Genomic DNA, 56,621 nt, shown 5'->3' with positions numbered 1-56,621 from the left:
TTATTTTTATTTTTATTTTTATTTTTTTATAAGTATCGAGCCGAACGACATGCACTCACTACATTTGTTTCTTATTTATAGTGTATTTATCTTTTGGTGAAAATATTTAATTTAGGAGTACATATCCAATTCAATTTCTTACTAATTTTACGAAAGTCCACATGATCTTTAAGACTTTAACAAATATAAATAACAAAATGATATTTAACTATTCAATTTTTGAGACATATAGTTTTTTTTTTTTTAAATTAGCATTTTTAGTGAACAACAAGAACCCTTTGATCGCTAAAAAAAATAGAAACAACGCAATTACTTTTATATTTATTTGACCTATTTTATACATATCTTTTAAGTTATATTTTTTGTAAAAGCAAATGGTTGTAAATATATCTTTACTATTTTAAGGCGTATTTTTCAGAAGTCAAAATTAAAATATAGAACCAATATATGATATATTCGATATAACTGAACTCAGATCATAACAGAACAAAAAATTTGAGCAACTGAAACAAAGAAAGAAGGCAGGTCAAATTGGTGTTGCTTTAATTTGGACATGTACAGCGAGGCAATTTCTGTGCTTTGCTTTTCTAAAAGAAAAAATCAATAAGAACTTATATAATTATAAGTTACCATGACCCGGGGAAGACTGAAGCGGGTTGAGAGTGGGAGGGTTGCGAAGACGCCTGCTGCTGTGCCTAGATGCGACGTGAGGCTCGAGGAGACCAACCTCCCCGTGAGTGTGGAGGGGGACGCCGGACGAGACAGGATGATGGCGCTGAGACGGGCGCCGGCGGCAGATGAGGAAGACGCGGCTGATTGGCGGAGGAGTGAGGGCATGGAGGAACCTCTTGCAGCGCCTGGGTGCGACGGGTGTAACGCCGAGACGGCCCTTGTGAGCGATGAGGGGGACGCTGGACGGGCTAGGCTGACTGAGCAGGGACGGTTGTCGGCGATCTCTCAGGGAGGCGCGACTGGTTGCCAGGGGTTTGAACAGGCGCAGATCGTGGGTGTGGATATTGGAGGTGAGACGTCCGAATCTCACGAGGGCAGGGAGCGGATTGTGGAAGGGAGGCTTCACGAGGGAGGGCTGGTGGTACCACTGGGGGCTGACCGAGGAGAAGAGGCGGACGAACAAGGATTGGTTCAGCTTGATGAAGTCAGTGGGGAGGGGCTGGATCTGGAACAGGCAGAGGACGAACCACTGAGGGGGAGGAAAATCGCATAAACATGGAAGCACAGGCCAAGGAAAATGAGGCTGCCTGGGCACTGGCAGTGGAATCTGGTGCGGTGCTGTATGATGAGGAGGTGGATATCATAAGCATACTGCAAGCTCAGAATGAAGAAATAGAGAAGAAGCGAAAGTTGGCAAAACAAAAAGAAAAGGCGAGAAGGAGTTGTCCGAAGAACAAACATAAGGTGAGCAAGACGTTGATTAAATGATTGTGAGCTGTTGGAATATTAGGGGTTTGAGGGGGGGACGGTAAGTTAAGTATGATTAAAATGTTGACGAAAAAGTATAATCTAAACATGTTGGGTTTGCTTGAAACAAAAAGGGAGGATATCTCAAAATATGATGTTGGCAGGATTTGGGGAAATAGTACTGTAGATTGGGAGTTTGTGGAATCTATTGGGACAGCAGGGGGGCTTCTGTTGCTGTGGGATGATAATATGTTTCAGAAAAGGAATTGCTATAAAGGAGAGAGGTGGTTGTGCATTGAGGGAGTCATAACTAAGAATAACTTTCAGTGTGCTTGCTGTTTGGTATACGGGGCGCATAGGAGGGAGGCAAAGCGGGTGGTGTGGGAGGAGTTGAGCTACATAGCAGGCTTGTGTCAGGTTCCTTTCTGTTTGTTGGGGGACTTCAATGAGATTTTACATGTAGAAGATCGCAAAGGTTTGCAGAGTTTGCCGGGTTCAGCGGAAGAGTTTAAGGGTTGGGTGCATGACATGCAGTTGGTGGATCTTCCCCTTACTTATAGGAAGTTCACTTGGTTCAGGGGTCAATCTTGTAGCAGAATTGACAAGGTGCTGGTTAATATTGAATGGGTGGAGAAGTTTCCTTATTTAAGGCTGAAAAGTGGTCCAAGGGGGTTGTCAGATCACTGCCCGTTGATTGTGGAGGATAGAAGAGGAAGATGGGGGCCTAGACCTTTCAGGAGTCTGGATTCCTGGTTTACCCATGAAGGTTTTATAAGGACGGTAAAAAATGAATGGCGGACCTTGGGCGAAGGTCTGTTCCTTGGTAAATTGAAGGCATTGACGTTACCGTTGAGGCAATGGCACAAGGATAACTTTAGTGATATGAAAAATAGACTGACAAAGTTTGAAGACGAGATAAGGAAGCTGGATGAGCAGGTTAGTAAAAGGATATATGATGGTACAACAGAAGCTAGAAGGAAGGCGCTTGTGAGATTTTGTGAAAAATGGTACATTAGGAAGGAAATCCACTGGAAGCAGATGTCTCGGTCTAAACATGCGAAGGACATGGACAGAAATACTCGATACTTTCATACTATTGCATCAGCTAGAAGGCGAAATAACAGAATTGATGCTCTGATGATTCATGGACGGCTTGTGAGGAATCAGGCAAAAATAAAGCATGCAATAAGGGGATTCTACAAGGAGTTGTACCGCCAGGAGTATGCACCAAGGATTGGTATCCGGGAGGGGTTATTGAAACAAATTAATAGAGATGAGGCAGAAGCCTTGGAGATTTTACCATCTACAGAGGAAATCAGGGAGGCAGTTTGGGACTGTGAATCGTCTAAGGCCCCAGGTAGTGATGGATACAATATGAACTTCATCAAGAAATGCTGGGAAGACATTGGTCAGGAGTTCACGGCGGCGGTGATGGATTTCTTTCAAAGGGCAACGTTACCATCAGATGTGAATATAACATGGGTGACGCTGGCCCCAAAATTCTTGGGTGCTAAAGAGATTAAGGATTTTTGGCCGATTAGTTTGGTGGGATGTGTGTATAAGGTGATCTCAAAGGTGCTGGTGAGAAGAATGAGGTCAGTTATGCCGGGCTTGGTGGGTGAGACTCAAACTGCATTTGTGAAAGGTAGAAAAATTCATGATGGTGCTCTCATAGCCTGTGAGACAGTCCATTGGCTCAAGGAAAGAAAAGGAAAGCGGCGATCATTAAGCTGGATTTTCATAAAGCATATGATAGAGTCAGATGGGATTTCGTGGATATAGTGCTCCAGAAAATGGGATTTGGACAGCGTTGGAGGAATTGGGTAAAGGAGTGTGTCAGTACAGCCACAATGTCTGTTCTGGTGAATGGGTCACCATCCAAGCCGTTCAACATGGAAAGAGGACTCAGACAAGGGGATCCCCTCTCTCCATTTCTGTTTGTGTTGGTGGTCAATGTGTTGAATCGGATGGTGGGGGAAGCTGTCAGGAACGGGCGCATTGAATCACTTCTGATAGGAGGTGAGCATATACAATTGTCGCACTTACAATTTGCAGATGATACGATATTATTTTGCCCCCCGGTGACAGATACAATAGTCAATTATAGGAGCTATTGAGATGCTTTGAGTTGATGTCGGGGCTGAGCATTAATTTTGAGAAGTCAAGTTTGACATCGGTGAATTGTGAGCAGGATTGGGTAGACAATGCCTGTAGTTTGCTAGGGTGCAAGCAAGCGGTTTTACCTACTAGGTACCTCGGGATTTCTTTGGGTGCGAATCCACGTATGGTAAAGACTTGGAAACCGATAATTGATAAGGTGGAAGAGAAACTTAGCCTCTGGAAAGCTAAGGTTCTAACCAAAGCGAGCAAGCTTGTTCTGATAAGATCAGTTCTAAATAGCCTACCTATCTACTACCTCAGTCTATACAAGATGCCAAAGGCGGTTGCGGATAAGCTGATTGCTTTGCAAAGGCGATTTATGTGGTGTAAGGGGGATGATACTGATGGTATTCCCTTAGTTAAGTGGGAGTTGGTTCAGGCACCAAAAAAGGCTGGGGGTTTGGGGGTTGGGGATGCGGTACTTCGGAATACAGCGCTATTATTTAAGTGGTGGTGGCGGTTTTCTAAAGAGGAGTGCCCCTTATGGAAGAAGATTGTATGCTCGTGCAACAACCTGAATCCTGATGTAATGCTAGTAAATCAGCAGCTACCGGTCAAAGGAGGGCCCTGGAAAGACATATGTCATTTGAATATAAAAGAGCAGAGAATAAAAGACAAAATGCTTACTGGCCTGGCGATGGAGGTAGGGGATGGGAGGAGTACCCTGTTTTGGGAAGATAACTGGTTACAAGGGGGCCCCTTGAAGGTGGCGTTTCCAAGACTATTCTCTATTTCGAATCAGCAGGGATCGATGATAGGGGATTGTGGATTTTGGGATGGACTTGAGTGGATATGGAATTTCCAGTGGCGGCGAGAGTTATTCCAATGGGAGCTGGAACTTGTCCATCAACTTCATGAGCGGCTAAGGCTGACGAAGCTGTCAGATGGTAAAGAGGATATTATGGTTTGGAATTTTGATAGCAAAGGGGTATTTTCGACCAAGTCTGTTGTGCAGGTCCTATCGGAGACTCTGTCGGATGAGATAACGAGCTACAGTTTCACAAGTTCGGTTTGGAGAGGAGTGGTACCGCCGAGAATTGAGCTTTTTGGGTGGTTTGTGCTTATTGGTAGAGTGAATACTAAGGAGAGATTGAGTAGACTAGGTGTTATTAGACTCAATGATAATCTATGTGTCCTATGTTAGAAGGAGATAGAGTCGGTGGAACATTTATTCCTACACTGTGAGCTAACATGGCAGGTGTGGTGCAGTTGGTTGAGGTCTCTTGGGGAGGTGTGGCCTATTCCTGGAGCCATTAGGGAACTATTTGAGCGGTGGACCGGTATGCATAAGTGGAAACAAGATCAGAAGAAATGGCTGCCAGGCTTTTTGCAGTTATTTGGAACATTTGGGTGGAACGCAATGCTAGGATTTTTCATAATCAGGAAACAGGTGTGGAGTTCGTAACAAGGAAGACGATGCTGAGTTACAATGAATGGACCGCGAGTGATCCGTTTGGTGGTTGATGGCATTGTCGGAAGATAAATGTTTTTATGTTTTATGAATACTTGTAGTTTCTTTTGTTGCTCCACATTAGCGTGTTGAGCTTATTTTGATTCAAAAAAAATAAGTTACATCCGAAGACAGTGTGATAATGAATATCACAAATCAGACGAATATATTAAGAACAAATGAATTAGACAATAGCAACGGATAATCTGTAACCATGGTTGACATCATTTCCGCTTGTTTTAGCCATTTATGTAAGGTTAATAACATTGGGAAGAGTGAAGATTTTTTTTATATAAATAAAAATAAAGATATTATGTAAAATACATATTTTTTTAAAAAAATTAATTATTGAAAAAGTCCAAAAAATAATTATGCATTAAGCCAATTTGATCAACTTTTTAAAGTCATCTTGTTTTTTAAATTTTAAAAGTTAGGATTATATGCGCCACTAAAAAAATCAACTCGTAGGGCAACTTTTTTTATCGGTGATGCCACATCATCCTTTTGATATTTATTTCGAGCGCCCTCAACATGAATTAACCATCACCCCACCAACGCGTCCTCCCCCAACTGCTATCTGCGCCGCGCAATTCCCTCCGCATCCAAACGTTTTTGCCCCGATGCAGGCAGCTCTTTGTGCAACACCTCTCCCTGCGCCGCCGTTTCCCTCCACATCCAATCCTGATCACTGTTCCCCTCTCCATGTTGTACCTCTTGTTGTGCTGTCGAACGCTCGACGTCGATTGCAGCTAACTGCCAGATTTGCAAATTAATCTATTTACAAGGTCCTAGAAAAGAAACATCCCTCAATGCAAAAAAGAAAAAACCATCTGAATGAGCTGAAAAGAAACATTCACTAAAGCACAAAAGAAATATCTAAATGAGGCACAAAGAAACATCCGATTCCATCTCAACCCAAAAACATCCAAAAAGCTTAAAAAAATCCAATAACAGGAAAAATATACCCGAAATGGACACAAGTGGTGTTACTTTGTCGTTGCAATCAGCGGCGAGGGGTTTTTTTATGTACTTTTCACAGCAAACGAATCGCGTGGGCAGGGATCGACCGAGGGTGGATCGAGCTAAACCTAAAGACTCTAGACTATATATTATTTATATTAATATGAGCCTATAGCTTAAGTTCTAAGCGTGAGTTATATTGTTATTATCTATGATAGTTAAGCACATAACACATTCATAACAAAAGCGAAAAGTACAAATAGATATATTCACATAGATATCCCCGAAGGCTGAGTTTCATACATAAGGTTATCATAAACTACATAAGATATGAATAGTAGATAACTATATATACAGACTCTTATACTAGGTACCGAGCTTCGGCTTCATAAAAACCACTCTAGACTAGAGTCGGCCCAATATACAAAAGATCCTAACCCTTATAAAATATACTAAATGTGAGAGAAAATAAGCTATACTACTATCCAGCTACGCTCCTTCTGATGCAGAATACTCCTGTAGACTAGATGTCAAGTCGATAATCATCGCATCCTCCCAAGGTGGAATGACATCAGGTGGTATCTCGTCGGAAGGAGTTGACAAGAAGCCATTAGGCATGGCTAGCATGAAGACATCTCCTAGAGGACCGAACTGATCCTCCATCGGCTCCAGAGGCTAATAACCTGGCACAGGCTCCACCGGTGTCAATGACTCAGGTACAGGGTCAAACCACTCTGGGTATATGGGCTGGATGTCAAAAAATGACTCTGACTCAGGCTCCATCGTGTACAGCAGTTGAGGAGGAAAAGAAGAGTTAGGGCCTCCAAGGTGTAGCTCAGATAGTAAAAAATTATACAGTGAATCATGATCGAACTCCTGATTAAGAAAGGAATAAGAGAAAGATCACTCAGAAAGGACATACGTGCGGGATCTGGATGTCACCACATATGACTATCCTGCCCCATATGGGATCCCAGTAGTAGCTCGAAGCAGAAATCTCAAAGAATATGACTCCTGATCCCATCTGCAAAGTAGAGAAAGAAGAGGGGGTGAGAACCAATGGTTCCCAACAAGGCGATAACGAAAAATAGAGAAGATTTGCGTGCTAAGCCTAAGTTTCAGGGGATTTGAGTCTGAAGTCTACGTTTCAGGGCATTTACACATATACAAGCAGTAATTTAAATAACATAATACAAGCATTTACAAACATACAATGTAACTACAAGAAAATGCACTATAAGTATGATGCATGCCTCACCTTATTCACTCCCGACATTAACCGGACACAAGTCCTGGATATGGTTTTCCAGCCGGTGTGCGGTCTCACACAGAAGTTGCGTCTTATCACATAGATATATAAAGATATTTGATCATCATGTCAAATACAAGTACAAACATCTGATTGCCATGTCAAATGTTTCTTCGACTAAAAAATAGCTCGACATCTGTACACGTCTCCACATTCACTAGCTAGGTGGTCTAGAATTCCGCTCTACCAGGTGGTCATCTCGCATCTTGGATCTTTTGCTTCTTTTTGGGGTACAGTATAGTAACTTACCGAAGGGGATACTCTTGTTCAGCCAGTACACTACCATGGTATCATTTCATAGCTCAAGAAATTCTCTTACTCTTAACCTTTCAACCATCGATACAACGTTACTCGACTTTCCTTAAGTTTTATGTATCTTTCATACTTTTAATTTTTCTAGAAGTGACATATTACTAACTTTTCATCATATTTTTTTAAAAGACTATTTTACCCTTGACACTTACTAATTAACTATTTTAAATTTTACTTTTCTCAAATTGACCATATTAATCCTATATGTAATAATTAATTATCCTAGTGTTAATTATTACCCAATCCAAAGAAGCTTCAGATCTTGATGACATTCTTGGATTGTTCTCATTCTAACACAGCTTCTATCTTTGCAGGATCTACTCTTATACCTCTTTAGGACACTATATGTCCAAGAAATTTCACCTCATTTTTCCAAAACTCACGCTTGGAGAGTTTGGCATATAGCTTCTTTCTTTCAGAACTTTTAAAATCATCCTCAGGTGTTCCGCATGTTTCTCTTCTGTCCTTGAGTAGATGAGAATGTCGTCAATAAATACTACTACAAATTTGTCCAAATTAGGGTGAAAGATTCGTTTCACGTAGTCCAGGAATATAGCAGGAGCATTCGTGAGTCCAAAGTACATCACCATATACTCGTACACTATGTTTGGATATAGGAAAGAAAATGGAAGGAAAGAAAAGGGTAAAGTACTAAATTGATCCCCTACATTTGGGCGTAATCCTGTTTTGGTCCTTAAAATTTAAAGTGTCTTATTTGAATCCAAAAAAGTTTCATTAGTTTTAACGTAGTCCTACTTTAAGGTCAAAGTTAAATTATTAACGGAATGTCCTACATGACAATTTTTATTTAGCAGTACAAAAACAAGGTCAATAATCTAGAGAACAAGTACAAGCTCCAGAGGCACAAAATCAAATGTGGATGCATCAATACATTTATTTATTATTTTTCTTACAATTTAAATGAAATTTTTTCTATAGAACTAAAGAGAATGATAAATAAATGCATTGAAGTATCCACGGTTGATTTTGTCCCTTTGGAGCTTGTATTTGTTCTCCAGATTATCGATCTTGTTCTTGTACTGTTGTTATGTAAGACATTCTGTTAATTATTTAACTTTGACCTCATAGTGGGACTACATTAAAGCTAAATAAAAAAAATTTTTATTCAAATAGTACACTTTAAACCTTAAGGACTAAAATAGGATTACGCCCAAACATAGGAGACCAATTTAGTACTTTACCTGAAAGAAAATAAGAGGAAAGAAAATGAAATGAGAGAAAATAGAAAAAAAAAGTGAAGTTATTTGTGTGTTGTTTGGATGAAGAGAAAATGAATGGAAAAAAAAGTGAGAAAAAAGAAAATCATAATAATATAAAATTATATTAATACCCTTATCTATATTATATGTAAATTATAATTTATTAATGATAAGGGGTAAATATATAATTTTATTAAAATTTGTCACATTTCTCTCCATTAAAATATTATAGTGGATCCCACACTATTTATTTTCTTTTCACTCTATTTTCTCTTCCCATCCAAATAACAACAAATTCACTTTTTCATCCATTTCTTCTCCCCCGATTTTCTTTCCCTTCAAATTCTCTCAATCCAAACAATACCGTAATAGCTGTATCAGGTCCTAAAAGAAGTCTATCTGATATCAAAGCTCACTAAGTTTGCTTAGTGTGGTATGAAGTGAATTCAATGAAGCTAAGTGATGGAAAAAAAGTGTTCTTCATTAATAAGAACAAGAATAGATAAGAACGTACTAATGAACTTAGTCAATTCTTAATCATATTCTAATAATTGATCTTATCCTAATGATTATGCATAATTACCTAAAGTAAAATGGATAAGGTTGTAATTAATAAGCTTAGTCATATCCTAATCATAGCTTAGTAGGAAATCTTATCTCTAATGACTATAGATCTAAAGTAAAATTAATTATTAGAGATGTTAGAAAGAGAGAAAGATTAGGCCGAGAGAGAGAAAAAGGATAAAATGTAGTGTTTAGGTGTATCCTACTAGACTTAGGTAATATTTTTACCTCATGATAAAAATATGAGTGATCAAGAATCATTTTTGAAGATAGTGCATAAAACATGAGGCTGAAATTCTTTCTTCAAAAGCAAAAAAAAAGGTAGTTAAAATCCACTAACTACTCTCTTACGATTTTTCGTAAAAATCATAATTAACTCAGTTTGACTTTGACTTTGACTAGCATTAATTATATTCCTGCTTCTAGAATATCTTTAGGATATCATAGAACCATAATTAACTTAGTTTGACTTTGACTTTGACTAGCATTAATTATATTCCTGCTTCTAGAATATCTTTAAGATATCATAGAGGGGATAACAGATAAAATTATGACACTAAAATCACTTAATTAAAAATTATTTTTAAATTTTTTTGAAAAGGTGGATTCTTACACGGTTCAATGACGGCGCTCCGGAAACCCCTTCGTGGGGGTTGTGGACGTCGTCTTTGGCGCGGGGGGGGGGGGGGGGACGCGGCTCCTTGCGACAGCGGGAGAATGATCGGCGCCAGTTTGAGGAGGGGCGTCAAGCTGCGCGGCACAATGACTGTGCTCCGGGGTTCCCATCGTCAGGTTTGGGGTCGTCGTCTTCGGCGGGAGGAGACGCGGCTCCTTGCTACGACAAAGAGTGATCGACACCGGTTGGGGATATAGTGCAACGGTGTTACTGGAGCGGGAGAGGAAAGAAAGGGTGAACATCGTGAAGGAGAGTGGGAGAGGAAGGGTGATTGACGTGAAAATAAGATTAGGTTTGGGTAAAGTCATGTAATGTTTTTTGTGGACTTTTGTTGCGACCCACATTGTAGTTGGCTGGACTTAGTTAGTACCCTAATTGATTACCTAACAAAGTTATTAGTTATGATATTCACACTTCCATTAATTTTTTTTATTAAAAAATTTCTTTTATATAAAACTACGAAAAGATACAAAATATGATTTACGTGTGTATATTCTCTATGAATGTGAGTATACTCGCTTTTAGAGAGTGTTTGGTTAGTATTTTTTAGATACAAAGACATAGACACAAATGCAAATAGATTAAGATATATAAACAAATACAATTTTCAATGTATTTAATCATATTGTATAAGAGATATTCAATTCAAATGTGTGAGAGTTGAGGTGATAGAGGTGACGAAGATGGAAGTAATGTAAATCTGCAAATTTGAACAAAAACGATGATAGGTAGTAACAGCAACATTAAAAAAAGAAAGCGAAAAACAAAGATAATGGAAGACATAAATAAAGAAGGAGATACGGGGAAAAAGAGAAAGAGATGTAGACAAAAGATAATGCAATATTTGATTTTGGATAATACAACTAATGGTACTACAAAGAGATCAAGCTACTCAATTAGCTTTGGCTTTAGTAACATTATTTATGACTAGTTTAGATAGGTTTATAAGTAATTTTTTTAACCTTTAATTTTAAAAAATTATCTCATTAATATTTAGAATTTTTAAAATTAATTTGTGATTTTTTAAAAAGTTATTTAGAATAGTTATAGAAAAGTAATTAAAAAAATGACTTTATAATAATTTTTTTATTATTTTTTTAAAATAAATATTTTTATAATTAAAAATTTAAATATAAAATAATTTATTTATAAATCTTTATCTTACTTTCTTTTCAGAAGAATTTAATCAAATTATTTATCTAAACTGTCTTTACTCTTTTGATAGTGAACAAAATTAAGTTGTGCTTGGTTGTTGACAAAAAAAAAAACGTGAGAGAAAGAAGCACAAATAAAATAAAAGGAAAATACAAATTTTTCATCATGAATCTTGACAATTGATTTTGTTACTATGCATGTAAATGATGAATCTATATTCATCAATGCAAAAAGTGAGATAGATTATTATCTTAGAAAAAAATAAATGCCACAATCTCAAGATGAATTTGATATCCTAAATTCATGAATATCAAATGAAGTTAAATTCCCTCACACATTTGGAAGCAATTGCAAGGGATATTTTGTCTATCGCTACATTTAGCATCTGGGTCTTCTTTTAGTATAGGTGGTAGTTTTGTTATAATTAAATTATTCTGTTAATTTTTTTAGTTTTTTTAAATTTGTAAGAATTTAATTTTGATAAATTATTAATAAAAAAATTTATACATACATCCAATTACATAATAATACATTAATAAAAATAACTATCTTATATAATTGAAGCGTGAATGGTCATCTAAACGAATGAATGTAATTTGACGATTATATAAAATATTTTACATCATTAATATATTAAGATTAAATTTTTTTAATTGAATCCATACATTTAAAAAATTTTCAATTGAATTTCTATATTGGTTTTAAATTTGTATATAGATTCTTTTTAACTGTAAACGTTACAAAAATATTATTATTTATCTCACACTATTAACGAATATGTCTCAGCATATCCCATTAAATGAAAGGATGTGATTATAAATTTAAAATTAATATAGAGACCTGATTAAATTTTTTTTACTACAGTGACTTAATTACAAATTTTATAAAATTATAGACACCAACACTGTAATTTAACTTTGTTACTATACACTGTGGCAAGTTGCATCTTGATACATTTGAGACTTCGATGTGTAACTAAGATTGACTTTAGAAATGAATTTAGACAGATTTAAATACTACTAATGCGTCCAACTTTATTATTTACCTAGTTGCACTAATTTTTAAAATGAGTTTGAAAATATTATATGTTATTATTTATTAAGATAAAAATTATTTTAAATATTTTAGATATTTAAAATATCAATTTGTGTTTTAATATCAATAAAATATTAAGATATTATTATACTTTATCTAAAAAAACTTTTATATTTTATTTATATGTCGTAACTCATGTCTTATAAAAAATTAGATCGACATATCCAATCTCATGTCATATCTCATGCCTTTATTAGGTAGCATATGGAAAACAGAAATTGAGAGATAGATACTCTAAAGTATACAAGATTGAGTTATGTCTCAATACCTTATATTTGATTTAAAATAAAAATCGACACTTAAATAAGTGAAATTACTAAAATACTATTTCTAATAAAACCCTACTCCTTCCCCCTTACTCTTCTCTCTCTCTTTCTCTCTAGTGTGCGCTCTCTCAAGTTACAGTTCCGCATCGTACCGTGCCATATCACCTTGCTTGAGTGTCGCCGTATCGTGCTCGTGTTTAGGTCTGTCATGCTGCTTTCTGTTTCTTGATGTGCTCGCCGTGTCGCCTCAGTTTCAATTTCGCACCGTCTCAATCTTTCCAACTATTTTTTTCATTCTGATTTTGAAATCCTCTTGTTATGAGTTGATGAATCTGATTTTGATATATGTTGATGAATCTGATTTTAATATATGTCAATGAGATTGTTGTTAATTTTGGTATTATTATTATTATTATTATTAGTGGTGAAATTTGGTGATAGCAGAAGTGTGGTAGTGGGGTGAGAGATGGGGGTGGAATTGGGGAATAAAGGATCAGGATATTTTAAGAATAAAATATTATTAAAATTTTAATTAGTATCTCCAAAAATTTTAGTCTCTTATATTCTTATTTTTTAGAGGTACTAAAAAGATTAAAATTTTTTAAATGAAAACTAAAATTTTAATTTTAATCTCTAACTACCAAATATAATATTAAATATCAATCCTCTAATCTCAGTTTTAGTATCTCTTACCAAACGCTATCTTAGTGTTTAATTTGTGCTTCGTAGCACATGGCCAAATTTTCAATCTTAGTCAAAAACTATATCAGGAATATATATATTGTCAATGAGTTATAGTTCAAATGCCATAATTTTTTCATATTCATTTAAGAGGTTGTGGGTTCGAGTCTCTTATTTTTGGTAAAAAAAAAAACATACTTTTATTATTATTTTATATTTTAACATATATTTTATAAAAATACTAATTTAATAATTATTTATTTTTGTGCATAACATAGTTGTATCCTGTTAAACTAGAAAGTTTTTAGGGTGGTAAAATTATTTTTAGGATACATTATAAAATTGTGAAAAACTTGAGAATTGTTTATAAATATGATAATTTAGCATTAGCCTCTATTTATTACTGATGTGGACTGAAAATTATAACCTTTAAATCCAATTAAAGTTAACGTGAGAAGGAACAGTAAAATCAATGAAAGCAATATACAGAATTCTTTCATTCCTTGGTTTCCATTGCAATCTCTATTAGCCAAGTTCACTTTTGGGAGAGGGAGGTTGGGGAGGCTCGTTTGCTTACCTTTTTTATTGGGCTTTCAAACAGTCACGTGCTTCAAACGTGACCACTTTCAACTCTTTAATCCAAGTAAATATTAATAGCAACTACAAATTCTTCCTAATCATGGCCACTTAGAAATTCTTAATAATTGTTGGGAAACTTTTCTAAAACAATTTTATACACATACGATTTGTTTCTCATTCACTCATATAACATCTTTTACTTTAGACCTTAAAGATCTAACTTTTACTTTCCCCAAAATCTCAATTTAACTTAAAATTCTCTAATATTATAACCTTAATATTTTGTTTTGCATTACAAACAAGATACATTAATTTTTATTTGGATTCAATATTTATTGGTTGATATTACACTGCTCTTTCCATTTTTCTTTTTTTATCTTTCACTATAAAAATTTGGTGCATTTTTAGAATAGTAGTGCATCTGAATATTCGGCAATGATGCACCAAATTTTCATAGTGACAATTAAAAGGAAAACAAAGAAAGTATTGTTCAGATATCTTGGGAAAGCTTAATCCCCAAGGCAAGTAAAATTTGAGCTTGTTGGGAAACTGTAACGAAACGAGAGAATTGATGCAAGAATTCTTGACGAACATAATTAGCCTGTTGTAACAAAAAAAAGCTTCATTTGTTAGTATCCATTAGCTGCTAAATCTGAAATAAATAATTTTATAAGTTAGATTAACTAGGACACAAGCTTTATGGTTAAAACTCTGTTTAATGACTAACTTTATTTTCACATCATAAAATACAAAGACACCAATAGAAGAGATAAAGAAATTTTTTTTTTTTAAATAACACTCAAATCGGTTTCAACGAAATTTTTCGACACTTTAGTTCTCAACAAATTTTTAACTTTTAGAATTCTTTAAAAATTACTTTCGTCAAAAAGATTAGTCTTTCGTCACTTCAATTAAATGTGTAACATACATGTTGAACAAATAAGTTCCTAACAAATTTTATTACAAGTCAATTAGGTCTAAAAATTATTATGAGATTTATTAATTCACTTTTATAACAACAAAGAGACCAAATGAGAATAATTCTCAAAGACTTGCAGAGAATCAACAAAATATCTGTTCTGAAATACAATTTATGTGTTTACTTTCTTTTATTATCACTTTATTTTAGATGGACAGAAAATATGGAAGTGTTGTTACTTACCTGCTTTAGAAAGCTAACCATTTGAGAGACAAAAATCAGTTGAGATCCCTTGTCACCTGCTGCTGTTGCTTTGGCATGCAGTTGATGCAGTTTTTCCATGCCTTGTGAAAGAGCATATTCTGCTTCCTCACATGATTTTCCAAACTTTATAATATCACACACTTGTTCCTGGGAATTACATGAATCTTCAAGTTGTGGCAACATAACCTGTATCCAAAGTAAATAATATATATTATAGGGTGCTTAATTTTAGTATTTATTTGATAAAATTTTAATGATTTCCCTTAGTAAAATGATCTTGTCCAATATTTTCTTTACAAAATATAAATACAACCATATGCATGAGAATGAAAAATATATTTGGACACAGCATGAATCTATAAATATCTCATTTCATTTCTAGCAAACAAGCATCACTACCTGCAAAATTTTAGAAGGGCGAAAGCCTCCGATCCATCGAAAATCGCATTCGTCCGTTCCACAACAGAAAGAAGCAGAACTAAAATTCAAGACATTTACATTTGGAGCACTTGTTTCCATCTGAAAGAGTTAAAATTTCTCTTGAAATTGATGACAAAAACTCCAAGGCACTAGAACACTAATGGTGATATTTAGAAGAAGATTGAAAGCTATATATATAAATTAAAGCACTTTGGCAAACATATTTGAAAGCAATAATAGTTGAGGAAGCTTTATTTATTGTGTTTGGATCTACCTAACAAAAATTAAAGATAGAAAAAGTGACACTACTAAATGTATTATTAATTATAAAGTTGTTTAATCTGGTTTCTTGAATATTTAGGGAATATCCGAACCAAGGTGAGTTAATATACTCTTGGTGTTGGCCCTTCAAAACATCCTAGGACAAGAGTAATGATGTGTAAAACTTGTCTTTAATCTCAACCATGAACTTTAACCCATTCTTGTTCCAAGGAGGCAGATTCTTAGTGCTACCTCAATCTCTCTTTGACTCCCCTTTATGTATCTTTTGAGGGATATACACTTAAAAGAACAAAATAAGTATAGGGACATATTTTATTAATTTCTACTTTAATGGCTGCATTTTGTTTGAGAGATAGGATACAATACAAAGATAGAGAAAGAGAAAAGAATTTGGTGTTTTTTTATCTTATATTTTTTAAAATATAGAAAATATATTACATTTATATCTTGAGATATATTATTTTATTTTTAATTTCAGATTTCACCATCAACTCCTAATGCCATTTATGTGTACATTGGTAAATTTTTTCTAGTTCGATATATATTCGTAAGTTTTAGAGTATTTTTTAACTCAATTCGATACGTTAAAATCTAATTCGGTTAGTGTTAGCAATGAATTGGCATAACTTGTTTAATTTTTGTTATGTATTTTCATTTGTGACATAAAATATTTTATTTTTTTATGGTATAGTTTTTAAAATAACTCAATGTTATTACGAATTAGTATTTATAAAGGTAGTTGTGCAAATTAGTCATTGCAAAACTTCTTATAAACTCGTTACAAATTTGTCATTATAAACTAGTTGTTGAGAAGAGTAAACATTACTAACTAGTTGTTGCGGAAGAATCTATAAATGACTAAACTGTAGTGTTAGGGGAAGTATATTTTATGATTTGTAGTAATTAATTAGTTATTATTAGTATTTTTAATGGTGTTAGATTATATCTAATAATATAAAATGGTGTTTGCTACGGTACGATGATAAATTAATAACTGATACGTTTAAAATATGGATAAATAACAATATGACATGTGGAATTTATTTTCCACATCAGCATTTAATTTTTTCTTTTTTAAATATATAGTATATCACTACTTTTACTAAAACACCATTTTAATTAAATAAAAATAAAAAATATTTATTTATTTAATTTTATAAAAAGACTTAAACATTCTTCCTTTATTTGATTAGATAAAAATACCCTTTTAAATTAATTAAATTTTAGAATTCAATTAATTCTAATTTTATAGTTTCAAATAATTGAAACAACAAAATAAAAACATATTAAAAAAATAAAAAATCAAAATTGTTCTTTATCTGTGTTAAACATATTAAAAAAACAAAAAACCAAAATTGTTCTTCATCTCGGTTCAGAAACCTTCTCGTTCACGCTTCTGAAGGATTCAGTCTTCTTCATCTTCTTCTTTCCTCTTCCTATCCTCTTTGCTCCTCGATCTCTCTCATCTGTCTCACTGTGCGTGTGCTGGGATGCCCTAGCCAATTACCCAACCCAGCAACCTTAGCTCCACACAACGGCTAAACGTGAACCCATCCCTCCCATCACCCTCGAGCTCCTCCTTCCTCTCTCCGTCATCGATCTCACTCCCTCACCTCCGTCCATATCCCGCCGCCGTCGCCGAAACGAGTTTCGAAGCCACCGTTGTTATCGTGCAGCTCTGTTCCACCATCGTGCAGCTACTGTTTCAGCTTTGAAAGCACCGTCGCGCAGCTCGGTTCCATCGTCGCCGGGCTTGCCTCCTTTTTTCGTCGCACAGCTCTGTTCCATCGTCACCGGCGTTATCTCTGTTCCACCTGCCATCCCTTCGGTCGTGCCCTTGTCTCCCCCTTGCTCAGGATCTGCTCTGCTCTGTTCTAGAGCTTCTAGCTTCTAGGTATTTTTTTTAGGTGGCTACTCCAATGAAGATTTTATGATTGTCATCATGTGAAGATATTTCATTTTTACTATTGGATGATAGATTGTAAGGCTTGATTTTTATTTGAAGTAAAAATGTTACCTTTATTCAAAGTGTTGCTAAACAAATAAGTTACACTTTTTAAACAAAGATCATCATGAGAAGATATTTTTGGCATCTTCATGAGAGCAGTTGGCTTTTTTTTTATAACAATTATTGAATAATTGTTGTTAGTTAATTTGTGAACTTGTTATGGGTTGAATAATTGTTGAATAAGTGTTAATTAATCTGTAAATCTTACTGTTTTTACTGTGAATTACTCCATTGTTAATGATTCTGATAATTCATCGAAGAAGGCTGTGTTTGATGAGGATGAGGAAGATAAATACAAAGAAAGAAATTCGGGAAATAGTTTGAAGAGAGAAGAGAGTGGCGGTGGAGGAAAGTCAACCTTGGAAGAATTGATAAGGGAAGAGGAGAAGAAAAAGGAGAAAATCAACAGGAAGGACTATTGGTTGCGTGAGGGAATCATTGTTAAGGTTATGAGCAAGGCCTTGGCAGAGAAGGGGTACTACAAGCAAAAGGGTGTGGTGGAATGATACCTTGGAAACTTCATATCACCGGAAAACTCTTTCATAGTTGGTTAGCTCATAAAGTATGCTCTTCATTCATATAGTACTACCTTCAACAGAAAAATACTGAAGAAATATGATAAGATATTGCATTATTTGTGTCCCTTTTTGCTTGTTATGTTTGGACAATTCAGGTAAAAAATTATTATGAGGCGTGTTAATTAATTCTTTAATCTGTATATGATTAGTACTTAATTAATTCAATTGTATTTGTCACTGCATGCAGGTTCATTATTCCAGGCAAGGACAAATGTTCAAGTCACAGGTCCAGAGTATGCACAAGGAAATTCTGCAAAGTCCTTGGCTTTGTGAGCTTATGGCCCTCCACATCAATCTAAGGGAAACTAAGGTCCAGTCTAGGAAGGCACATGCTTTCTTTGATGGATGTTCTCTAACGTTTAAGGATGGAAAACCAGCACTCACTTGTGAGCTACTTGATTCCATCAAAATTGATATCGACTTGACTTGTTCTATATGCCTGGTAAGTTAACTCATTATTAGTTGTTGGGTGTATTGGAACTAAATTTTTGTGCTTTATTCACATACCGAGCATCTTCATTCAGATTGCAGTCCCACTGTAGTTATTTATTTGTAGATTACTGTTGCTTGGATGCAGCCATGCAAATAGATCTAATTAAGTTAGAGATTGTGTCAGAATTTTAAACCCAAGGAAAAACTTTAGCTTTCACCAAAATGTAGAAGATACTACCTTAGAATTCATAAACTATTTTCTGTATGATTGCATACTGTTTTCTGTTTTTAGAACTTTGTGAAGAAAACTAAAAAAGAATGAAAATAATAAAACTTTTTAGCCTGGAAACAAAAAGTACTATCATTGAAAAGAAGTAAACAGACCCTTAATAGTATCTAATAATTTTTGAATCTATAGCTCTAAAGAATTTAACTTTCAATTTTGGAGTAGCGCTTACAGTGTATCCTTTGTAACTCTATTAATAAGCTAATGTTTGAAATACTTGTACAGCTGCCAGAAATACTGGGAGAAAAGGGCTCAATCAGAAAGGGTAGAGAGGCTTAAACAGATAAAGGAACACTGGGAATCGCAATGCAGGTTATTCGTAGGTGTCTAAGCAAAACGAGTCAAGAAGTCATCTCAGATTCTGCAGTCAAAGATTAAATGTGAATACACATTTGTTGATATATGGTTTGTATATAACATTCTGAATCGTGTTTGTTAAAACCGCATGTAAGCTGGTGTTATTTCTCAAGAAGGGGTTATTTTTCAGTATCACTAATAAGAAAGGTGTTTCCTTGTGACATAAATTTTCAAGCAAAAAAACGGGGATCCAGCGATGAGATGGAAGCCAATTCCCTTTTTTTCTTTCTTTCTTTTCAACTAAATCCTCATTTTGGTCTTGAAAGGTTGATCTATTTTTCTATAATGCAAGAAATATAGTGGATACTAAATCTTCCTTAAACATATGATCCTGATGTTTAACTTTTTACTTTTGAGCATATGGGTGGAGGGCAGGAGATCTTTTATGATATATAATGAAAACTTAAAGCATCTAACTCGCTCTTTCTTTCTAGAAGAAGCTTCCTTCAAGATATACGTCCTTCAAATGCAATAGAGAGGTTGAACCAGCAGAGTTAGGGCATGGTGAATTCATTAAAGATAAATCTGCTTCAAAGAAAATTGTTTGAAGTGGTAATAAACGTGGACGGGGGTCTAATGATCAAGGACGGGGTAAAAAGATATCTAAAAGAATGTACAGTTCCAAACGAGATACTGGCTGCCGAAATGTAAAGGTCAATGAGAATCTAAGTAGGAGGAAAAAGATTCTCTAATATAAGAAAAAATTTTAAAATAATAAAATAAAAATTAATTATCATTTTCATTCAAGAATAATTAGATTTTTTATTTATTTTACCAACTTTTTATTTTAGGAGATGAATGCAGAATAAAATGAAATTTACAGCGAAGTCTAATAAGATATTCATAAAACAGTGGTTATATGGTTATAGGTACTATATACATAAATATATGTAATTATCAGCTATTTCTTATGGAGAAATAATCCAATGCCAACATTGAGTTATGAATTGTATATCTATCATTAACAGAAAATTTGTGTCTTTAACTGATAGCAAATGCATTCATATCTGCATATAAAATATACAAATGTACAACTATGGTCATTATTAACAACAATTTTCTAAGATTCTAAAAGCTTCTTGCCGTTGTTCATCACTCAATTCTTTGGGGAAGTCAACTAGAAACTTGACATGGAGGTCACCTCTTTTCCCATCGTTTTTAAGGGTTGGCATGCCTTGACCTTCAATAACCTTAACATATCCAGGGTATACAACAGTATTCTCAAATGACAAAGTCAGCTTCTCCCCTCCTAATATAGAAATTGGTAAAGAGCACCCTGTGAGTGCATCTACTAGAGGAATCTCAGCAGGAAGGTATCCAGGTTTTTCATCACCCTTGCCCTCAAATTTGATCTTTGTTCCTTTTCTCCATCCTGGCATCACTTCAATCTTTAAAATCTCAATCTCTTGGACCATTACCCTGTTGCAAAATTAATTAATAGTTTAAATTTTAGAGACTAATAGTTTAAATATTTACTCCTGATTCCAGATGCAAAATCAAAACAGACAAGGGGATCAAAATCAATAAACTGGGAAGAAAACTAATCAAAATACATTATTTATATATAAATAAAGCAAGGAGATCAACAATCTTCAAGTAGGCAAAGAGCAATAATGCTGAAACAAAGCAGAAATCTTCAAATCAAAGCATCAATATTGAAAGCATTTGCACTTATGTAGTTATGTTAGCAAATGATAGATATCAAATACTGTAGTTTTTCGTATTTGTATCATGCCTAATTGCCTATAAAGCATACTATTTTAGATCTCAGATTGTGCTATTTTCTAAGTTTGATTTTATTTTTTCCTGTTTAAATTCCTAGTGCTTTCAAGCTAAATTGTGTTTGCATCTTTTTACCCTACATGTTGTCCATATTTCAGATGGGAATTCTTCCAAATTAGCAATGGCTACAAACTTATCTGGGAAGGAACGAAGTAAGAAAATCAAAGGGATAGTTGGGCCAAGCCAGGAAGCTTCTTGGCTGAAATCTACTTATTCGGAGAAGAAACCTGTGTTAGAAATGCCAGCAAACATCCTTACCAGCTTTGATCAAGATGATAAAAGGACTCTGGCGCCTGAGCTGCAAATGAGTATTGTTCCAAAAGACTTATGTTTTCATGAATTGGAGAGTGTAGTTAAAATCAAACAAGTAGAGGCTAAAATGTTTCAGTCACATGCTGATGATGCAAGAAGAGAAGCTGAAGGGTTGAATATCTGGAAGATATGCTCAAGTATGACTCGTTCTATAAATACAACACTCCGTTCAGGCCAAGGATACTTGATTTTGCATTTGTGGATATGCTAGAAACACGAGAACAAGCTCCTGGCTCGTAAGGAATATCTATATTTGTGTTTTCCTCTTTCAAATTTTTATCTGCATAAGCTAACCGCGTCTTATTTAACACAGTAATGATTGTGGGGTATGGGTGGCAACCTGGATGACAAACTACAGGAAGACGTATAGTTATACAATAAATATAATTTTCTTTTGCTAAAAAAAATAGTACTTCAATTGCTAATGTGTATGATTTTGTTGGTAACCTAAAATATTTATATTTTGCAGGTTAATGATGATACAAGGATGCGACATGTGTTGGATTTGATTCTAAGGCCCCACAACTTGATGCTGCATAATGTCATTGAATCTGCTCCCAGGAATTACAATAAGTATAAACAAAAGGAGTCAAACAAAAATTAAATAATCGTAATTGTCATGTAGTCATGTTTAGTTTATATTAACTACTAAGACTTGTTAGTTTCATCTCTTTTACTTAAAAAATTATTATGCACTATATTTTTTATGGACTATTGTTGAAAATTAATGTTTCTGTCTTTCGTTCGATTATAGTTGAATTTAGGTGAAGCTTAATTTTCACTCTAGCATTTTGATTCCTTGAACCACTTCTGTGTTGTAAGCTTAATTGAAAATTTGATACTAAAATATATTAAACATTTTAAAATAAAAACAACATGAGAGAATGGTTATAATCTATCTTCTGAAAATCGGTTCGGACCGGCCGGTTGAACCATGAACCACTACAAAAAACAACTCGGACAAATGTTAAAATTCCCAATTTCAAAAACCGCAATTGAACCGACAAACCGGCCAAGAACTGGTCGATCAAACCAAACCGTCTCCTGGCCGGATTTTTGGAATAAGAGAAAAATGCAAAATTCTAAAAACGATTCGAACCGGTCAAATCGTGAACCGAGAAAAAAAACGGTTCGAACCAAAATTCTGAAAACCCGTTCGAACCGGTCGGTCGAACCGTAAACCGGTATATACGAATCAATCGTATATCAAAATCAAAAGATTCAAAAACCGTCATTAGACCGTTGAACCGGTTGAGAACCGGTCGATCGAACCGAACCGGGGCCCGACCGGTTTTCTAAAATTTGCTCAAAACGGTGCCGTTGGTTAGAGGAACCCTAACCAGTAACCAAAACGCGCAGCACCTCCTTGGCCTCTCCTCTCTCACAGTCTCACTCAGCCACTCTCCTCCTTCCTCTCATCGAGCTCCTCCTCACTCCCTCACTTCCCTCTCTCTTGCCTCTGAACGAACACACTGAAGAACGCAGAGAAGACAGAAGAGAACTCGGACGCAGCTTGGAGGAAGCACCGAAGCAGCCATCTCTCGTCGCCGTTCCTCAACGTCCAGCCACCGCCGCTGCTACAGCTTCGGCGCAACGTCGCCCTTGTTCGCCGCGCATCCGCCTCCTTTTTGGCCAAGCTTCTGCGTCTGTTTTTTGGCCAACCCTTGTTCGAACTGCTTAGCCCTCTGTTCAGTCCTCTACGCCGCGTGTTCGAGCCTCTGTTCAGCCTCTGTTCCGCGGCCTTTCAGCCACCGTTCCGCCATTGTCTGCCTCCATTCAGCCATCTCCGTCGCGATTTAAAGCTCCTCCCTTTCCCTGTACTGTTTGAATTTCAGAACTGGTCCATCCTAGGGTGATTTTTTTTCCTTCTTCTTGTTCTTGTATTAATTATTCAGTTATTGTTTTTTTTTTCTTTATTGTTGTTTTCATGGTTAGTATGTTTTCTTGTTCTTATTTTGTTGTTAGTTTGCTGTAGTTTAAAATGTTAATTGTTCTTGTTACTTTGATTTTCAGTTTTAATTGATCTTATTAACTTGTTAATTTGCTAAATTATTGTTTTGGTATTGTTCTCTACCCTTTGATTGTTATATTGTGTTTTACTGTGGTTGATTTAATAAATTGTTCATTGAGTGGAAGATGAAAACTTGCCATGGTAAAATTGTTGTCTTAGTCAACACATGGTTCAATGATTAACAGAACAATGTATTTTATTCAATTTGCTTCCAGAGTTGGCGTGTTTGGAGAGTCTTGACATTTCTTGCAGTAAAGTCGCTAATTTTGGCATCAGCTTTCTAAAAGGTACTTTCCGTTTCCTTGTATTATTGTGGTGTTTCAGAACAATCAGGATTTTTTATTTTATAGGTTCAACCTAGCATTTTTATCTTCTTCCATGGATTTTTCTTTGTTTTCTGTTTTTATGTGAATATATGGTTATAATTCTGAATGCAGCTATCAACCAATCAGTTTGTCTTTTCCGGGGAAAAATTTCAGTTATATATCTAATCTTCCTTGTGCTTCATTTCTTTGATGTAGACTTCAGTTGTATAAATCATTCTTGGAAAAGTCTCTTTGTTTTTCCTTGCAATTGGCTTGGTAAGCTTTTTGCAGCCAACTCAATTAATTTGAAGCTAAAGTTGGTTGTGTCGGACGGACAAAAAAAGAAGTTTGTAGATTCTTTGTTAACTGATAACCTGTTTCTAAGTATATGTGGATTGGTTTGTATAGTTTTGATCCTCTTTGTTTTTATGTATATCCATACAATGAGAAGAACATTGAGACATCTAAATGGCATGTTGAATAGTTGAGCTATGCGAGTTGCCCAAAGTTTCTTGAGTTTTGTTTTGGAGTTGAATTGTTCACTTTGTATTCTATTTTGTACATTGAAGAAAAAAAAGACTTGGCAGTTACTCTTTCATGCACTATTATTTATTTCTACTTTTAAGCATCAATCTAGGAGTGGAAAATGGTTATCTTGGCTTTCTACTAGTTTTCTCTTCCAACTTGTTTATTTTCTGTCACCATATCAATGGTGAAGATGCTAATATTTGTAATCTGGGGGCAGGGTACATCATCAACTGTTAACTATGACAAAATCTTGGCTAATGCGGTTACCAAGACCAACATACTTGTTGTTGAAGGGTATCTATTTGAACTACCCGATACTATTAGAGCAATAACAGAAGTATGTCAGAAAGCTCGCAGTAACGGTGCCTTAGTTGCAGTAACAGCCTCAGATGTCTCCTGCATTGAGAGACACTATGATGATTTCTGGTAAGATTATTATTACTTGACATTATTCTCCATAGATTTATGCAGACCCAGAGTTCATTCCTTTCCATGCTGCAATTTCTTCTTTCATCAGGGAAATTATTGGGAATCATGCAGATTTAATCTTCGCAAACAGTGATGAGGCCAGAGCGCTCTGCAATTTCGACGCAAAGGAAAGCTCTCCTTCGGTTACAAGGTATCTGAGCCACTTTGTTCCGCTAGTATCAGTAACTGACGGTCATAGAGGCTCCTACATCGGTCTAAAGGGTGAAGCCGTATACATTCCCCCGTTTCCATGTGTTCCGGTAGATACTTGTGGTGCCGGAGATGCATATGCATGCGGCATACTTTATGGTGTTCTAAGAGGCATATCTGATTTGAAAAGCATAGGTTCAATAGCAGCTAAGGTTGCAGCCACTGTTGTAGGTCAACAAGGAACAAGGCTTAGAGTCTCAGATGCAGTGAAATTGGCTGAATCTTTCACATTTCATAGATCTACTATTGGATCAGATATTGGCACTGATCACATTTCTAGTGTCTAATCAGATTGCACTTTGCATTTGATTATGAAGAAGAAGAAGAAGAAGAAGAAGAAGAAAAAATATTCTTTGATTTAGATATATGTAATTTCCTTTTGTTTAGCATATTTCAAAGTTATGTACATACTCTAGTTGTAAAAATAGGCATGCTTTCAATGGAATTACTTAGGCTTCAATTAAGTCTTCCATTCTCAGCATAGTCATTTCTGGTTCATGTACATATGTTTTTCTTTACTCTCGTAATATGAAATTTGGAAAATTACAAAAAGAAGATTCAATCTATATGGCATCCAATGTAAGAACTATATATTTTATGATTCTGGCTCAAAATGAGATCAGAATATTTTAACAGTTATGAATTACATTAAAGGCCTTTGAATATTCACTCGGCTCTTTGCAAAATCAATTGATATAAATCAACTATCCTAAAGCCAGAGCAATTTTTGATATGCTCTTGATCTGACATAATCAAACATAATAAAAATACAACTAACATCACTGTTGAATCTTGTTAACATAGTACAGAGCGCTGTGTTTGTGAATTTCTACCGAACAACTGAATCTGGAGGAGCTTCTTTGGGAATCTGAGATTTGAATAAAAATAAATTAAAATAGAAGACCATTTTTTTACCAACATTAACAGCTAGAACACAGTGTAAGATGATGATTACCTCTCCAGGATTCCATTTCTCTTTTAACCAAATACTGAGATCTGTGGAAACATTCTCTCCTTGGGACATGCTTCTGCAGAAATAGAAAACAAGAATACATGCCATGTAATTTGTAACTTACATATGAAGCCATTTACATTTTGAAATTCCACGAAGATAACCTCAAAAAGCTTCTGCATTAAGCAAAATTTGACGTTTCCACAGTTTCAATACTGATGTAAATTGGAGGCTTTCTACTTTATAAACTATAACTAGATGGCTAAACAAAATACATTTGATCCATGAGATAATAAGTTCTGTAACTTCCAACACAAATTTTAAAGCTGTGCCTCTTTTCATCAAAAGGTCCATAATAGAACAGTTAAAAGGGGATTATCTATGCACTATTGTATATGGCCAGGCAATAATACACGGAAAAAGTTGAGCTAATTTTGGGTGAACAGTGAAAATAAAAATTAGTTAAATTGTCGTAACTAGTTCTGAATTAATTAACATAATGCAACCAAGGACTTACGGAGATTGAACATCTGGTGTAGTCTGAAACATTGGAGTGGAGCTCAAGTCATTGAAGCCAAAGGATGGCTGCTTAGAACTTGAATTCAGGAACATTGTTGACTCCGCTGGGGTAGAGAAGGGGCTGCTTGGAGCACCTGGGAAGCCTCTGCCACTTATGTTTGCAGTGTTGGGTGTAAAAGTGTTTCCTAGTAGTTATTATAACATTTCATAATTAAACATACATAAATGGGGAAGATATGCACCTGAAAAGTGAAAACTGTAGTTGTGATACACTAGTTAAGTAAATATATACCTCCACTACTAAACTGTGAATCACAAGTTCCTCCTCCTCCTCCTCCTCCTTCTCCTCGCGTGCTGCTGGCTTGAAGAAGCGCATTTATAGCGAAATTGTTGGAGAATATGGATCTTCTGAGTTCAGTGAACTCTTGAAGAACTTGGATATCCTCGGGTGAAATGAGACCCGACGAGTTTGGAGGCACATTGAGTAGCAAGTGACAATTTCGACCAACCGACTTAATAGTATATTTCAAGTAGATTGATTGCAGACTTTGGAAGTTCTAAAGGATGCCAAAACCAACCAGGTCTGATTGAGACATCAGAGAGGGCAGGTACCCACTCATGACCAGCCGGATCTCCCTCGGCCGCATATCTGTTAGAAACAAAGAAAACATTGAACAATCTGAGACAAGGCATAACACAAGAAACATATATTAGTCACAGAAAATAAAATATATAATCTAATAACTTACATATTCCAACAGGTTCATATTTTCATGTGGTCCATAGTAACATGAAGTCCTCTTCCCACTTATGATTTGCAACAGAAGAACTCCAAAGCTATAAACATCGTACTTCGTTGAGTATATGCCTTTTCTCACATACTCAGGAGGTACATAACCGCTGCAAAAACAAGTATGAACTCATTAGAGACATGAAGGATTAAGCATGATAAGTCATCATCAGTTCTAATTTTACATACTATGTCCCAACAATCCTGCTTGTGTTTGCTTCAAGGTCATATTTCCTGAAAATTCTTGCCATCCCAAAATCTGATATCTTGGGATTCATATTATGGTCTAATAAAATATTACTGGCTTTGAGATCTCGGTGGATTATGGTGAAATTTGAGTACTCTTGGAGATAAAGAAGGCCTTGAGTAACCCCTTCAATGATGTTGGCGCGCTTGCTCCAGTCTAAAAGAATTGATTTCCTTGGATCTGCATTGAGTTTAATTCTGAATTATTACTCTACAGAATATAGATGCAAAAACACAGTCTAGAATAAACTCTGATTTCAACTCTGATCGAGTTTTCCAGCAAGACTAAAAGAATAAGGTATACATGTAATAACTTAATAGGGGGGCAAGTAATGTAACAGACCAAAGAGAAAATGATCTAAGCTTTTGTTTGGTAGGTATTCATAGATCAAAATCTTCTCATCCCTTTTTGTGCAGTAACCCAGAAGTCTAACCGAATTCACATGTTGTAATCTTGCCGTAAGCGCGATTTCATTTTTTAACTCTTCTAGGCCTTGATTCGAGCTTTCTGAGAGCCTTTTCACAGCTATCTCCTCCCCCTTTCGTAATTTTCCCTAAAAATATTAGCATATAAGTATATGAATAGCTAGTTATCCAAGAGCAGAAGAAATGGGGGTAAAAAAGACAGTTTATTTTCCAGGAAACAGAAGCAGAACTGCATTATTTGAAGCGAAATGAAAAACCTGAAGTATTCAAATTTTACCTTATAAACCGTGCCAAATCCACCCTCTCCAAGTTTATTATCTCTTGAGAAGTTATTTGTTGCCATTTTGATTGTGAGATAACTGAATGCAGTCAAGTCAGAACCATTCCCTTCTACATGATCTTGTTCAGCTCCTGATAAACATTTCCTTATTTTGTATAATGCTTTTGTAATGGTGGCTGCGGTTCCTGCAAAATACAAAAGAATGAGAAATAAATCTTATGGGAAATTGCAAAATATGTCAATCTTGTGATATGATTAATAGGGTGTTACTTTGCTTCATCCTTACCTCTGTGGCAGTAGCAAAACACTATTCCCAACAGAATTATGACAGTTACTGTTGATAGCAGAACAATTATCAACAACCTCCTCTTATGATGATCTTCATCTACTTCTTGAGCTGCAGGATATTGTTGCAAAATGAAGGGATGAAAATGTTATTGTAGAAACTAGGAAGAACATTGTACACACAGCACCACAAATATACAACCAATTATTTGCTATGCTGAAAAACATGATCATCATCCAATTTTGAGCAATGTTTTTTGGTAATTAAACTCACCTGCCTTTGAAAGGATCCAATTGTCATCGTTGGCAAGTTGGAACACACTGTAGCCAAGAAGTCCCTTTTCCTTGGCATAAGAAACTTTGGCTCTGATTGAATCCACATCATCAAAATCAACCCAAATGGTGGCTGCAACTGTGAACTCATCCACCACAAAAGTGTTATTAAATCTTGAAACAACACCATTATTCCCGAAGCTTCTAAGAAAACTCTTTATCAACTTGTAATGGCAGGTCCTGATGCTGGTGCCGCGATGCAATTCTCCCCTTGATTCACAAGTGTCCATGCATATCCATGATAAGGCAACCCAATTACAAGCTTGTTAGATGAGAATCCCCTTCTTCTCCATTCTTTGATACCAGAATCAGTGTTGTCCCAATTAGTTGGACCATACAAAGCTGCATGAAAACCCGTGATATTGTTCTTTGTAGGAACATAGTAATCATATGCCAGAAAATGCACCCAATCCAAGTTCCTCTGCATTGAATCAAAAGGGTAACTCGTTGAATCTGAAGGTCTAAGGTAGTAACCCGCCATCACTAACAATAAATCTGGTTTACTGGAGTTTCTTGCCTCAGAAGTTATGGCAGCTCGCCACTCCTCCAGAAGTTTCCCGAAATCGGCAAGCTCCGAAGCCGGTACTGGGGATGCTCCATTAAGTTCTATGCCTTGAAAACCATGTGACCTTGCTGTTGTAATAGAAGAATGAATGAAGGATTTTCTATGAGAAGATTGGTTTAGCATTGAGAAAAGGAAAGTGTTGAAACGGTTGGGTTTTGGAACTTAACTGTTTGGGTGAAGGCTGAGAACTTGTGAAGTTCAGAAGCGTTGATGAAGATGTTATAAGAGGTGAGTGAAGAGTGTGGATTTGATGTCTGAAGCAGAGATTTCACTGGCAGAATAGTAATAACCAGCTTTGACCCATGTCCATGATGATGCAGAGAGAGTGAGAGGAAGGAAGAAGAGTAAGAAGAAGCAAGTAAGCATTGATGTTGAAGCCTATGTGAAAAGTTATGATTCAAGTCCACATCAAGTATTTCTAGATTCCAGAAGGAAGCAGGTTCCACGTTGAGGAAAATTTGCATCCGCCCAAGTCTTCATTTGATAGGTTTGAAGGGACCGCTTTGAGTCTTTCTAAGAGGCTGCCAATAAAAATATCAAGCATGCTGGTACAGTGTATACACACCAAAAACTAATTATTACGTATTTATATATAAATATAAATATATTATTTACATGATTTTAATATATATTAATATTTTAATAATATTTTTAATTTTTAATGTATAAATATTATGATTGTAAGTTAATAAATTATAATTTAAATAACATAATCTTTCTATATTCAATTATTTATTTAGAGGTCTCAAATTTAAATTTGTCTATTTTTTAAAAAAAAATATCATGGTTATGAAGTCAATTTAAGAGTGTAATTTGCTGTTCACAGTCTTGGTTACATTTGACCTTTAACGTATCATAGGGTTTTTTGGTCAACATATTTTTAATCAATATTCAATACTAAGCAAGCTATTCTCCATTCCAGTTGTGTTGGGTTTAAGCGCTCTCTCTCGTTTTTTTTAGTTAGTGTTTTTTTAATACAGTCCCTACACATTTAAAGATTTTTATCACATAAGTTCGATGAAGTTGATTTGACCTCAATAAAAATTTTTCACGCAACATACGCGTGAATTATATTTTTTTTTTAAAAAGGATAAATCGATTTCTAATTTTTTGATTTGTAGTATTTAAATCTTTAAGAATTTAAAAATATATTTAAGTAAATTTTTAAAATTTAGATATATCGATTTTTGAGTCTAATTTATTCAATTTTAAAAATTTTTTTATCTATCCGTATCAACCAGATTAGTATAATAGGAATTACGTTTGATTTTTTCGTTGAGTCTGACTGACTCAAGTAAATATGAGTCACGTCCATAAAAAAAATAATACTTAGCTTAAACTGTCTGCAAATATTCTGCACCTCGTCCACTGTCGCAGGCACCGCTAACCCGCAACAGTTCCAACCTATGCAACTCATGGTTGCAATTTGCAAGTGGAACATGCTAAGGCCTGCCTCCTAACCTATGTTTTGTATTTTCAAGTACCTTTTCTTCCTAGCAGCTTCTACTGACTCATATTCTTCATTTTGCATGTTCTCTGCTATTGTCTTTGGTTTTGTGATTTTCCTCTTTCTCTTCAAACTCAGTTACATTCTCATAATTTATGCTAATTCTACCTCCTAATTCCCTATTGTTCCCATTAAATCAGTTCTCACATCAAGCTTAATTTTCTCCTTTTTCATCTTTACTTGGTAATTCAACATAATAAAAATTTCAGTTGCCACTACAATGCATTATTTTTTACATCATTTTCCTGTCCTTCCATTATGCATTCATCTTATCTCTGAATTTCCATATTTGCTTTCCTTTTCTTACCCTTTCGATCCTCAAATTGTTTTCTGTTTTTCCGTGCTTTCTGCTAATTCATTATCTTTAATTGTAGCCCCCTCTTTCTCATTTCTCCTTCAATATCTGCATTATAGTATGGCCTGTTTTTGCTGTCCCTATATACTTTGGACTTTGTCTTTCCTTTAATTGTCCTTCACCATGTGTAATCTATTATTGTTATCTTTTGGTGGATTTGGCTCAGTTTCCATGTAGATTGTATTTTTTGGTTTAATGGGCCTATTGGCTCATTTATTCCCAACCTTTCTATTTAACTTTTTTCCTTTTACCTCTTGAAATTTTGTTTATAACTCACCTAACTTTAGAAAATATCTTCCCAATTCTCCTAACTGCTCCAAAATTTCATTCTTTGACACAAATCCTTTCAGCTACTGATTTTCCGAACCTTCTCCTACTTGCTCCTCTGCACTATGACTTTGCGCTACTCCATCTCCTTGATTTTCGCTTGCAACCTCCTTCCCTCTTTGTTTTTCAATGCTGCCCATTCCACCAGCTACACTATCAGCTGAGAACTGTAGATCCTCACCTTTCTTTTCAATCAGGTTGAGTGCACGCGCCTCTTCTTCTTCCACTTTGTTGTCTGAAGTTTTTTCCCCAGGTCTCTATGCCTCCTTGTACATGAGCGGTTTCGCCTTGTTAACTCCAAGGTCAGTTGAATATTTGGGTTTACTTGGATCCCAACTTGCCATAACTTGAGGCCTCTTGTAGTCCTTCCTCCCATGTCCCAATAAGCTACACTTTAAACAGTAGCTTTCCTAAATTCTTTTATACTTAAATTCAATTCAGGTATTTGGTAAGCTCTCTTTGGCCATCCATAACCCAGTTGGTAGTGGCTAGGGGTTAGGGGTGAAAAAAGGTCAGGCGGCCTGTCAGGGGCCTGCAGCCTAGCCTGTGTTTAGCCTGGCCTAACCTGACCTGTTATAAAATAGGCACAGGCTCAACCTCTTATAAAAGCCTTATTATGTTAATAGGCCAGACTCAGGCTCACTAATTAGCTTTATTGGCCAGTCAGGCCAGCCTGAGCCTGTTAATACATAATTACATATATAAATAATTTTTTTATTATTAACAAAATTATAAGATATTTTAAATTTATTATATTTAATTATAAATAGTTTTGTATATTTTAAACACTTTAAAGTTTAAAATTTTTTATAAATATTAAATATGATATTTTATATATAAATATGTCTATTAAAAAATATTGTTTTTAAATAATATTTTTTTTGTAAAAAAAAAATTAGCAGGCCTTTTAACAGGTTTCAGGCAAGGCCAGGCTGAGTAACAGGCCAGACTTAATACTTTGAAAAAAGTCTATAGCAGGCTGCAGGCCAGGCTCAGGCCAATCAATTATATGACAGGCCAGGCCTGTTAAGAGTAAAGCCTGGCCTGGCCTGGCCTGTGGCCTTATTATATCCATGGTTTTGAAAATCAGATTAGATCGGTCAGTCAAACCGATTTGACCGTGAACCAAACATCTTTACGGTTCAGTTCTCCATCTAAAACCGTAAAAAAAAAAACGCTTATAAATTGTTGAACCGGCCAGGCAAACCGAACCGGACCAGGCCGGTTTTAAAAAAAAAAAAAAAAGAAACGCAGCTCACTCCTCAAGTCTTCAATTCAATCTATTTCCCCGAAAATCCAAAACAAAAAAGAAACCTTAGCAGTAGCCTCCCCCACCGCCGCTCTTCTGCCGGCATCTGTCGCGCTCAACACCACCGTCTTCGTCTGGGCGTCTAGCCCGGGTCTCCAACCCCTCTCTTCATTCACCAAGCGCAACTTCCATTCTCGAATTCGCCGTCCGCCGTCTTCTCTTCGTTTGCTCAGCCACGCTTTTGCCGCCGTTCGTCGTCGTGCTCGTCGCGTGGTCTCCGACTCGGTCGCGCTTCTGCCCTTCTGCTCAGACTGCTTAGAACGAAGGCAATGACTTCATTTTTTTTCATTCTTTGTTCTTCGTTCTTTGCTTAAAAATCATCGAATGATTATTGAAAATTTGAATGTTTTGTGGTTTTAGTTTTGTATTGAGTGATTATTTGATTATTGATTAGCTCTGGTTCTGTTGTTTTTCTGTTCTGCTATTCTCCGTCAGTAGGTGGATTACTTTGTTTTTCTATTTTTCTGTTTTTGTCTGGTAAATTAGAGAAGGATAGTGCATGTTGGGTTTCTTTTTGTTCACTGCTTGGAATTTTGTTGCTGAGAATTGTTCATGTCTAATGATGTGTCTTCTGATAATATGTAAGTCTGTTTCAGGTGGTTAATTATTATATGTTTTCTTTCTGTTAATTTTTAGTCCCTTCCTCCTCAACCCTCCCGACCAGAAACCCCTTCACCTTTCAAATTTGTTATTTTTGTCCCTGCCTGTAGAAAGCTATTGTAGAAGAGATTCAGCTTGATTCCTTTGTAGGATTTGATGGGTTCCTTTACCAAAAAGTTTTAACAGATTGTATTAGTAACTAATACCATTATTTAATGAAGTGATATATACTTGATCACTACTAAACTGGTCCAGCAAGGGGGATTATTCTCATATCTTGAAGGTGATTTTTCCATTATCATTATGGGGGATTTTTGTGGCATGTATGATTCCCTTACTTGCAAGAAACTGTTACTGTCATATTCCCTTTCAATGCTGTTGCCAGTCCTGAATGCTCAACATTAGTGGTTGCTGGGAGGAATGGGAATAAGAGTACCTATTCAGAAGACTGGCTTGCAATAATGATTTGCTAAACTGTGTGACTTTTCTGTATTAGTCTAGCTACATTGAGAAGCATTATGTTGTACTATAAATTTTTGGATTGGTTTCAACTTTCAAGTTTTCTCCAATAGGATTTATTTGAGTGAATTACATGATGCTACACATCCTGATGTCAATTTTAGCAGTATTTGATGGCTGTAAGTAGTCTAGGGTTGTAAAGCACCACTTTGATATTAACTTTTATCTTAATCACTCCTGTTCAGGCTTCTCTGTGTAGCAGAATATGATTATCTTATTTATTTATTTATCTTTTGAATACATGGTGTGATTTTGGACTTTTCAAGTTTAATTTGGAATTAAGAGAGCATTGTGTATTCCAGGATTTATGTTAAGGCAATGTAGTGGGGAACAGTGGAGCTTTTTCTTAAATTTCGATTAGTAACAAACTGAATGACAAATTGATAATCATAAGGGTAAATACCTTTTCAGGTATCAATAGGCCTTGTGGAATAATAGAAAATCATTTTTGTCCTATTTTTGTTTTTAGTGTTTATTTATAATTTATTTATTATTTTATTATAAAACGGTTTTTCTTATTGAACCATGGTTAAACCAGTTAGACCAATAAACTAGTGAACCAATAACAAGCGGTTCGATGATCGGTCCGGTTTTCAGAACCTTGGTTATATCCAAAGCTACTTTCACCCAGAGAAATGATTTCTCCAACATATTGCTGCTTCTTGGATCCTCTGTTTCCATTGTTATTCCCATCTTGGCTCCAATGATTTTTGCAGTGTTATTGTTGAGATATGCCTGTGGAAACCCATGCATATGCACCCATAACTCTATTCTATCATGGTTTACTTCATGTATGGACTCCCTCTGGTTACACATCTGCAAGTTAACTAGCTGCCCTCTTATACTCCATGGTCCTCCCTTCAATATTTGAAGCCCTTTCCTCTGATCTTTGAAGCTGATAAGGACCTTGTTCCTTCCTACCTCCGAAATAACAACTCCTTATGGATTTCCCCATAACCCCATAATAGCATTCCTTATCACCTTGAAACTTAGTTCCTTATCCGATATCATCTTGCCCACCAAGTTGAAGCAGTCAGATTTGTGTTCCTCTTCTATTCTCTGGTTGATTGCAATCACTTTTCCTTTTATTGGTTCCAAACCAAAGGTTGCCATACTTTTGTGCTGTGTATTTTATGTGTGGTGTGTAGATATGCTAGTTGTGTGAGTGTTGGTGTGTAATACTTGATGATTCAGTGTTATATGTGGGTAAAATCTATAGCTAACCTAAAATATTTTCTTGTTGTAGGTTGGTTTTGCTGAAAGAGATGATATCAGAGTACGGGATCCACTAGAACCTTACGTTCTAAGAAGCTCTCCTAATGAGAGAACTCGCTCTCCTGCTGAGTGAGGGTCATGCGTTAGGACTTAGGACCTTCTTGTTTATTTGAATGTGGTCAAATGAATGTAATAAGATGATTTGGATCTTGGAATAAGGTGAGCGAGTGAGTGGAATTTTGTTTGGTGTAGTAAACGGGGCCTAGGCCCAAGAAAAGGATTAGACAGTAATATTTGAGTGAGTGAGTGAGTGAGTGGAATAATATGGTTTGCGAGAGTAAAGTGAACATTAAAAGCCCAACTTAATTGTATGGGCCAAGCCCAAGAAAAGTAAACATTCCTTAACACTACAGCTTCGAATTTCGATCCATTGGATCCCGGAGTGGCAGTGTTCTCCTCCATGGATCGCCGGAAAAAGAGAGAGAAAACGACGGTAACTAAACCCTCAACGGTAGATGCCCCCTTGCCACCGAAAATCTCACCTTCAGAGGCATTCATCGTCACACTTTCTTCCGTTTTGGGGTTAGGTTTAGCGTTCTATGTAGCTAATAGTGGCTTCTCTATAGACCTCGTCACTGATCCTTCTCGCACCATCTTCTTCATCTGGGTACCTTCTATTCCTCCTTAGTTATTCTCTTTTCAATGTTTTTGTAATGCTCCGTTGATTCCTATTTTTGGAAGAAAAAAAAAACTTTCTTATTGCCTTATTCTGCATCGTTTTTCTTTTTTAAATCCCAGCTTGTGGAGCTTCCAATTGTGATCCTTCTCTACAGTCGCTATCGACAGAATCCCCGGCAGTGCATGGTAGCTTACATTTTCTTCAAAAATTTTCCCCTTATATGATTGTCTGAACTTAGTCGGAAGCACATGAGAAAAAAAGAAAAAGAAAAAAAAATTGGAAAAGGCCTTTATCTTCATTTGATAGTGATAACAATGTAGTTGGGAATTCATGTTCATTGGACTTCAAAATTAAAATATTTTTTTCTATATTTTTTATATATGTTTGTTGTTTAATTTACCAATAATACAGCAATTTCGAGCACATGCGGTTTCCTCGTCTGGAGGATCTAATTTCTTAGTGTTTGGTTTTCGTGTGTCATGTGCAGTACCTGCGAGCCGTTGGACGTGGCTTGCTAGCAGTTCCAATAGGTTAGTTGAAACTTATGCTTCCTCTTTTGTCTTTGTTCTTGATCAATTTGGATGTCATTGCTTTTTGTGTTTGTACCATCCTTTTTGAGTTTTTCTTCACAGCCACTGCACTGCTGGCCTGTTATTTCCTTCAATAACCTGAAATAGTTTTCTTTTGGGAAGTCAATGTATTATAGATTGAGCCATAAAAGTGTTTTCTGGCATTAGAGTAGTTAAATCAAGGTCATAGGTTCAAGCCGTGTAAAGGCCACTGATGTGATTATCAGGTTAGGCTGCATATATTACAATCTTTGGATGCAGCCATTCTCCGGATTCTGCATTAATGTGGGGTACTTGTATACCAGACTGCTTTTTTTTAGAGTAGTTAAAATTAAACAAAGTTATTAAGAATCCTTTCCTCATTTTTATATTACCTGTGTATTTTCCTCATCCCTATTTGTGTTGTGCTCTTTCTTGGCTGACTCATTTTAATTTTTTTTAAGCTAACTGATTCACTGTTTTTATTACAGGGGCGCTACTAAATTGTTTAGGAGCTATTGCTTTGGGGGCACCTGTCACATTTCAGTATGTGAAATAAGTGGTATATACAGTTTTTTGTTTTATGTTATTTCAATCTGCATAAGACTGCAACGCTATTGCTGTTGAGGAGGAAATAAGGGGTTAAAAGTATGTTTGTATATTCTAATTGAAGCAAAATGTGTGGTATTTTATATAATTCTAACTTCCGCAAGTCTCTGTAACTCAGGTTTCTCCCAAAGACTGTAAATTGGTCTCTTATGATGTCATTGTTCACAGTGAGTGTCTATTTTACTACCATTTTCTTATTTTACATCTTCTTGAAGACTACTCAATTGTTGTTTTATATTTGACTTGTGTGGTGTAATGTATTTTTGTCCATTGATTTTGTGGGGATACTTTGCATTCTTGAAAACAGTTTTCAGATGTATGATTACCAGATTTCTTTTAGGCCTGTGGCTCGTGATTGTGTATAAATTAAGTGTATAAACTCACATTTTGTACTATAACAGACAGTTCCAGCATCATGTGTTCTTGGTTCATCATGGGCTCATTGGAAGCGGATCTTTGCACAAACACAGTATGATTCTTGTATTTTTTGTTTCCTTACCATGTTTCTTCATTAAAAACAAAAGAGAAAAAACATTCTTACCATGCTGCACACAGACATTCTTGTATTTTCCTTACATTTTCCCCCCTCTCCTTGTATTCACATTTAGGCCAAATGGATCTGTAGAGTATTTGATTTGTTTGCCAGCTCATGGAGCAGTTATTGGGGGCTGGTTTGGGGCTTGGCCAATGCCACTTGACTGGGAGAGGCCATGGCAGGTAATCTCCTTTTTATAAACTCTTCTCCCATCTCAACTCACAAGTTACTTACCACTGGTCATGTGTCTATAATTTCTTCTATTCCTATGAAGAGAGTTCACTTTAGATGTAACACTACTCTTATACTTACTAAAACTATTTTTAATCTGTTTGGCCATCATGATCTTAATAACGTTCCATTATTTGTTAGGAATGGCCTATTTGTGTGAGCTATGGAGCAATAGGTGGGTACATGGTGGGATTGGTAGCATCATGTGTCTTTGTTCTTGCTCGTGCTAGATCGCAGCATGTCAAACAAACGTGAAGTCCCGATTGGCCACAGGAAATTTTGATTCATCTTCTGATTTTTCCTTGTGAATGAAAAATGGAAAAATTAACTAGTATTGGTTCAAATGCAAGTTAAGCGCAAGGAAAAAATGTTTGTCCCCTGACATTTCTAGTTTTTTTTTTTGGTTGAATTTAATGTATTTTTCTAATTGAAATCATGTACACATGTGGACAATTTCTTGTGCAAGTTTGTTCTTGGATATTTGATTAAGTCTTAATTCAGAATTTTTGTGAAAGTTCTAATATTAGTCCAATCAATCAACAAACTGAGAATTGTAAGCAAATCTTTGCATGAACATTACTGACCATTGTACAAGAATGAAAATAAAAAACTACACGTCCAAAAGTTTTTTCCAGCACTATCTTGCTACAATCTGAGACAGTGTTGCTTCGTTAACCGAATAATGTTCTTGCTTCATAACAAATTCACCTTGCTCCTGGATATCTTTCTGTTGAAAACGCTGGCTTCTTTATTGTAGCAAGAATAGTTTCACTTCTTAACATAGAAGAAATTTCCAACGCAGAAGGCCTGTCATTGGCATCTTCTTGCACACATAATAGACCTATTTGTATGCACCTCAATATTTTGCAGCCTGAAGCTGTGTCATCAAGAAAAGGATCCGCAAACTCCGTGCCTCTTCCTTCTTTCCACAATTCATAAGCCTGAAGAAACCAATTCCTCATTAGTCACAACCATGGACTTCTTCATTAAAATCAAACGAAACTATATAAAACATTAATCACATGCTATAGATAGTATCTTTACTTACATATTCCATCAAGGTTAAGTTTTCGTGCTCGCCATAATATCTTGTTACTTTGCCACCTATTATCTGCAGAAGTAGAACTCCAAAGCTATACATATCGGATTTTACTGAATACAAGCCTTTTTTAAGGTATTCAGGAGAGACATAACCACTGCATTAGAGAAAGAAAAGCAATATGATGCATTAGAAAGCTAGATGAAAAGAAAAAATCTTCTAGAAGAAATGTTTTAATTAGGTCCAATAAAAAGCTTACTATGTTCCAACAATCTTGGCCGTGTTTGCTTCTTGCTCATCTTTTGAGAATATTCTTGCCATACCAAAATCTGAAATCTTTGGTTTCATCTCACCATCTAACAGAATGTTGCTAGCTTTTATATCTCTATGAGTTATTGTTAATCTAGAATATTCTTGTAGCTAAAGTAGTCCCTGAGTAACACCCTCAATAATAGCTACACGCTTGCTCCAATCCAGAAGAAGCCGCCTGATAGGGTCTGATACAGAAGCAATTCATGGATCAAAATGCTGGTTAATTGTCTTGTCCATAATTTATCCTTTGATCGTATATCATTTATATGAGCAGCTACTAAAACATCAAAACTTGAAACAATATGTTACATATTCACTCATTTAGTGTTTAGACAAGTGAAGATTACTGACCAAATAGATAGTAGTCAAGGCTTTTGTTTGGCATGTACTCATACACCAGCATCTGTTCTTCTCTATCAATGTAGAAACCCAACAACCGAACAAGATTCACGTGCTGTAGCCTTGAATTCTTCAAACCCTTGTGTTGAAGTCTTCGATAACTTCTTCACTGCTATTTCCCTGCCATCTGGTAATATTCCCTGTAGAAATCAAATAGGCACTGTACTTAATATCAGTAATTAGATATCATGATCTTAGGATTAATGTGCTGTAGTTAGATTCTGTACCTTGTAAACAGGACCATAGCCACCCTGACCAAGCTTGTTTTCAATCGAAAATACTCAATATCATATAAGCTAAAGACTTGCACATCAGGAACACAATCAGGAAAATATCCTGCATCTCTAGCCGCAATTATGTTTCCTAAGTAACAAATGAATAAACAAAATTCAGTGTCTTAGTTTCAACCAAGAGCACCACCAATGTTGAGTAATCTCAGGTCAACAAGAACATACCCTTTGGTTTTACTAGTCTCCTTCTTATGTAGTAAATTATGAAACCCAACAGAATAATACATACAGCACTTGTCAAATACTAATGTAACATTAAATAACCATTATTTTGTTAAATACTAATGTAACATTAAATATTATTGTGATTTATTTCGTTCTAAATTTTTTTATTATATTAAGATCTTTAAACTTTATAAAAATAAGATATATAAGTCTCTATTTTAATTTTTACCTTTAAAAATTTTAAAGACTTTAACATAATATTTTTTTTAAAGACAAAAAAGTTTGACATAAAATTTTTTAAAGATTTATTTAGGTAAATACTTAAATTAAAAAGATACTATTTATACACTAAAATCAATTATCATATATATATATATATATATATAGTTTAATTTATTTTAATAATTAATTTTTGATAGATAATTTTAATATATACTTAATATGATAAATTAAATTATTAATTATTTGGAACTTCACAAAGCTGAGGCTGCTACAGGCAGATTAAGGCCGCCATTATTTGTGGATATGCTAGAAACACGAGAACAAGTTCCTGACTTGTAAGGAATATCTGTATTTGTGTTTTTCTCTTTCAAATTTTTATCTGCATAAGTTAACCGCGTCTTATTTAACACAGTAATGATTGTGGGGTATAGGTGGTAACCTGGATGACAAACTACAAGAAGACGTATAGTTATACAATAAATGTAATTTTCTTTTGCTAAAAAAAATAGTACTTCAATTGCTAATGTGTATGGTTTTGTTGGTAACCTAAAATATTTATATTTTTCAGGTTAATGATGGTACAAGGATGCGACTTGCGTTGGATTTGATTTTCTATGGCCCCACAACTTGATGATGTGTAATATCATTGAATCTGCTACCAGGAATTACAATAAGTATAAACAAAAGGAGTCAAACAAAAATTAAATAATCGTAATTGTCATGTAATCATGTTTAGATTATATTAACTACTAAGACTTGGTAGTTTCATCTCTTTTACTTAAAAAATTATTATGCACTATATCTTTTATGGACTCTTGTTGAAAATTAATGTTTCTGTCTTTCGTTCGATTATAGTTGAATTTAGGTGAAGCTTAATTTTCACTCTAGTATTTTGATTCCTTGAACCACTTCTGTGTTGTAAGCTTAATTGAAAATTTGATACTAAAATATATTAAGCATTTTAAAATAAAAAAACATGAGAGAATGGTTATAATCTATCTTCTTAAAATCGGTTCGGACCGGCCGGTTGAACCGGTTGAACTATGAACCGCTACAAAAAACAACTCGGACAAATGTTAAAACCCCCAATTTCAAAAACTGCAATTGAACCGGCAAACCGGCCAAGAACTGGTTGGTCAAACCGAACCGTCTCCTGGCCGAATTTTTGGAATAAGGGAAAAACGCAAAATTCTAAAAACGCTTCGAACCGACTGGTTGAACCGGTCAAATTGTGAACCGAGGGGAAAAGCGGTTCGAACCAAGATTCTAAAAACCCGTTCGAACCGGTCGGTCGAACCGTGAACCGGTATAAAAAACGAATCAGTCATATATCAAAACCGAAAGATTCAGAAACCGTCGTTGGACTGTTGAACTGGTTGAGAACCGGTCGGTCGAACCGAACCGGGACCCGACCGATTTTCTAAAAATTTGCTCAAAACGGTGCCATTGGTTAGAGGAACCCTAACCAGTAACCAAAACGCGCAGCACCTCCTTGGCCTCTCCTCTCTCACAGTCTCACTCAGCCACTCTCCTCCTTCCTCTCATCGAGCTCCTCCTCACTCCCTCACTTCCCTCTCTCTGGCCTCTGAACGAACACACTGAAGAACGCAGAGAAGACAGAAGAGAACTCGGACGCAGCTTGGAGGAAGCACCGAAGCAGCCATCTCTCGTCGCCGTTCCTCAACGTCCAGCCTCCGCCACTGCTACAGCTTCGGCGCAACGTCGCCCTTGTTCGCCGCGCATCCGCCTCCTTTTTGGCCAAGCTTCTGCGTCTGTTTTTTGGCCAACCCTTGTTCTGCCCTTTTTGGCCAACCGTTGTTTGAGCTGCTTAGCCCTCTGTTCAGTCCTCTACGCCGCGTGTTCGAGCCTCTGTTCCGCGGCCTTTCAGCCACCGTTCTGCCATTGTCTGCCTCCATTCAGCCATCTCCGTCGCGTTTTAGAGCTCCTCCCTTTCTATTTCTTGTATTTGTAATTTTCTTGTTCTGCTACTAACTGAAAACTATTTAACTGGGTTGATGGATTCTCACGCTCATACATAGCTGCTGCCTCTCCAGAAGTTGTTAATACAAAATACTGACTTCATGTGTTGTTGGGCTTATTGAATGCCTGAAATAATGATTGCTTAACTTAAACTTAGAAGTTCACATTTTGCTTGGGTTGGGAATGGTTCTTATATGTGGTATACCTCACATAAGTAGAAGTTGTTTAGGCTTGAAGGATGGATGAAACATTGGCCCCTTAACCTTGTATTGAAACATAATATGTCTAGAATCAAAGTGGCATTTCATGCATTTTCTTAGAGTATAGTCTTGATCTAAAAGTAATATTAGAGTGCCCACAAGAATCCGAGGAGGGTATTAGTCTGCTCATCAGCAGAAAGTTGCTGAAGCTGATGTAATTAGGGTAATTTAGTTTGATGTATGTGATTTGATATTAGTTGTTAATTTGACGAATTGTTTAATTCTTAATGGATGCAGTGCTTTGAGATAGTTAATGGTGTCATTGAAGTTGAAGGAATAGCAGAGGAGAAAACTGCAGGTGCTGAAGAGGATGAAGGTACTAATTACAAGATCATACATTTTCTTTAAATAGCATTTCAATTCATTCACTGATAACATTTTGATTTGGTTTTGTAGAAAAAGGAGTACCTGCTTTTTGGCTCAATGCAATGAAAAATAATGAAGTGTTAGCTGATGAGGTTAGTTGGTTCTATCAATAGTAACTCCCCCCTTTTTTAAATGTGTATTTTATGTCTTGCAAGTTAGTTACATGTGCAATTTTCTGCTGTTCTCCTATTCTTATGTTTAACAAAATGAAAAATTTGCAAACTGGATTCTTTTACCTCGACTGAACAAGTAGAAAAATTCTGCTTAGCAAATACAGCCAAATAGTGGGAATTCTTGCAAGGGTGTTTTAATAGTAATCTAGTTTAAATAGCTTTTGTAATTCCAATTGTTTAATAAGAGTAATTAACTGTTGGAATTTCTGTACAAGATCTTGGTTAGCAGCTTGAATCCCAAATAAACTACAACAGCAGATAGATACATCAATCTATGGATCAGAAACTACAGTAACTCATAACATTAAGATGGAATTGAAACCTACAAATTATAAGATGGAAGATTACATTTACCTGAAAGAACTATTCTAGAGTGTTGTCAGCTTCACAGGGCAAGACTCCTTTTAGTAGCTTCCATATTAGATAAAAGATCTTTAATGTCTGCCTCCATTCTCCTTTTCATGTTGAAATACTCCAGATGTGCTCGTTCTAATGCTTGAATTTCTTCGAGTTTCTGCCTATGCATTTCCTCTGTCTCACCCAGTCTCAGCTTCGCAATTCGCTGAGTATACTTGGTGCACGAAATCGTGATCGTTCATTCCTTGGTAATGGCGCTAAAAAATTAATACGCACGTTCATAATCTTAATTCTTTGTCACAACTTCGCACAACTAACCAGCAAGTGCACTGGGTCGTCCAAGTAATAAACCTTACGTGAGTAAGGGTCGATCCCACGGAGATTGTCGGCTTGAAGCAAGCTATGGTCACCTTGTAAATCTCAGTCAGGAAGATTCAATTGGTTATGGAGATTTGATAATTAAAACACAAATAAAACATAAAATAAGATAGAGATACTTATGTAATTCATTGGTGAGAATTTCAGATAAGCTTATGGAGATGCTTTGTTCCTTCTGAATCTCTGCTTTCCTATTGCCTTCATTCAATCCTTCATACTCCTTTCCATGGCAAGCTGTATGTTGGGCATCACCATTGTCAATGGCTACATCCCGTCCTCTCAGTGAAAATGGTCCAAAATGCGCTGTCACCGCACGGCTAATCATCTGTCGGTTCTCGATCCTGCTGGAATAGGATTCAGTAATCCTTTTGCATCTGTCACTACGCCCAGTACTCGCGAGTTTGAAGCTCGTCACAGCCATCCCTTCCCAGATCCTACTCGGAATACCACAGACAAGGTTTAGACTTTCCGGATCTCAAGAATGGCCGCCAATAATTCTAGCCTATACCACGAAGACTCTGATCGTAAACCAGGAGGCTAAGAGATATGCCTTCAAGCTTGTTTTCATGTAGAACGGAAGTGTTTGTCAGGCACGCGTTCATAAGTGAGAATGGTGATGAGCGTCACATAATCATCACATTCATCATGTTCTTGTGTGCGAATGAATATCTTAGAGAAGAAATAGGCTTGAGTTGAATAGAAAAACAATAGTACTTTGCATTAATTCATGAGGAACAGCAGAGCTCCACACCTTAATCTATGGTGTGTAGAAACTCTACCGTTGAAAATACATAAGTGATGAAGGTCTAGGCATGGCCGAATGGCCAGCCTCCATGATCTAAGATCTAAACGTCTAGAGATGATGTAAATACAATAGTAAAAATTCCTATTTATACTAAACTAGTTAAAGGGGTTTACAGAGATAAGTAAATGATGCAGAAATCCACTTTCGGACCCACTTAGTGTGTTCTTGGGCTGAGCATTGAAGCTTTCACATGTAAAGGTCTTCCTTGGAGTTGAACGCCAGTTTGTAACTTGTTTCTGGTATTTAACTCTGCTTTGCAACTTGTTTCTGGCGTTTAACGCTAGAATAGGGTAGAAAGCTGGTGTTGAACGCCAGTTTGAATCATCTAAACTCGGGCAAAATATGAACTATTATATATTTCTGGAAAGCCCTGGATGTCTACTTTCTAACGCAATTGAGAGCGCGCCATTTGGATTTCTGTAGCTCCAGAAAAACCACTTTGAGTGCAGGGAGGTCAGAATCCAACAGCATTTGCAGTCCTTCTTCAACCTCTGAATCACATTTTTGCTCAAGTCCCTCAATTTCAGCCAGAAAACACCTGAAATCACAGAAAAATACACAAACTCATAGTAAAGTCCAGAAATGTGATTTTTTATTTAAAAACTAATAAAAATATACTAAAAACTAACTAAATCATACTAAAAACTATGTAAAAACAATGCCAAAAAGCGTATAAATTATCCGCTCATCAATACTCTTCATCAATTTTCCCACTCTTTGCAAGGGCAATACGTTTCAACCCTTCAGCTTCTCTTCTTGCATCATCAGCACGTGACTGAAACATTTTAGCCTCTGCTTGTTTGATTTTAACTACACTCTCCAATTCATGAAAACAGAAGTCTTTTGGGATAATACTCATTTGCAGCTCAGGCGCCAGAGTCCTTTTATCATCTTGATCAAAGCTGGTAAGGATGTTTGCTGGCCTTTCTAACACAGGTTTCTTCTCTGAATAAGTAGATTTCAGCCAAGAAGCTTCCTGGCTTGGCCCAACTATCCCTTTGATTTCCTTACTTCGTTTCTTCCCAGATAAGTTTGTAGCCATTGCTAATTTGGAAGAATTCCCATCTGAAATATGGACAACATGTAGGGTAAAAAGATGCAAACACAATTTAGCTTGAAAGCACTAGGAATTTAAACAGGAAAAAATAAAATCAAACTTAGGAAATAGCACAATCTGAGATCTGAAATAGTATGCTTTATAGGCAATTAGGCATGATACAAATATGAAAAACTGTAGTATTTGATATCTATCATTTGCTAACATAACTACATAAGTGCAAATGCGTTCAATATTGATGTTTTGATTTGAAGATTTCTGCTTTGCTTCAGCATTATTGCTCTTTGCCTACTTGAATATTGTTGATCTCCTTGATTTATTTATATATAAATAATGTATTTTGATTAGTTTTCTCCCCAGTTTATTGATTTTGATCCCCTTGTTAGTTTTGATTTTGCATCTGGAATCAGGAGTAAATATTTAAACTATTAGTCTCTAAAATTTGAACTATTAACTAATTTTGCAACAGGTAATGGTCCAAGAGATTGAGATTTTAAAGATTGAAGTGATGCCAGGATGGAGAAAAGGAACAAAGATAAAATTTGAGGGCAAGGGTGATGAGAAACCTGGATACCTTCTTGTTGAGATTCCTCTAGTAGATGCACTCACAGGGTGATCTTTACCAATTCCTATATTAGGAGGGGAGAAGTTGACTTTGTCATTTGAGAATACTGTTGTATACCCTGGATATGTTAAGGTTATTGAAGGTCAAGGCATGCCAACCCTTAAAAACGATGGGAAAAAAGGTGACCTCCATGTCAAGTTTCTAGTTGACTTCCCCAAAGAATTGAGTGATGAACAACGGCAAAAAGCTTTTAGAATCTTAGAAAATTGTTGTTAATGATGACCATAGTTGTACATTTGTATATTTTATATGCAGATATAAATGCATTTGCTATCAGTTAAAGACACAAATTTTCTGTTAATGATAGATATACAATTCATAACTCAATGTTGACATTGGATTATTTCTCCATAAGAAATAGCTGATAATTACATATATTTGTGTATATAGTACCTATAACCACTTAACCACTGTTTTATGAATATCTTACTAGACTTCGCTGTAAATTTCATTTTATTCTACATTCAGCTCCTAAAATAAAAAGTTGGTAAAATAAATAAAAATTCTAATTATTCTTGAATGAAAATGATAATTAATTTTTATTTTATTATTTTAAAATTTTTCCTTATATTAGAGAATCTTTTTTCTCCTACTTAGATTCTCATTGACCTTTACATTTCGGCTGCCAGTATCTCGTTTGGAACTGTACATTCTTTTCGACATCTTTTTACCCCGTCCTTGATCATTAGACCCTCGTCCATGTTTATTACCACTTCGAACAATTTTCTTTGAAGCAGATTTATCTTTAATGAATTCACCATGTCCTAACTCTGATGGTTCAACCTCTCTATTGCATTTGAAGGACGTATATCTTGAAGGAAGCTTCTGCTAGAAAGAAAGAGTGAGTTAGATGCTTTGAGTTTCCATTATATATCATAAAAGATCTCCTACCCTCCACCCATATGCTCAAAAGTAAAAAGTTAAACATCAGAATCATATGTTTAAGGAAGATTTAGTATCCACTATATTTCTTGCATTATAGAAAAATAGATCAACCTTTCAAGACCAAAATGAGGATTTAGTCGAAAAGAAAGAAAGAGAAAAAGGGAATCGGCTTCCATCTCATCGCTGGATCCCCGTTTTTTTGCTTGAAAATTTATGTCACAAGGAAACACCTTTCTTATTAGTGATACTGAAAAATAATCCCTTCTTGAGAAATAACACCAGCTTACATGCGGTTTTACCAAACACGATTCAGAATGTTATACACAAACCATATATCAACAAATGTGTATTCACATTTAAGCTTTGACCGCAGAATCTGAGATGGCTTCTTGACTCGTTTTGCTTAGACACCTACGAATAACCTGCATTGCGATTCCCAGTGTTCCTTTATCTGTTTAAGCCTCTCTACCCTTTCTGATTGAGCCCTTTCCTCCCAGTATTTTTGGTAGCTGTACAAGTATTTCAAACATTAGCTTATTAATAGAGTTACAAAGGATACACTGTAAGCACTACTCCAAAATTGAAAGTTAAATTCTTTAGAGCTATAGATTCAAAAATTATTAGATACTATTAAGGGTCTGTTTACTTCTTTTCAATGATAGTACTTTTTGTTTCCAGTCTAAAAAGTTTTATTATTTTCATTCTTTTCTAGTTTTCTTCACAAAGTTCTAAAAACAGAAAACAGTATGCAATCATACAGAAAACAGTTTATGAATTCTGAGGTAGTATCTTCTACATTTTGGTGAAAGCTAAAGTTTTTCCTTGGGTTTAAAATTCTGACATAATCCCTAACTTGATTAGATCTATTTGCATGGCTGCATCCAAGCAACAGTAATCTACAAATAAATAACTACAGTGGGACTGCAATCTGAATGAAGATGCTTAGTATGTGAATAAAGCACAAAAATTTAGTTCCAATACACCCAACAACTAATAATGAGTTAACTTACCAGGCATATAGAACAAGTCAAGTCGATATCAATTTTGATGGAATCAAGTAGCTCACAAGTGAGTGCTGGTTTTTCATCCTTAAACGTTAGAAAACATCCATCAAAGAAAGCATGTGCCTTCCTAAACTGGACCTTAGTTTCCCTCAGATTGATGTGGAAGGCCATAAGCTCACAAAGCCAAGGACTTTGTAGAATTTCCTTGTGCATACTCTGGACCTATGACTTGAACATTTGTCCTTGCCTGGAATAATGAACCTGCATGCAGTGACAAATACAATTGAATTAATTAAGTACTAATCATATACAGATTAAAGAATTAATTAACACGCCTCATAATAATTTTTCACCCGAATTGTCCAAACATAACAAGCAAAAAGGGACACAAATAATGCAATACCTTATCATATTTCTTCAGTATTTTTCTGTTGAAGGTAGTACTATATGAATGAAGAGCATACTTTATGAGCTAACCAACTGTGAAAGAGTTTTTCGGTGACATGAAGTTTCCAAGGTATCATTCCACCACACCCTTTTGCTTGTAGTACCCCTTCTCTGCCAAGGCCTTGCTCATAACCTTAACAATGATTCCCTCACGCAACCAATAGTCCTTCCTGTTGATTTTCTCCTTTTTCTTCTCCTCTTCCCTTATCAATTCTTCCAAGGTTGACTTTCCTCCACCGCCACTCTCTTCTCTCTTCAAACTATTTCCCGAATTCCTTTCCTTGTATTTATCTTCCTCATCCTCATCAAACACAGCCTTCTTCGATAAATTATCAGAATCATTAACAATGGAGTAATTCACAGTAAAAACAGTAAGATTTACAGATTAATTAACACTTATTCAACAATTATTCAACCCATAACAAGTTTACAAATTAACTAACAACAATTATTCAATAATTGTTATAAAAAAAAAATACCTAGAAGCTAGAAGCCCTAGAACAGAGCAGAGCAGATCCTAAGCAAGAGGGAGACAAGGGCACGACCGAAGGGATGGCAGGTAGAACAGAGATAGCACCGGTGACGATGGAACAGAGCTGCGCAACGGAAAAAGGAGGCAAGCCCGGCGACGATGGAACCGAGCTGCGCGACAGTGCTTTCAAAGCTGAAAGAGTAGCTGCACGATGGTGGAACAGAGCTGCACGATAACGACGGTGGCTTCGAAGCTCGTTTCGGCGACGGCAGCGGGAGATGGACGGAGGTGAGGGAGTGAGATCGATGACGGAGAGAGGAAGGAGGAGCTCGAGGGTGATGGGAGGGATGGGTTCGCGTTTAGCCGTTGTGTGGAGCTAAGGTTGCTGGGTTGGGTAATTGGCCAGGGCATCCCAGCAAAACAATGGCGTCTTGCACACACAGTGAGACAGATGAGAGAGATCGAGGAGCAAAGAGGATAGGAAGAGGAGAGAAGAAGATGAAGAAGACTGAAACCTTCAGAGGCGTGAACGAGAAGATTTCTGAACGAGATGAAGAACAATTTTGGTTTTTTTTTAATATGTTTAACACAGATAAAGAACAATTTTGATTTTTTATTTTTTTAATATGTTTTTATTTTGTTGTTTCAATTATTTGAAACTATAAAATTAGGACTAATTGAATTCTAAAATTTAATTAATTTAAAAGGGTATTTTTGTCTAATCAAATAAAGAAAGAATGTTTAAGTCTTTTTATAAAATTAAATAAATAAATATTTTTTATTTTTATTTAATTAAAAGGTGTTTTAGTAAAAGTAGTGATATACTATATATTTAAAAAAGAAAAAATAAAATGCTGACGTGAAAATTTTTCAGATGTCTTATTGTTATTTATCCATATTTTAAACGTATCGGTACGTATAAATTTATCATCGTAATTACATACTCTTTTTTTATAGTTAAATAATGACTAGATTTTAATGAAAGTGCTGACTTTCGAAACTTTCTCTTGTCATTCATTTACATTCATAGAACCTACTTCAAAATTAGTTTCCTAACCAATAAGACTACTAAAACATTCATTTTAACAAAGGGTTAGAAACTCCGATAAATACAGTAAGGTTTTTATGACTTGTTTAATGAATCTTTGTGTGGTAGAAAAATTCGTTGATAAAACACAATCACAGATAATTAAATTGAGAAATTTTGTTTATTGAATCAATATGCTCAAAAGCAGCTATTCCTCCACTCTTCATAGGTGGATCAATAGAGATCAAGAAGAAATGCTTAATCGCTTTTTCAAATATTACTTTACAAAGAGTCGTGTATCCTTCTAAAATTTTTTGCCAGGTGTTTTGAATGAGAAGAAATATAATTCTTTGCATAATTGACTTCTCTCAAATAAAAATGTGAAGTCTCTCTTTTTTAAAGAGGAACTTAAAATAAATTTTCAACTAAATTTTACCAATGCTAACTGTTAAACAATAACAAATAAAAAAAAAATATTGTTTTAGTGATTATATATGTATTTTTTATGTTTTATTTTTTAATTGTTAATTATGATGTTACTAAATTTGATAATTAAATTTTTAATTTTAATTTTTTTCCTGTATACTATTAATTTTTAGTTGTGCATTATCTTTTAATTTATAAGTTTTAATAATATTATTGTAAAGATAAATCTAATGTTTTTGTTTAAACCAAATTTTAAATAAAATATATAACACTTATAAAATAAAAAATTTTAAAATTAAATTATTTTATCTTTATCTTAATTAATTAAATATGGAATCACAATGAAAACTGAGATTGCCATTTTTTTTACCGAAGAAGAGACGGACACATTTAGTCTTTGATGGATATCATAGGTTAAGAGAAGGGGAATTAAATTTTGGCCTTTTTTTACTTTACTTGATTAATCTTGGAATTGGATGAAACTTCTGGATTTTGTACTGCTACCTCAGGTAAAAAATAGGAGATTATTTTATTTTGTCTCTTATCGAAGGAAGAGATTTTATTTTATCTCTTGTAGAAGGAAGAGTCAAAACAAAGTTACGTGCAAGGTGTATTTTTGTAAAGTATAGCTGGATAAAATAATCAGGAGATAATTTTGTTTTGTCTTCTAAAGTGCAGAACCAGATACAGAGAAGAGAAAGAGAAGTAACACAGTGATATATCCTAATTCAGCTGTTTAGTACAATATAACCTACATACAATCTCCATCACAATAATGACGGAATTTCACTATCTTTGAATAAGATTACATTCACCAATTTTTCCTAAGATTTTACTCAATTCTATTTGGGACAAATTCGGTTTCTAACCCAAACCAGATTTGACTAGGAACTTCACCCTATCTTTCAACAGCAAAATGCTCACCCAACTTGTAAAGGAATCCCTTCACGATCATGACAACAAAACAGAAATATATACAAAAAATTTTTAAGATAAACATAGGCTTTTCTCCAAGTCTAACTCTCTTGTCTTTTTTCACTCAATGACTTTTTCTTACATACCTATTAAACCACTTTTCCACTTTAGTCCATGACAACAATAAAGAAGTCTCACGACCCACAAATTCAGCCCAACAAAATACACAAATTCAGTTATAATTTTAGTATTTATTATTATCTTATCTTTATTTGCTTTTATCTTTCATAGGCCAGTGCTCTATATATATTTAGTTTTACCTTCATAGTTTATAATTTCAATCAATCAACAATCAATAAAATTTCTATATATTTTCTTTTCTTTCCTTATTCTTTCACAATTTTATTATCTTTGCATACTTTTTATGTACTCTTTCTGTTTTATTATGGTATCAGAGCTCCTTTTGAGCTCTGCTGACATCTATGTATAAACCAACCAATTCAGATCCTAAAACCCCTTTAACCTCCGCTCCCACTATGAATAATCAACCTCCATACTCTGTCCTAGGTCAAGGAGAAGGGCACACGAGCAATTTCATTAGGGGCTTCTTTTGGACCTTTTGTCAGCCCAGCACTTTTCTTTCATGGCACTTCCTTCCAATAAAGAAACTCGTCCTTCAAACCAACTTGAGCTTTTGTCAAGTCCAATTACTCATTATCTTTGTTCTTTCAATACTTTTTTTATTGTTAACAATTTTTCAAATCGAGATTCATTCTTGAACACTTGGATTATTGATTCTGGTGCCACAGATCACATTGCATCAAATTTGTCTTGGTTTATTTCTTACACACAAATTTCTTCTATTATTGTTCATTTACCAAATGGTTCTCAAATTACTGTTTCTTATAAAGGCATTGTTCAATTTTCACCATCCTTGGTTTTTCATGATGTTCTTTATTTACCTCATTTCAACTTTAATATTATGTCTGTCTCAAAAATTACTTCAGCACTCATATGTGAACTCACTTTTTCATCTTCTTCTTGCACTCTACAGAGCAACAATTTGGGGACGATTGATTTGGGAAGAATGAGAGAGGGATTATATGTCTCTGAACCCGATTTCGGTAAAAATCCATCCACTACACATTTCATAAGTTCTATCCAATCTCCACCCATTATACCTTCAAATATATGGCATTTTCGTTTAAGACACCTTTCTGGAGAAAGACTTAATCATTTACATAAACATTTTTTTTATCTCTATGCATCATGACGAGGCTTGTGACATTTGTCATCTTTCTAAACAAAAGAAACTTTCATTTTCTCAAAGTTTTAACAAAGCCAATGCAAGTTTTTGATTTATTACATTTTGATATTTGAGGTCCGTTTCGACAAAATTCTATTCATAATCATAAATATTTTTTTACTATTGTTGATGATTTTAGCCGCTTTACATGGGTTATTCTATTAAAATCAAAAGGAGAAGTGCAAAATCATGTAAAAATTTTATTACTGTAGTTGAAACACAATTCAACTCTAAAGTCAAAACTATTCGCTCCGATAATGGACCAGAATTTATTTTACATGATTTTTATGCTTCAAAGGGCATTATTCATCAACATAGTTGTGTTGAAACTCCTCAACAAAATGAAAGGGTAGAATACAAGCATCAACATATTTTGAATATAGCTCGTGCTCTTATGTTTCAATCTAATTTACTATCATCTTTTTGGTCTTATGCTGTTAAACATGCTGTTTATTTATTTAACAGAGTTTCATCATCCGCAATTAATTTTAAAACACCATTTGAGATTTTATTCAATCATCCACCAAATTATCATGACCTTAAAGTTTTTGGATGCTTATGTTTTGTTTCTATCCTAATGGCAAACTGATCAAAATTTGATCCAAGAGCCAAAAAAGTTGTGTTTATTGGCTTTCAACATGGTTTTAAAGGATATATTGTTTATGTTTTAGAAGATAAAAGAATTGAAATTTCTAGAAATGTGATCTTTAATTTTATGAAATGATCTTGCCCTTAGTCACAAAAAATGTCCAATTTCATACACTCAACCCAACATTGCCAAACACGCCTTCTCAAAAACAAGATTCAGTTAGTCTTCCAGTTGAACCCTCACCTATACCCATTGACCCAACTCCATCTAATTCTTTATTTTCTCCAACAATCTCTCCTTCTTTCTCACTAACGTTTCCTAACAAAGTTGAACCCATAACCACCGAATCTCTTTCAACACACACACCCTTCTCTCCTTCCGCACTAGACACCAGTCCACCATCACCTCCTCATCCCCCGTCACCTTCTTCACCACCTGAGCAACCCCATCCTTGTCATTCTGATCGGCCTCACCGACCTCCAGCATATCTCTCTGATTACTTGTGCAATTTCTCTCTCACCTCTACAAATCAATCTCCCTCAAAGTGCAAGTATCCTTTATCTTCAGTCATGTCTTTTTCTTCTCTTTCATCTTCACATAAAAGTTTCTTTTATCTCTACATTCTGACGTTGAGGCAAAGTCTTGTAAGGATGCCAATCAACACTCTAATTGGCGTAGTTCTATGAAAGATGAGCTGGATGCTCTTGAGCTGAACAAAACTTGGCATCTTGTTGATTGCCCTGCAGGCGTTAAGCCGATTGGCTGTAAATGGGTCTATCGCATCAAACGCAAGCTTTATGGTTCAGTTGATCGATATAAAGTACGCCTTGTGGCTAAAGGATTCATTCAAACTGAAGGTGTTGATTTCTTGGAAACTTTCTCCCCTGTTGTCAAGCCTGCCACCATCAGATTAGTTTTGGCATTGGCATCTATGAAGCATTGGCCCATACATCAGTTGGATGCATGTCAATAATGCTTTCTTACATGGGGATCTTTCTAAGGAAGTTTATATGACTCTGCCACCCAGATTTATATCTCCTCGACCGAATCAATGCTGCAAGCTACTAAAGTCACTGTATGGTTTACAACAATCTAGTCGCATGTGGTATGACAAAATTTCTTATCTTTTGCTATCTCATGGATATCAGCAGACCTTATCTGATTATAGTTTATTTGTTAAATTCACTGGTGCTCAAATTTCTATCCTTCTATTCTATGTTGACGACATTGTTCTCACTGGTAATTCCATTTCTGAACTTGCTTCCATTAAGTCTATTTTGCACCAACACTTCCGAATTAAAGACTTGGGCTCATTAAAACATTTTTTGGGTATTGAGGTTGCTCAATCACCGAAGGAAATTTGCTTATCTCAGAGAAAATATTGTATTGATCTTTTGGAGGATTTTGGTTTATTAAGTGCTAAACCTGCCTCTGTTCTAATGGATAGTACCACAAGATTATATCAAGACAAAAGTCTCCTGCTATCTGACCCTTTTGTATATCGCCGTTTGGTTGGGCGTCTTATCTATCTCATCACTACTTGACCGGACATCATGTATGCCACTCAACAATTAAGTCAATTTATGGCATCTCCTACTAAATCTCATCTTCAAGCTGCCAAGCATATGTTACGATATCTGAAAACTAGCCAGCCCCGGCAAAGGACTTTTTTTCCAAGAGAATCAGAAATTCAACTTCTCGGCTTTAGTGACTCTGATTGGGTCGGATGTCTTGACACTCGGCAATCTTTAACATGTTATTGTTTCTTCTTAGGCAGTTCTTTAATCTCTTGGAAGACCAAGAAACAAACCACCATTGCCCGCTCGTCCACTGAAGCAGAATATCGTGCACTTGCTAACACAACTTGTGAACTTCAATGGATACTAAATGTGCTACAATTTTTACGCATCTCTCCTATCCGCCCACCAGTTTTATATTGTGATAATCAGAGTACTCTTCATATTACTGCTAACCCGATTTTTCATGAACAGACCAAACATTTAGAGGTTGATTGTCACTTGGTTCGACAAAAAGCTTAAACTGGAGCGCTGAAACTTCTCCCTATTTTCTCTTCTGGGCAGCTAGTTGACATCTTCACCAAGCCTTTGTCTTCTCAACCTTTCCATCTTAATCTGAATAAGCTTGGTGTTCTTGACATCTTTCATCTTCAAGCTTGCGGGGGCATATTAAACCACTCTTGCACCTTAGCCCATGACAACAATAAAGAAGTCTCACGGTCCACAAATTCAGCCCAACAGAATACACAAATTCAGTTATAATTTTACTCTTTATTATTATCCTATCTTTATTTATCCTTATCTTATCTTTATTTGCTTTTATCTTTCATAGGCCAACACTCTATATATATTTAGTTTTACCTTCATAGTTTATAACAATAAATCAACAATCAATAAAATTTCTTCATCTTTTCTTTTCTTTCTTTATTCTTTCACAATTTTATTATCTTTACGTACTCTTTTTGTACTCTTTTCATTTTATTAATACCTCACTATTATACTTTTTATCATTGAAAACAAAGAAAGACTAGACAAAAAAAATAAGATATTGAATGAGAACCATGAAAGAGAAGAATGGTAATAGTTTTGTAAGCTATATCAACCAAACTTAGTGCTCTCACTCCTTGCCTCAATCCTTGACCGTTTACCTATTTAATAGAGGAGTGAAGCTTCCAAAACTGAAATTTTGCTTCAGCACATGTTTGACTTCTGCTCCCACAAAAATCAGAAGCAGTAGCGGCATCATAGAGGAGAGATAGAGTAGAGGCAGTGACTGAATCATACATGCATCCTTACCTTCTATCTTCTCTTTCATTCTTGTTTTGCCTCCAAGTTTGATTTTTGAACGTTGATTCATAGCAGAGTTTCATCATCTTTAATGTTTTCAACTTTCCACTTCTGTGTATGCAAGGAGAAGATTTCTTCGCCGAACTTCAATAAAGCACAAATGTAAAAATACTTTTTGTGATTTGTCCTTCGGATATGATTTTTGCCTTTAGTCCTAGCCTTCATGATTTCCTCTTCTTGCTTAGATTTGGTAACTCCCTTTTGTTCTTTAATTTTACCAAGAGCTTCTTTTTTTTTTATTTTCTTCGGAGCTTTCACGTGGGTGTTGGAAGAGAGGGATGAGAGAGAATAGAGAGTTTGGTTTCAATGATGAGGTGATATGGTTCAGAAACAAAAGAAACTCATTCTCTTTAGTTAGCAATCAAGTGAATGGGCTTGACCACTAATTTAGATTTGTAATTGTTCTTGGGCCATACTCTT

At 35.4% G+C, this 56,621-nt stretch overlaps 6 protein-coding genes and 1 pseudogene across 8 annotated transcripts; 3 read left to right on the top strand and 4 right to left on the bottom strand.

Moving 5' to 3' along the window:
* Positions 1–14,090: 14,090 nt before the first annotated feature.
* Positions 14,091–15,681, bottom strand: LOC112776872 (TGACG-sequence-specific DNA-binding protein TGA-1A-like). The gene is made up of 3 exons (XM_025821145.3): positions 15,429–15,681; positions 15,009–15,215; positions 14,091–14,447 (listed from the first exon to the last, which is right to left on the bottom strand). Exons 1-3 carry the CDS (start codon positions 15,546–15,548, stop codon positions 14,337–14,339), a joined length of 438 nt encoding a protein of 145 aa, XP_025676930.1. The 5' UTR covers positions 15,549–15,681; the 3' UTR covers positions 14,091–14,336.
* Positions 15,682–17,741: 2,060 nt separating this feature from the next.
* On the top strand, positions 17,742–19,456 carry LOC112778837 (E3 ubiquitin-protein ligase NLA-like). The gene is made up of 4 exons (XM_072228543.1): positions 17,742–17,759; positions 18,000–18,236; positions 18,505–18,759; positions 19,244–19,456. The coding sequence occupies exons 1-4, from the start codon at positions 17,742–17,744 to the stop codon at positions 19,364–19,366; spliced, it is 633 nt and encodes a 210-aa protein (XP_072084644.1). The 3' UTR covers positions 19,367–19,456.
* Positions 19,457–20,289: 833 nt separating this feature from the next.
* On the bottom strand, positions 20,290–20,807 carry LOC112778836 (uncharacterized). Its single transcript, XM_025823115.1, has 2 exons — positions 20,476–20,807; positions 20,290–20,347 (listed from the first exon to the last, which is right to left on the bottom strand). The coding sequence occupies exons 1-2, from the start codon at positions 20,805–20,807 to the stop codon at positions 20,290–20,292; spliced, it is 390 nt and encodes a 129-aa protein (XP_025678900.1).
* Positions 20,808–24,367: 3,560 nt separating this feature from the next.
* LOC112778834 (uncharacterized) lies at positions 24,368–25,673 on the top strand. Its single transcript, XM_025823114.2, has 2 exons — positions 24,368–24,756; positions 24,848–25,673. Exons 1-2 carry the CDS (start codon positions 24,512–24,514, stop codon positions 25,293–25,295), a joined length of 693 nt encoding a protein of 230 aa, XP_025678899.2. The 5' UTR covers positions 24,368–24,511; the 3' UTR covers positions 25,296–25,673.
* LOC112776390 (uncharacterized) lies at positions 25,577–29,957 on the bottom strand (annotated as a pseudogene).
* A 2,848-nt stretch (positions 29,958–32,805) lies between these two features.
* Positions 32,806–38,352, top strand: LOC112776441 (uncharacterized). Of its 3 annotated transcripts, none has more exons than XM_025820605.2 (9): positions 32,806–33,168; positions 35,268–35,903; positions 36,035–36,100; positions 36,403–36,445; positions 36,955–37,009; positions 37,191–37,239; positions 37,474–37,541; positions 37,681–37,789; positions 37,980–38,352. In XM_025820605.2, exons 2-9 carry the CDS (start codon positions 35,697–35,699, stop codon positions 38,091–38,093), a joined length of 711 nt encoding a protein of 236 aa, XP_025676390.1. In that variant the 5' UTR covers positions 32,806–33,168; positions 35,268–35,696; the 3' UTR covers positions 38,094–38,352. The 3 variants fall into 3 exon arrangements, with proteins under 3 accessions (XP_025676390.1, XP_072082731.1, XP_072082730.1); XM_072226629.1 differs by lacking the exon at positions 32,806–33,168 and adding an exon at positions 34,659–35,126; XM_072226630.1 differs by lacking the exon at positions 37,191–37,239 and having other exon boundaries at positions 32,866–33,168; positions 37,719–37,789.
* On the bottom strand, positions 38,223–40,046 carry LOC112776442 (receptor-like serine/threonine-protein kinase SD1-8). Its single transcript, XM_025820608.2, has 5 exons — positions 39,816–40,046; positions 39,541–39,728; positions 39,137–39,374; positions 38,887–39,034; positions 38,223–38,779 (listed from the first exon to the last, which is right to left on the bottom strand). The coding sequence occupies exons 3-5, from the start codon at positions 39,223–39,225 to the stop codon at positions 38,543–38,545; spliced, it is 474 nt and encodes a 157-aa protein (XP_025676393.1). The 5' UTR covers positions 39,226–39,374; positions 39,541–39,728; positions 39,816–40,046; the 3' UTR covers positions 38,223–38,542.
* Between the last annotated feature and the right edge of the window lie 16,575 nt (positions 40,047–56,621).

The sequence above is a fragment of the Arachis hypogaea genome, chromosome 19 (assembly GCF_003086295.3).
Source record: "Arachis hypogaea cultivar Tifrunner chromosome 19, arahy.Tifrunner.gnm2.J5K5, whole genome shotgun sequence".
In the NCBI taxonomy this organism is placed as follows: Eukaryota; Viridiplantae; Streptophyta; class Magnoliopsida; order Fabales; family Fabaceae; genus Arachis; species Arachis hypogaea.
This window is presented reverse-complemented; position numbering and strand designations above follow the sequence as displayed.

Coding starts and splice junctions, on each gene's coding strand:
- LOC112778836 (XM_025823115.1), bottom strand. CDS start 20,807: ATGGTCCAAGAGATTGAGATTTTAAAGATTGAAGTGATGCCAGGATGG. Junction 20,348..20,475: donor GAATTGAGTGATGAACAACG/GCAAGAAGCTTT, acceptor TGTTAATGATAG/ATATACAATTCATAACTCAA.
- LOC112778834 (XM_025823114.2), top strand. CDS start 24,512: ATGGTGAAGATGCTAATATTTGTAATCTGGGGGCAGGGTACATCATCA. Junction 24,757..24,847: donor AGACACTATGATGATTTCTG/GTAAGATTATTA, acceptor TTCTTTCATCAG/GGAAATTATTGGGAATCATG.
- LOC112776872 (XM_025821145.3), bottom strand. CDS start 15,548: ATGGAAACAAGTGCTCCAAATGTAAATGTCTTGAATTTTAGTTCTGCT. Junction 15,216..15,428: donor GCCCTTCTAAAATTTTGCAG/GTAGTGATGCTT, acceptor CTTTGGATACAG/GTTATGTTGCCACAACTTGA. Junction 14,448..15,008: donor TGGTTAGCTTTCTAAAGCAG/GTAAGTAACAAC, acceptor TTGTTACAACAG/GCTAATTATGTTCGTCAAGA.
- LOC112778837 (XM_072228543.1), top strand. Junction 18,237..18,504: donor ACTACAAGCAAAAGGGTGTG/GTGGAATGATAC, acceptor CACTGCATGCAG/GTTCATTATTCCAGGCAAGG. Junction 18,760..19,243: donor TGACTTGTTCTATATGCCTG/GTAAGTTAACTC, acceptor ATAAGCTAATGT/TTGAAATACTTGTACAGCTG.
- LOC112776441 (XM_025820605.2), top strand. CDS start 35,697: ATGGATCGCCGGAAAAAGAGAGAGAAAACGACGGTAACTAAACCCTCA. Junction 37,240..37,473: donor TTATGATGTCATTGTTCACA/GTGAGTGTCTAT, acceptor GTACTATAACAG/ACAGTTCCAGCATCATGTGT. Junction 37,790..37,979: donor ACTGGGAGAGGCCATGGCAG/GTAATCTCCTTT, acceptor ATTATTTGTTAG/GAATGGCCTATTTGTGTGAG.
- LOC112776442 (XM_025820608.2), bottom strand. CDS start 39,225: ATGAAACCAAAGATTTCAGATTTTGGTATGGCAAGAATATTCTCAAAA. Junction 39,035..39,136: donor GCCAAGATTGTTGGAACATA/GTAAGCTTTTTA, acceptor TCTCTAATGCAG/TGGTTATGTCTCTCCTGAAT. Junction 38,780..38,886: donor ACTTAACCTTGATGGAATAT/GTAAGTAAAGAT, acceptor TGGTTTCTTCAG/GCTTATGAATTGTGGAAAGA.